General features: G+C 35.7%; 1 pseudogene; it reads left to right on the top strand.

The window, feature by feature from the left end:
* Positions 1-24,267: 24,267 nt before the first annotated feature.
* Positions 24,268-58,158, top strand: LOC140502614 (transcription factor A, mitochondrial pseudogene; annotated as a pseudogene).
* The last annotated feature ends 13,931 nt before the right edge of the window (positions 58,159-72,089 follow it).

Below are 72,089 nucleotides of genomic sequence, written 5' to 3' on the forward strand. Positions count from 1 at the left end.
GGACTGTGTGGTTTTTATGCCATAGTACATGGTCAATTTTTGAATATATGCCATGTACCACTGAGAAAAAAGTATATTCCTTTCTCTCCCCATTCAGTGTTCTCCAGAGATCTATTATATCTAACTTATCCAGAGTTTTATTCACCTTGGTATCTTCTTTATTGTTTATTTTGAGGTTATATTTCTCAAGTTCAGACCCAGGGAGATTGACGTCCCCCACTAGTAGAGTTTTGCTATTTCTTTCTGTAGCTCCCTTAACTTTCGTCTAAGACATTCAATGGTATACTACTTGGAGCATATGTTTAGTAATGATATTGATCCATTGTCTTTGGCGCCTTTAAGCAGAGTATAGTTTCCTTCCTCATCTCTTGATTAGATCAGATTCTGCTTTTGCTTTGTCTGAGATTAGGATTTTACATTAGAGGAATCACAATATATTCTGCTCCAACATTTTTGTTTCCCTTGTGAGTATCCCCATTTCAAATGTGTTTCTTCTAAAGAACATTTTATTAGATTCTGTTTTTTAATTCATTCAGTTATCCATCTCCATTTTATGGGAGAGTTTGTACCATTCACAGTCACAGTTAAGATTACTATCTGTGTCTTTCTTTCCATTTTCTTTTCCCCCCATTTATGATTTTAGTTCTCCCTTCTCCTTCCCCCTCCACAATAGAGCTTTAATTTTTTACCACTGTATCCCTCCCTTCTTTCAGCCCCATCCCTTTTACTCCCCTTTTCCCTTACTGCTTCTCACCCTCCTTTTAACCTCCCCTTCCTTTTCTTTTCCCTTCCCCCTCCTCCTGTCTGTAGAGACACTTAGATTTCTATAATTCACTGAGTTATTTGTTCCCTCTTTGAACAAAATCAGATGAGAGAAATCTCAAACAATATTCATCTCCCTCCCCTCTTTTCCTCTACTGTGATATAATTTTGTTTCTCTTCCTATGATGTAATTTGCCTTTTAATACCTGCTCCTTTTCACATCTCCTGTTACTATCCATTCGCACCCTTAAATGACATTGTTATCATCACATCATTTACTTCATACCTATTCCCTCTATTAATATGTATCCCTTTCAAATGTCATAGTAAATATACAATTCTCAAGACTGACAAATATCATTTTCCCTTTTAGGAATATAAACAGTTTTCCCATATTGAATAACATGTTTTTTTCTCGTTTACCCTTTTATACCACTTTTGAGACTTCTGTCTGAAGATCGAATTTTCTATTGACCTCTGGCCTTTTCATCAGGAAGGTCTGGAAATTCCTTATTACACTGAATGTCCATCTCCTTGCCTGAAGTATTATGCTCAGTTTTGCTGGGTGGTTGATCCTTGTTTATGTCCAAACTCCTTTGCCTTACAGAATGTCATGTTCCAATCCCTCTGATCTTTTAATGTAGAAACTGCAGAATCCGGTGTGATCTTGACTGTAACTCCTCAATATTTAAATGGTTTCTTTCTGATTGCCTGTAGTACTTTCTTCTTAATTTTATAGTTCTTCAATTTGGCAATGATATTCGTTTTGGTTTTTAGTTTGGTTACCCTTTCAGGAGGTGAACAGTGGATTCTCTCGATGAGCATTTTGCCCTCTGGATCTAGTACTTCTGGGAAGTTTTCCTTGATGATTTCTTGGATAATGTTGTCCAGGCTTTTTTTTTTCATCATGACTTTCTGGGAGATCAATAATTCTTATATTTTCTGTCCTGGATCAATTTTCCAGGTCAGTTGTTTTTCCAGTTAAATATTTTGGGTTTTTTTCTACCCTGTCATCCTTTAGATACTGTTTGATTAATTCTTGATGTCTCATTGAGTCATTAGCTTCTACTTTACTGATTCTAATTTTTATCAAATAGTTTTCTTCAGTTAACTTTTTCATCTTCTTTTCCATCTCTCCATTTTTTCCTTTTAAGGAGTTATTTCCTGCAGTTAATTTGTGTGCTTCCTTTTCCATTAGTACAATTTTCCTTTTAAATTCTTCTGTGATGTCTTTTTTTCATATTTTTGAAATCATTGGTCATTTTTTCTTCTACTTCCCTAATTTGGCATTGAAAATCCTACTTGATCTCTTACCAAAATGCTCTTTGGGCTTGGGAACTGTTCATATTCCCTTCTGAAGTTTAAGATATGACTGCATTCTCAATAATACCGACTTTGATATTTGGCTTTTCGTCCTTGATGCCATAGAAAGATTCTATGATCTTTTCTTTCCTGGTCTGCTTCTTGCTCATGATTATTGCCATTTTTCCTGGCTTTTAAAGTGCATCTCTGCTTCTGCTGCACTGAGGGCTCTGTCCCTCTGTTCTCTTGTTTAGAGCCAGAGTCTTTGTGTATTGTGACCTCTGGTTTTTTCAGCTAAAGGCTATGCTGTAACTTACCTGGTGTGGAGTTGGCTGATGTGCCAAAGCAGAGGCAAATGCGGTCTTTCTGAGTTTCCCCAGAGTTACCTTGGAGGTAGCTGTGTTAAGTGTGAGGGAGTGTTGGTCTGGCCATGGGAACTCTCCTTTCCTGAGCACAGGCAGTCTCGGTGCTTGGCGAACTAGTGTTTGGACTAGTGATTTCCCTATTTCCCTGGCTGTACTGAGACAGACCTGGGGTGCTGGTGTTGACACTTGTGGGCTCTACACCCCTTGAGTTCAGGATATCCTCCCAGTTCCCTGAGATGGACTGTCTGGGACAGCTCTGGTCCTACACTAGTCCTCTTCAACCACAGCAAGAGGGACACTCCATTGCAGTTTTCCTGGTCCCACAGGGTAAGAGACTGTTTGCCCCTTTGAATGATCCCACTGATCCCGGATTTTTCCTGGAAATTTCCTGGAGAAATATTTTATATTTTTTTCAAAGTCACCAAGGGGAGGGGTAGAACACTTAACGATCATTCCACCATCTTGCTTCGCGAAAGTTCAAGCAGATGACTTACAGACATTTAATCTGTGGTCCGATAGTGTCAGGAGCAACTGCTGCAGTTTCCCGGGGCTCTGTAGCTCTCTCTCATTCACTTCCAGTGAACTCCCTTCCTGGGCCAAGATTCTGCAGTGTGGTCACAGCTTCAGACTGCATGGGGCTTCCTGCTGGGCCCTGCTGCAGTGGAGACCACATTGGTTCCTCAATTAAGTTTCTAACTCACGGTTTTCTTCAATTACCTTTTGTGCCTCCTTTTCCATTTGTCCAATTTTTTTTCCTACTTAAGGAGTTATTTTCTCCAGTTAGGTTTTGTACCTCCTTATCCATTTGGTCAATTTTGCTTTTTAAGGAGCTGTTCTCTTCAGTGAATTCTTTTTTCTCTATTGTATTTTAAACACCATTAGTGAATTTTTCTTTTACCTCTTTCATTTGGTTTTTAAAATCCTTCTTGAGCTCTTCCAAGAATGCTTTGTGAACTGTAGAACACTTCATATTTCCTTTTGAGGTTTCAGATGTGGGTATTGTGACAATGGTGTCCTCTTCTGAATTAGTATTTTTCATCTTCCTTTTCCCCATAATATGATTTTATGGTCGTTGCTTTTCTTACTTGCTTCTTGCTCGTGGTGATTGCTTTTTTTCTGGTTTTTAAAGTGGATCCTGGGTTCTAGGGCACAGGGGGCTCGGTCCCGTGTTTTTTTTTCGTGGGAGCTAGGAGCCTCATTACTGAATTTATGTGGTGTGGTCTCTAGTTGTTTCATCTAGAAGCTACATAATGATTCAGATTATGTGGTGCTGAGATGGAGGTGTGTGCCAAGACTGAGATCAGGTGAAGTCTGAGTTACCTCAGGATTACATGAAGCTTGGAGCATGAGGTGTGAGGGATAGGTGGTCTTGCATCTGGATCTCTCCTTTCTTTGGGTTATGCTAGAACACAGGCAGGCTTAGCAGCCGGCGGAACCCCATCTGTGCTGTTGTCTGCCCAATCCCCATGGTTCTGTTAGGGCATACTTATTATCCTGCTATTGATGCTTCTTGTCTCCCCCCCCCCCCCCCCCTCTGGAGCTCAAGATCTCTTGTTAGTCCACTGAAGTGAGGTTTTCTGGGATGCCTCTTGTCCTGCACTGATTCTCTTCAACAATAGCAAAGGGATCCTTCCTTTTAATCTCATTAACCTCTGTTCTAAAAGACTGCTGTACATCTACTGACCCCACTATTTTCAGATATTTTCTGGGACAATATTCACCGAGTTTTTCAACGTCAAAGAGGGAGGGTGAGAGCACTTATAGTTTACTTCACCATCTTGGCTCCTGGAAGTTCAAACACGTGACTTTCAAACATTCAGTCTGTGGGCTGATAGATCTAGGAGCATCCTCTGTTACTTCTGCCTCCCCTGTGCTTCCCTCTCACCCAGTTCTGTCAGACTCCTGCACTTTACTGAAAGGTTTGGGAATCACAGCTGGTGATTCAGAGCACCTAGTACTATTCCTGCTTCACTGTGGTCAAGTTTGTGCTGGTGCAGCACTCTGTGCTCCCCTAAACTGGTGTAATCTATCCTTCCTATTCCTGTTCATGGTGTCCTGGGATGCAAATCTGCCATACTCTGTCTCCTAGTTTATTCTGCTTCCCTAAAATTTGCTCAGATTCTCTTTTTAAACGTATCTTAAGGAATTTGTCGAAGATCTCTGGTGAGTGACGACTTTTACTTTGCAATTTTAACTCTGCCCCATCCTAAATATTCTTGACTAAATTACTCAGATCTTCTCCAAATTTATAATTAGTCTTTTTCCTCTGTGTTATCCCTATATTGCACAGAAATCTGAACTTTGAAATCCATTGTGACAATAAAAGTGCAACAATATATTGACTGTAGACCAGGTTAATAGGAAAGTGTAAGGGGAAATCCTTTGAAATATCAGTAGAGTTATCGAATGTCTAGCAAACTGCAATGGTTCCACTCCCTTATGAATATAGTTAATATTTTTATTTGATCAGTGCCACTATCTTCTGTTGGTCTGCCATGAAAACTCACTCTAACTGAACACATGGAAAATTTAAAGTAAGAAAGAATTTAAGGAGGTGTGGGGGATGCATTTTATGTTAGGGGTGCATACAAGTAACTACAGAAACCTTTACTTAAAAGAATTCCAGAATTTTAAACATGAATGAACCCACAGATATACTCCAATTATTTTACCTTATTTTTTTTTTTTATTTTAAAAATGATGAGGAAAATGTGATTGAGAGAGATTAGGTATTCAAATCAAAAGTGTCATAATCAGTGGCAGATCCAGAACTAAAATTTAGATTTCAAATCATGATTCAAGTTTGTTTCTATAAATTCCTCTCAACTGACAATTATTATTTTTATTATTATCATTTTAAAATTTCCTGTGTTGGTAATATGTTGTCCTAATGCGCCTTGTCTATTTTAATATTTGCACTCAATTCCAAGGAATTTTTGTAACATTTCCACCGTATGCTACGAATCCAATCAGGGTAAGAAGGGCTTGATAAGCCTAGAAAGTTTAATAAATAAGGTGTAACTTGAGAGACACAGAGTTGCATGTGTAGTAATTACAGAATATGGTCCCCATAGAATTTGCCATTAGTCACATAGAGTTTCCTTCACTACTGTTATTTATAGCAACATTATTACTATACAAAGAGTAGAGTCATGACTTGAACCTAAGACTTTTAATTGCAAAGAAAATTCTAGGGAACAGTCAGAATCACCACATTCTGGAAATGCATGTGATAAAATTCTTGGCAACTTTATTACTGGTGATGAAGTAAATGTCATTCCATATATTATTTTCCCTAATATATGATTCATGCCATGTGAGTATTTTCCAGAAAGTTTCATATATAGATATATATATATATATGTATATATGTATATATGTATGTATATATATGCATATATATGTATATATGCATATGTATGTATATATATGCATATGTATATATACATATATATTTGTGTTTATATGTGTATGTATACACATACATACACGTACACAAAAAATGATTCACATATATATCATCTCATTTGATATTTGCGATGATTTCACGATATCTGTGTTATCATTCTCATTTTACAGATGTGGAAGTTGAAACCGAGAGAAGTTGAATGACTTCCAGTACATGTATGTCCATGTATATACACACATATATACGTGTGTGTGTATGTGAAAGTAGTTTTATTGCATCTTGGTTATATTGTCATTGAACCTACTTTTAAACATATGCAGTCATCATTCTACTGTTGTTCCCTAAGCTTTCCTTTATTTAAAATATGTAAACCTATTGGAATATAAAGCCAATAGGGGTATTCTGCCACCCTGCAGAGTGCATAATTGTTACCAATAACTTAATTCCAAGTAGAGAGTATTCTTTTAGTTGATATCCACTGAAAATTGCAGCTCATTAATCTCCTTTGATTTATTATTATTTTTTGTTATTCAGAGGAAGTATTGGCTTTTACCAAAAGATATTTATATTGAAATAGTTAAAGGCTTCTATGATCTCATCAATTTGTTCAGTCTCTTCAATCATGCCTTTGGCAAACCCATATGCCTTCCCTGTTCAACTCTTGACTATGCCGTCCTATAATTTCACCAAAATATTTACCCAATGTGCGAAAGACTTTCCTCACTTTCTACTGAGAGCACAAGGGTACCAAAGAAGCACTCTGGCTGTGGAACTCTCTTGATTTCTTTCTAAATGACCATCTCCTATACTTCCCTGTTGACATCCTTTATTCCTGTTCTTTGACATTTCTCACTGATTACTTGAAGCAGTACTTATCATTTATATATGAAATAAAAGTTTAAAAAGTGATTCACATATATCATCTCATTTGATATTTGCAATGATTTCATGATAACTATGTTATCATTCTCATTTTACAGATGTAGAAATTGAACCTGAGAAAAGTTGGATGACTTCCAGTACCTGTAGTCATTGGGTAGGAAATAGAAGTCAGGTCTTTCTGTCTCCAAGGCCTATGCTATATTACCTAGTTGCCACTGTACAAATGAGGAATATTCTAGAAAAAAAAGCATATATATGAACCATACAGTTCTCAAGCACATTCCTTTACCTCAAGAAAAAATGAATGACTTACAGTACATGTATATACATGCATATACATGTACATACATGTACATACATGTACATACATATATATGCACATGTATATGTGTGTAAGTGTATATAAGCATACATATATATGTGTGTGTGTTCCTAGCATGTATTCAAACATTTATTAGATCATCATTTGGGGGTATATTATAGTGGATATTTCCTTAGACTACTACTTTAACTAGGAAGCTTTTGAGGTTGTGCTCAATTCATGAATGATGTCATTCAAAAGAGAAAAAGTCCCAGTATCATGATTCTTTGGTATTTGTCCATAAAAGAAACAGAAAGGCAAAAGATGGAAGCTGGAAACTAGAGCTCTCAGAGACCTCTCAGGCTAACTAGGAAAAAGAGATTCCAGCCAGGCTATACACTATTTTGCTTTAGGCAGTCTTGCTGCATATTCCCAATTGCAGAGAATTCTTTGCAGACCTTCAGATGTCCATAAGTCACAATTATTGGTCACTTCATCCACTGCTATGAACTGAGTCCCCAAAAAGGCCTTTTGAACATTACAGCTCAGCCTCAGGTTAGATTTCCCAAAGTTTCCCCAGAGAGGGATTGGACATGGTCTCTGGAAGTCATATTTGGAGGGTATTATTCTAGGCTGGTTGCTAGGTGAAATGTGACAGCAATAGAAAATAAGGGAAGATTCCTGAGATGGATAGCTAAGTGGGAAGATAACCAAATAAATTCACCAGACTTTCCCTTCTAGACAACATGGAGTCTAGGGGAAATTTATCTTTCAGTTGATCAAGCAACGTATCAAGGGGTAGGTGAAGTTAAGAATTGTTTGGGAGATTGTAGAAAGGTAGTTTCATGAAATCGAGGAGGAAAAGTGAAGAGATATAAAGAATACATATATGAGTAACACTGACGTCAGAAAGGGAGCATCCTGATAGAAGAGAAGCAGTTTGGTAGCATTAAAAGCAGATCTCCTTCTCCTATTACTTCTGTACTTTATTTTCTACTTAGGAGCTTCAAGATCACCTTGGTTCTGATTGTTTCATTTGAACTGTTTGAGGAAAAGCTGAAGAACAATTTTGCACAAGACTAAACAGTTTCAAATGGGCTGCAGTACTGATCCCTGACAGTCAAATAACCATTAAAAGAGAGATGGGTGGTTGTGGAATACAAAACTAATTTGATAAATGTGTACTTTGACATGTTTTACTATAGAAGCAGTCACATAAACTCAAACATTTCCTCCTAGAAATTGAGAAAAGTTATTCTAGCTATAGAAATGAAAGTTATGGAGGGAAACTCATTTATATAGACTTTCAAGCGACTAAGCTAAAAACCAACAATACCAAAATGATACAAGTGGGGGAAATGACATGTACAAGAAACCACTTAACATCTGACCTTTATTTCTCTGATCTTTCTGAGATACAATCAAGCTGACATAAAATCAAGTAAACATGTATACACAGGAGGATTGGAAAGTGTTTAAAAGCTACAGCACATCATAAAACAAGATGATAAAAATAAAGCAAGAATACCTTGTACTTTTATAACACCTCTTCATGTAAAGAGAAAAAAAAAACTCCTCTGTATATATACACAGGTGGAGAGAACCTTGAGGGGTTTGAAAGAGCCCCTTATCAAGAGTTTCCCTCCTCCAACAGAGAGTAGGCTTGAGAAGTTAAATGATACATTGTTCTCAGGTGCACGTCCTTGAATTCAGGTGTTGAAGTTCCAGGAATCAGGGCCCCTGTTATACAGGATAACATTCTGATAAAGAGGCTTTGAGGCCTCCCTTTCTCCTTATCACTATCTGTTCTGTTTCATGCCTCAATTGCTACCCTTATGGTTTCTTACTATTTAAGCACCCCAATCCCCTATTTTATTGACTCAGTATGTCTAAAATAAACTCAGCTTGTTCAGATTGCTGTGCCCCACCTGCCTTTTCATCCTTACTCTGTGAGCCCCGTAACTGTCCTGGACCTGCTGGACTGCACTGGCCGCAGCACACAGGCACACACATATGTACATACATACATACATACATATATATATGTGTGTGTGTATACATATATACATATATACACATATATATGCATATATATACGTATATATACATATATATATGTAAATTCCAACTGTCTATTTAAAGGATCAAAAAATGCTAAATGACCTGAGTTTCTGTTAATCCTGCTTTTGACTGATATATAACCCACATAGTCAAACTTATATCTATTTTCCACAATACAAAATTTTGATTTAATGCTTGCTTTATTTTCACTGCCTAAGGCCCCACAAACAATTCTGTTTTTGTCATTGATAGTGTGAGAATTGTAAAAGATAACTCTACCAGAACAGAGCTAAAGTTTGCTTATTCAGTCTATAAGTTATTACATCAGTACATAGGCATTTGTTGAATAACTACCATCTGCACTCCACTGTACTAACAAAATAAGAGAGAGTCATCTTAGGATAATGAAGATATGACTAGACTCAGAGTCAGAAATAACTCGGTTCAAATGCTGCTTCTACACATAAAAGGCATGTGATCATATGCAAGTAGTTGAATACCATGGTGCCCCCTAGACAGCTTCATAAAACCTGCTAAATTGGTTTCTACATGCATTTGATGGGAGAAGGAGTAGCATGGCATAATGGAGAGATTGCTGATTCTAGACTCAAATGACCAAGGTCTAAATTCCTACTCTGCCACCTATTTTCTGTGTGACCTTGGGCAAATCAATTACTCTCAGTTTCTTTATCTGTACAGTGAGAATTTGGGATAGATGACATTGAATTCCACTTTTAATTCTACATCTGTTTCGCTATCACCTATCTACTTTTAAACTTTATGTCCTCTCTGCGATGAAAAAGTCATAGGTCATGACCAAAAGATACTCTACAAATATCGTCTCATTTTATCCTCAGAACAAATGTATTAGCTATTTATTTGTAATTGACTTTATTTTATAGATGAGTGTAATAGTAATTTAAATGGAAAAATCTTTCTCACCCATTAGTAGGCCCATGTGATTTGCTTAAATCACCTGTAAGCCTAAGTCCCATGTGGTGGGAGGAGCTTGCTGAAGAGGTGGAACAGGAAAGGCAGAGCAGAGCCAGGAGGAAGTGTATGAGCTAGCTGGGGTCAGAGGAGAGAGTATGCAAGGAGACAGACATGGGCAAGGCTCAGGCTTCTGAGACTTTGCTTGTGAGAAGGCCCTGGCTGAGGGGGAGGCTTGGGAATGGCTTTGTTCCCTGAGGGTATCATGTTTATTAACTTCTTGGTCACCATGACATATTTAGCTTTCTGGTTCTAGGATTTCACTTTCTGGTGTCTAAATAACAGTTTTTTTCTTCTGCCTTCTATATCTAGAGTCTTTTATATTTTGTGATTGAGAACAACGTTGGCATATTCATAGTCAACACCAGTGCTATGAATATTGCCTTGGTGATATGGTGAGGAAACTTGGTCAGAGAGAGGTTAAGTGACTTGACCAAAGTTTCAACACTATTAAATAGCTGATGCCAGATTTGATCTCTGATCTCCAACACTCCAGGTCTAGTGTTTCAGTCCCTATGATACTTACTTCCCTAATACAAAAAGAAAAAAAAAAGAATACCACATAATCACTGACCTCAAGGGACTTGTCATTTCATCTTTTGCTGAGCTTATCATTCACAATTCAGGCTATCATTACTCCTTAGAATATAATTACTAGAGTTTGTTTGGAGCCATAAACTCTGACACCTGTAAAAGTTCACTATTCTGAAAAACATCAGATATCATTCTTGTTGCTTTAGGAAATACTCTCCAGTTCCTTCACCTTGAGTCCACAGAAGGAGAAAAAAGATTTATATGTGAAACATGAAGTTCCATTCAAATTAGTTCTACCCATGTACAATTTCAAGAGTGTCATCTTGCCATCAATGCATTCTTACTGTTTGAGGAGCCTGACGTGTTTACTGTAGAGACCATGCAATGTTCTTTTTAAAAAAAAAAAAAAAAAAACTAGGAATGAACCAGCTCATTTCTGATTTCTGGATGTCAATATAATCCATCTGTTGCTTTTACTTCTCAGTAATACACAGCTATTTTAAATTGCTTTAAGTTGTAATTTAGACTGTCCTTGTGGCATATCTTCTGCCCAACTTGCTTGTATTTTATTCACTTTAATTCACTATAAGCTCAGGTGCAGATGGTATGTGAAGGAGAACAATACATATGGGAAAATATAACATCAGGCATGTAGGTTTTTATTGACAGAACTTCAGATTCTATAAGTAAAAAGTAAGTTCAGTAATTGAGGAAAAAGACTTATTGTTCATGAAAATCTCACTACTGAATTAAGATAATGGATTTCTGGATCAAAATTAATTTTTCAATATTTTGTATTGCCTTTAGATGACCATTTGTAAAATGTTACCTAACATATCTTCCTCTTCACCATTACACACATATATCCACACATTTGAGCACACATACATACATACAAACACACAAACACACACATAAACCTCTAAGATAGTACAAGATGTTCAAAATAAAATTTAAAAATATCAACAAAATTCTCCATGCCCTTCTCATATAGGTAAGTTTATCAATTAATCAATACCAATAAACATAAATAATAATAATAAATAATAAAATATTAATTTTTATTAAATTCCAACTATGTTTCAGGTCCTGTGCTATGTGTATATGAAGATTAAAGTTAAAATTAAAGATGACATTCTAAAAAGGAGAGGGAAGAATAAGGATCGAGAATATGAACAGCATCTTTATAAAATTAATAACAATATGTTTTGAAGATACGTATGTTAGCAATTCAGTTGCTCAGGAAGAGCTTTATGAAGAAATTAGGATGACTCTAGAGGGAAATAAAGGATTACAGAAGGCAAAGGTAAGGAAGGAGAACATTTTGGGTCTGAAGTTCATTTAATATAAAGACAGGTGATGGAAGGTGGAGGGTCATGTGTGAGTAACAGTACTCTATATGGCTAGAATTTAGAATGAAATGAGAGTAGTAATAGTTTCCAGATGACTGGTATAGTAAGAAGGGTGCAGATTGGGAAGGTATTGAAGCACCAGTGAGATGATATCATATTTGCTAATATAGCGAGACTATGGATTTTGTTGACTGGGGGATAGGGTTTAGATATTCAGACCTGCACTTCAGGAAAACAGCATTTGATTGTGTGGGCAAAAATAATTTTAGTGATGGAAGATGTGATATAGGAACACAAAATAAGAGGGTATTGCAATAGATAATGAGGCCAGGATGTGATCTGAGCCTGAAATACGGTTATGACTATCTGAGTCAAGAATGGTATATGCAAATGGATTGTGATGGTAGAAACAGTGAGGTTTGATGATGAATTGCATACATAGAAGAAATGAGAGTAAAGTGTTGCTGATGGCACCAAAATTGTGAATTGGGCATACCAGGAGGATGATGGGTGTTGGTGTCTATTTTTGCAAAGTTCAGAAAATCGTAGAAGGAAAAAAGAAGGTGAATTCACTTGAGTGTTTTAAAAGTGCAATGCCTGAAAAAAAATGAGTTTGAAATGTCCATACAGTGGCTACAAAATGTCTACAAAATGGTCCATACATTTTGGGATTTTAGAACAGAAATGTCATGGCAAGCTATATAAATATGGCAGTCATCTTACTGCAGGTGAAAATTGATCTAATGTGAGCTGCTGAGGTTAACAAGCAAAAGACCATGGAGAGCAAAAGAAAAAGAAAAAAAGAGAGAGACTAATAGAAAGTATTGATGAATGACCACTTTTTTTTGAAAATATAAGGATGGTCTAGCAAAGGGGTGTGCCACTGCCTCAAACTGAAAAGGACAAATAAAACAAAATGAAACCCCAAATCACATTCTCAGGAACATCCTTCTCAAGAAGGGCAAGGGAAAGAAATAACTTAACTCACTCCTCTTAGATCTTGGGGTGTGAGCCATTTGTGAACAGGACTTTTACACTCTGGATACAACAACAAAGACAGAGAGACTACACCAGTATGGTAGTTATAGTGATGTAAACTGTTCTAACTATGCATCCAAAAGAAAGAGATTGTTACCCCCTACATGGTAGGAGAAAGCAGAATGTTTTCTTGCAGAATTACATTCCCATAATCTCATACATAGGACCCTCCATTTCAAGTGATACATATTCAATTATCAAAATACTTAAAAACATCTCAAATTAATATGGGACTCTTTGTTTGAAGCTAATCTATACTTTTGTCTGAATATAACAGAAAGTCTGAACCTTTCAGGTTTCTATTAATTGAATTTGAGGTAAAAAAAAATATAGTCTTGCATAAGAGTTGAAGGTAGCACAGTTTAGATTTCAACTTGATCATTAAAGCATCAAAACGGACATGAAAAAATTCCAGAGGACAGAGGAACTACAAGCTTCAGCAGGTAATAAAGTTTAGGAGAAGTAAGATTTAATGAAGGCTAGGTCATGGATGTTGCTTAGATTGAAGAACTTGGAGCTGAAAGGACTTGAGAAAATATCAACAAGCATGTCAAAGGCACACACGATTTTAAAATGTAGAAAAGAGGAGAAGATGCTAACCAGGTGCTGAATTGATTGAGAAATGAAGGAACATAACACAGAGATTTTGTAGATACCAGGCTCTAGCAGATGTTTAGGGTTTAAATTTGAATCAGATGAGCCACTAAAGAATGGAATTTTCCGTGTAATTCGAGGGAGTCAGGAAATTTCAATGTTTTATAATAATTATTTCCTTTCCAGAACCAGTAAGTACTGCAAGCAGAAGAATTTCTAAACCAGTATTACAAAGGATTTCCAGGGCTCTTGTGCCACCTGAAGGGAACAAGCAAGAGTTAAAAGATGGAAGAAGCATGAGACAGAGTTATGTAGATGAAAGTTAATTAATTATGGAGTAAGACTTCCAGAACGCTTGGCAGAAAGGGTCAGCATGTGTTGAATTTGATAGTATGTGGTTAAAAGTAGGCAATGATGAAAAAGCAAACTGCAGGTGTAAGGGGAATAGGTATCAATTAAGGATTCAGTATTCTAGGGGCTGGGTTAATAAAAGAGGATGGGAGTTTGTTAGCCACTGGGAAATGAACCCAGGTGGAGTATTAATGAATAAACAGTGCTCTAATGATGAAGTCAGGCCTCAGTATAGTCTCATGATTCTCTGCTTAGAGCCATGACCTAGTGATTTGTGGGAAACATGGGCTTGTACAGGAGCAATAAAGAACTTCTTTTATGTCATGCAGTGATTCTTTAATTTGAAATGATCTCCTAGCCCATGTTCACTTAGTGGCATATCTTCTATGCAACTAAAGCTATAACATGGCATTCATCACAAGGGAGTCTTCTATCCTGAGTGACTAGAAGGTGGTAGGACAAGTTAGATGAAACTCTTGTTCTCAAAATGAGGAACTGGGGCTTGGAGTTTATCCAATACCCACATTTCTATCTCTAAATCTGATGTACTAAGAGAAAGATATGTCAGCTCAAGTACATTACTCTCAAAGGGTAACAGCATAGTCCATTTCAGCAGTAGGTATCTTTGTGACTTGGAACAACATTAGGGACTGAGGAGACTTGGTGCTACAGAAGAGTACAGTCACCTGAGTTTTCCCTAACTTCTTTTTCAAATAATGTACAGCTAGAAATTTTATGTCATCACAACAAATCCTAATTGATCTCAAGCACCCAAATTGGTTTGACTTCTTAGAATGACCTATAAATTGATTTGAAATAACTAATGAAAATCTCTCCTAGTAATTAATTAAACCTATGAAGGCACTAATGACTTACTCAAGGTAGACTTTGAATTAGTAAGGAAATGATAACGTTTGGGTGTATCTTAAGAGTGAATACTTCCATTCCTTTGAAAAGAGTCAGGATCTGGAATTGGTCTGATTGCACCATTGGATTTACATTTAGGAGATGTTTCTTTATTATGATGTAACATTTTTACCTTAAATTGACATTCATAAAACCATTTACATTAGCATTGGAAAAGAAAAAATATATTCATAGATGTTGTTTCTAGCATCTTCTAGGTGAAAACTTCAAGTCTTTATGAATATTAAGGGTTTGCTCAGTATGCTGACTGACTTATTAGCTTGCCACAACTTTCTTAACTATACTAAAAAGGCATTTAGAATAAATATTAGGAAAATGACAGCTTAAATACTTGATTGCGTTTTGATTGTGGATATTCCTCCGTATCCCATAAGTCAAATGTCTGGTCAAATGTCAGTTGGACTAGAAAATTCCAGAGATCTTTTCCAAGTAATAGATTCCATAAAATTCTTAAATCATTTTACCCTTCTCACTGTTTTGGGATAATCCATTTTATTGGGTTTTATTTTACATTCTATTAGTAAATGCTTTGTTCAGGTTTTCTCTAAATTGAAAGAAAAGAACAACTCTTCTATCTCTCTTTTATTATTTTGCTATTTCTAATTGAAGTAAATAGTAGTTCCCTGTGTTTGAAAGCTATGCACTGTGAACATTTTCATCATAACTTTTGGAAAAATGCAGAAGCTTTTGTGTGTGTCTCCTGTGCTCAAAGATTTAGACTGATAGAAGACTAAACACAGTCTTTCCTCTCACTATCCAAAATATGCATTAAAGAAAATACTGAGTCACACTGATAAATACTTTTACCTAGAACAAAATATAAATTTCTCCTTGCCACAAAGAATCTCTGTGTGCTATAGCATCCTTGCAGGACATTTCCCTTTGAAAACCAGTAAGTTCCCATAAATTCAAGATTTCCATTTCCTCACTTTCAGAGAGACACAGGACTATTGCAAGGCCTGTTCAGGCTAGGGAAGAAAAATAAGAAAGATGGTGTCTACATAAAAAACGCAAACGAAGGCAGTTCTGCAAGGGAAACAATGAGAAAGGAGTATGTACTTACTTATTACTGCATGTACTGCCAAGGCAATATTCACAGCACTGGTGGTGACTATGAATATGCCAGAGTAGTTCTCAATCACAAAATATAAAAGACTCTCCATATAGAAGGTAGAAGAAAAAACATTTATTTAAATACCAGAAAGCCAAATCCCAGACCCAGAAAGCAAAATCCCTCATGGTGACCAAGTAGTTAGTAAACCTGATCACAGCAGAGGGTAAAGCCATTCCCAAACCTCCCCTCCCCAGTCAGAGTCTTCTCAACTATCGACTGTCACAATGTGTCAGTTGGGCCTGTGTCACTTGACCTGTATTCTTTCCCCTCTGACCTGACCCCACTCACTTCCTCCAGCTTCTGCTAAACCCTTCTTCTTCAGCAAGCTCCTCCCACAACATGTGACCCAGGCTTTCAGAAGATCCAAGCAGATCATATGTGCCTATTCATTAATAAAAAAGATCTTTCCATTTTAAATTACTATTACTGTGTACTGTAAAGATGGGATAGGGAAAGAAGAAAAAAGAAAGATCTGAAGAATTCTGATTATATATTTTCAAGCCTCATCAATCAAGAAACCTCACTACATGTCAAGAAAAGTGTTAAATATTTGCAATAAAGAAGTTAAAAACTAAAGGAGCTTACATTGTATCAGAGAGACAACATGCAGGTGCCTAAACACATAGAGAACACATATTTAGAAAATATATAGGTATATAGATGTATATGGGTGTGTGTGTGCGTGTGTATATGTATACATATATACGTTGTATGGGAATGTGAGTGTGTGCACATATATACTAGTTAACTGTAAGGTCAGGAGGAAAAGAGGGCACTGAAAATCAGGCAAAACATTAGGTTGAATTTGGTGCTTGAGCTGTACCTTAAAGAAAGTAAGTTAATCTATGATGTAGAGGTAGGGAGAGAGTACAATTCAAATATAAAAGATGAATCTAGAGATGGTCTGCCATAATTTCCGAATGCACTTCATAAGGGAGGGGGTCCTTTGGTGGAGGGATACATTAAGTAATAGGAGGGCAAGGTGGTGGGTAGAAATAAAGTAGAGGAGACAGGAGGGATGGGAAATAGGAGATACTCTTAAAATAAAGATGAGGAGTAGAATTTATTAGAGAAAAAGCAGAGGCTGTAATCATGATCTCAGGCCAAAGTTAACGCTAAAACAGATTTAATCAAAAGAAAAAAAGGGGAACTACAAAAATGTCAGCCATGTGAATAAATGTTTTCTTAGATTATTTGAAATAACTATACAGTTTAATATTGGAATACTGCTGTGGTATAGGAAATGATGAGTTGGTGTCCTTAGAAAAATATGGAAATACTTGGACCTATGAAGGAAGACATTATCCACTCTCAGAAACAGAGGACAAGCTGGTATAGATGAATATAAATGTGTATGTCTATATATTAGTGTGTTTATAGATATCTAAATATATGTATGTGTATCTAAGTCTAGGTATGTATGTGCATAAATATATATATGTTTGTGTGTATATATGTATATAATGTATGTGCTTATATACACGTGTATACCCACAAATACATATACTCATATACATATATGCAAACATGCACATATATAATATATGTCCCTATCTATCTGTCTATCTATCTATCTATCTATCTATCTATCTATCTATCTATCTATCTATCTCTAAGTTAAATTGCAGCTTTTGGGGGGAAGGGAGGAAGAACTAAAAAAAAAAACCTACAGAGCAGAGAACAAAAGAAAACTTACAAGTAGGCAAAGAAAAGATGGACAGCTCAGAATACATTGTGTCATATTTATTACAGAGGCTTTCCTGAAATGGAAGTTATTTGCTGTGTATTTTTAACCGTCTCTTATGCTTCCTGTGCACATGGCAATGCTTTATTTTTCTTCTTTTGTATTTAAGTTTTAGTATCTTAAGTTTATAATAGGTTTTTTCTTATGGTGTATTTAAGTTTTAGTTAGTATTAAGTTTAAAATAAATGAATTAAAATAAGAGAAGTTGATGCTTTTTGTTTTGTACTCAGTAGGCCTCTAAATATTCTGTCTATTTAAGGAGAAAAGGAGAGAAGAGTAGAGGAGAAGGAAGGGGAGACATTTCAATCATTGATCAATTCCTTTAAAAATACTAATTAAATGAGACACAAAATATATTTCTTTAACTTGGAGGAAATTCTGATTTTCTAACTTAAAACTTCCCAAGGAGAAAGTGTTGGTGTGGGCACACTTATCTAAAACATTTAGATAAGTTTAAAGCTCTTAGATCAATTTGGATAGCAATGTCTTAGGGAAAGGAAGGGACAGGGAGGAAAGGGGAGGGAAGGAAACTTTTGTTAAGTACCTATTAAGTCCCAGGGGAATTGTACTAAATAAGCCTTTAGAAATATTATCTCATCAGATCCTTATTAGAAACTTGAGAGGTATATGCTATCCTCATTTTACAGTTCATGAAACTGAGACAGGCAAAGATTAAGTATTCTGCTCAGGGTCACACATCTGAAAAGTATCTGAATCTGAATGCAGGTCTTCCTGAGTCCCATCTGAGCACTTCATTTTCTGGGCCCCTCTGAGTTCTTTTATGAACAATAGTAGGCAGAAAACTTTGTTAGATTATAGAGAATGTCTATGTGGTTGAATGGTTAGACACAAAGAACCCAGAAAAAATTATCCCATCAGTTCCTCATTCCACTGATTAGATCAAGTGATTGTTCTGGCTCCATTTAATTTCAGTACTGAAACTCTGATGATACAGCTTCCAGGTTTGTAATGGGTTTTGTCATTATTGAGTGTTTCACTATTTCTGAAACCACATAAACACAAGCTATTGCATTTTTTACATATTGGCTTTAGGGATCTATAGTTGCATTTATTTTGGAAGAGAACTAAATGATGAGGTGGATACATGGCCAGGGAAAAGCTCTGTTTCTATATCTAGTGAAAATATAGCCCTTGGGCAAATTCTTGGCTTTGTATTGAACTCATTATCTCTGGCAAGACTGTCTGTTCTTCAGTGTATCTATCTGTAAAATTGGTATAATACTGTTTCTTTTGCCTTATGCTTTAGCAACTGAAAGAATATTAATTGAAGGTTATAGGGTTATGTACATTAGTAGATGAAATGCATATTTCTAAATTTTTCTCTTTATGTAATTATTCTCTCTTTTTGCAGTAGATTTTCTTGTCTCTGGCCTTTTATGAGTCAAATTTCCTTTCACTTACTGTCAGTTATAGCATTTTAAAAACATAATTGCCTCAGGAAAACCCAACTTATTATCAAACTTCGAAGAAGAGGACAAGTCTTTTCAAAAATACGTGCAAAATTCCTCTAACAGGTCTTATTATCTTTAATCAGTAAATGATACAGTGACTTTCTGATATAATTGTGAAAGTAAAGAATTAGTTACAGACATAAAAGCTCATCATCATTTTATGTGATCAAAAAATCTCAGAAAACTGGGAAACTTTCTTTCTTAGTTTAGAAAAAAATGGACTGACATATACATATATATATACACACACATATATACACACACACATGTATGTATATATGTATATTTTGTTGTTGATACATATAGTTAAAAAGGCATATATCGTAATATTTTACCTGGCCCTTCTTTTATATAATTTTTCATTTTCGTGAAAATTAAAGAAAAGTGAGGAAGGTTTGAATGGCAAGTTTCTACCCTACTCATATATTATTGGAAGGGGAAGGAGACTGGGTTTGAGGCAAAAACCTCTTAAAAGTATATGGGTACCAAATCTCATGATTAGAGATGCAATGAGAATTATAGGAAATTTCTAAATCGTAATTCAGATTATGTTGTGAAACCTAAGATATCTGAATCCCTTCCACAGAAAAACAGTTAGAAAGAATAAAATTAATGTTAGCATAGAATAAAATTAATCTAGCTTAGAGTTTATAGACACCAAGTATAAGAAGCAATTTCTAGTCCTGAACCTATAAAGACAAGCTATCTATCGCAGGTTGGAACGTTTTGGTTTTTTTTTTTAATCATTTTATTATTAAATGGGCCAAACAAACTAAACCTAATCATGCTTCTATCTGACAGTTTTGCCTTTTGTCTTATTTTTTTAGCGTTTGGATATTGTTATCATTTCTGACTTCTTAAATATTTCTTCAATTGATTCCTTCAACTGATCATTTTATTGCATAAATCAAAGAACCTTCTACTTTCTGGTTCCTGTCGATTGAATGGTCTGCAAGTTATTTCATTTTTCCCAGCCTATTGATAACTATATCTTATAACAGAGCACCCAGAAGTACATGAAATACTATAGATAGAGGGTAAACAGAACAGAATACAGTAGTGTTATCACTCTCATCAAATCCCCACTGTGTTTATTCTCTCTTAATGTAGCCCAAGTGTTCAGTACGTTTCTGACTAGTCATATTGAAATTGAAATCCACTAAAAACTCTCAGAACATTTTCCCCCGGAAAACTAATGTCTCATCTCACTTCTCTCATTTTGTACTCATAAATTAACCTTTTAAATTTGAAATGTATCTCAAAATATTTAATCTTAGATTTTTATTATATTCTAGCCTGTTTATATGTTCTTCTTTTGTTTAAATTTTGACATTTCTCTCAAACCCTCAACCCCTTTAACTTCAAAATTTCTGGGTAATACTGATCTTTTCATCATGAATTCTTGGACATCATATATCACATTAAAGGTCCACTTTTTTTCTACTGAAAGAATTTATTAAATTTTACTGAATAATTCTTCTTTATAAACCAGTATCTTTTGCCTGGTATAGTATTATAGTCCGTTTTATGTTTTTTTAAGCTGGTAGTGGCTATGTCTGTGTAATCAAATCTTGTATGATCAAATGCCGATTTGAATTAAAAAAAATAATTCTGAACTTAAGCTACCACTTTGTGCTGTTGTGGTGCTTGTTATATAAGGCGTGTCCTTCACGTGGAAAAACATATTTGATTTTGTTCCTCTTTGTAGCATACATTGGAATTTATATAAAATTTATGTTTTTATTAGTTTTTGTTTTAGTAGATAATTTTAGTAAAAGACTAACATTCAAGAACATTTTGAGATTGGTTTGCAGATAACGTTTATATCATTCTGTATTCCTTGATAAGTACACATTTATGTGTCTTATTAACTCATTTGTTTTTCAAGTGATAATACAGCCAAAGCAATGTGATCAATAATGCCATGGACCAATTAGCCTAGTCAGCTATATTGCCAGATATTTTGCCTTTAACCAACTGTCTCAAAAATTTGGAATGCTGGTATAAAAGAGAGAGAGTGAGTGAGAGAGAGAGAGAGAGCAAAAGTCACATGAGTCCTTCAGTATTACTAAAAATAAACAACTCCAAGTTCACGTCCTACTACTTGTAGGTCAATAGCTTCATCTTTTCATCTTTTCAATCCATTGAACATCTGTGAAACATAGTTGGTCTATTATTTATTCTCCTTAAGTAAGGTGAAAGAATGCACTCTCCAGAAGTATAAATTAGAAAAGTCTCAAAGGGACTCAGTTCATGTACAGGCTTTAAGCCTCACTTAGGTAAAATTGGATTATCTGCCAGCTGATGACCTGTGTATCTACAGGAAAATTCAATTTTCTTAATATCTTTCAGAGTCACTCAGGAAACTGATGCATTACACACAGAGGAGACCCTGCTGCATGACTTGGAGCACACAGGGTCACTTAGTGACATGGAAAGTTCTACTCTTCAGACCACATGATCAAGCATCTTATATAGAAAAAAGAAATGGCATTCATGGACACTTCTGCTACAAAATGTTAATGACTATGGTGGCCCACACATTAAAAATTTTTCTGAATAGATCTACACTTATCTAATTTTGAACTCAAGTACAAAAGCTCACTTTCAGACTATGAAAATGGAGCACTAAACTACTTTAAGCTTTTCTTTTCACTGGGTAGCAATCACTATTAGCACATAAGCCTGAGCCAAAAATAAATAAAGAAATCATTGAGTCTTAAGATTTTTTGTTCCTGATTTCCATCTTCTACCTTCATTGTCCTCTAAATGTTGAGTGACATTTATTTCTTTTGGCAATTTAGAGAATTAGATTTTGCATTCATTTTTCTAATCTTTTATGGCAATCTTTCTAATAGTTGTAGACTTCATGCAGTATACCTCCAAAAGACTTGGAGATCATTGAACTAGAATGTCCTTACCAAAGTTTAAGCAGCAGCACTCTACCCTTATTTGAGTAAACTACCCAGAAAAATCCAAACAATTAGAACCCAATTAAAGTCCATTGTTCTATCAGAGTGTTTATTTCTTTTCTATTCCAATGAATTTCTGAAATAGAAAATCCAAAATATTTTCCTTAATCCTGAAACAGAAGCATGTTAAATTTAAACTTGCTATATAAAATGCACTTTTTAATCAGATCTCCTTGTCCCTTTGATGGAAATTTATTTCAGGAAATTGCATCATTATTTTAATGTGTTAACACTCGCTATGACTTCTTCATGACTTTCACTTAGCAGCACTAGCAGCAGCCTGTGGGGACTCATTCACTTATATCTGTAACAGATGCTTCTCTACTGTTCCAGGAGTTAACGTCCCCTGCATACTCTTGAACCAGTTGAATTTAAAAAGCAAAGACTTAAAATAAAACATAGACATTTGACTTTATATTTGCTCCTTCTGGCTTAGACTAAGAAAAAAAGACCACAAAGGACAACTGACCAATCACTAGTTTTGGTGGGAATCCAGAGGTACCACTAACCTAAGCTCAAAAGTTACAAGCAGAGAAAACTTTAAAATGTAGCTTAGTGAAGAACAGCATGTTTAATTCACATTTACCTTCAGCCACATTTACTCATTATAATGACAGATTGTCAATATTTTAAAGAGAAATTTATTTCCATTAGTCTAACACATCTTTTCACAGGCTTTATGAATTTCACAATTTGATAAGTTATTCCTGTGCTGTATTTCTGTTTCTTCACTAGGCTTCCACTTTCCTTCTTTTTATTTTATTTTTCCTTACAGACTTCACTTACCTATTTTCCTTTGGTTTTAAAGTAGGGGTAAGGCTAGTAGAGTTAAAATAGTCTACACCTACACACATGTTCTTCTACTTTTAGAAGCCAAAATAGGACTTTCTGCTAAGTTCGTATGCTACAGTAGAAGGGACACTAAGGTTAGTGTCAAGAGGACTGAATTCTAGTCACGGTTACTAGCTACATGGCTTTGGACAAATCAGTTAAAATCTCTGAGTAAGTAAAATTAGGGTTATAAAAATACTTGATTCAGATAATTAGTCAGGAACTGTACTAAGCACTGAGACAAAAGACAAAAAGGCAAAATCTTCTGTCCCTCAAAGGACTCAAAATTTAATGAAGGAAACAAGCAAACAAATACATATAAATAAGCTATATATAAGAAAAATAGGAAACAATTCAATAAAGCAATGTACTAATATTAAAATTGATTGGGGAAGGGTTTCCATAGAAGGTGGATGTTATATTTTGAATTTAAGAAATTTCAGAAAGCCTGAAATGATAAGTGAGAAGATTCCAGACATAATGGATAGCCAGAGAAAGTACCTGGAGCTAAGAAAAGGAGTATATAGTTCATGGAAAAGGAAAGAGATTAGTGTCACTGGAATAAATATGACATGAGAGGGAGTAATATGCTAGAGGATTAGAATGGGAGGAAGCTAGTTTATGAAGGATTTCAAAGGTCAATTAGAGAATTTTATACTTTATTCTGGAGGTGATGGAGAGCCATTGAAACTTATTGAAGAAAAAGCTGATGTGGTCTAAGCAGGGATGACAGAAGAAATCTGTTGGAAGAGACAGGATGGAAGGAGATCATTTATGCATAAAAAAGAGTTATTCTTGGATATGAGTAAATTATCTTTTCATGTGAGACAGGGATAAAGGAGAGAATAGTGGCACAGGATATTTCAGAGAAGTGAAGTAAAGAAGAAAGGAGAAGGGGAAGATCTCGTTGAATTGTCTCAATTCTTTTTCTATAATATATGAGTCAAAACCGGGAGTAAAGATTATGAAGTAAGGAGGAAATCATCTTACCTCTCCCATACTCATCTCCAAACAATTATAAAATAGCACCCTAAAACAAATCCTGAAATAGTAGAACCAGCAAAAAGATGGGTTGAAATAATCTTCTAACCTAAGAAAATTGGTAGGTTGTAAGAAAAGTTTGTCTCATTCAAGTAACAGTCCCGGAGAGGAAGCATCCAGACAAGGCAGTAGGCAAGCCCTGCCTCAGCTGACCAGCTAGGGGTGAGGAGGGTTCCTGGGTCCCAGTATGGCTGAACAGGCAAACATCAAAACTGGGACCCCCACATGTATCACTACAGCCAGGTGAAAGGGGAGGCAACAGTGCTTGGACCTACCAGGTGGCTCAGGGAAGCCCCAGCGAAGAGGAAAACATCAACACTGAGACTTTCCACATGCCTTGGCTTAGCCGCAGGTAAGCTTCCAGACCCCAGTGGATTTCAGACCTGTCAGTCATCAGGAGCACCAGACCTGAGGATCCCCTGCAGGCCTTAGGGCAAAACCAGTGCAGCACCAGGAAAACAGCCATGGCCTGTAGCACCTGCCTCAAGAAGCTTGGAAAAGTGTCACTTCTACTCTGGGAGCAGAGCTCAAATTTAAAAGTGAGGAAGAACACTGGAAAAGATGAGCAGAAAAGAACAACAACAAACGAAAAGAATCTGACTACCGACAGTTATTATGGTAACAGAGAAAATCAAGACAAACTCAGAAGAAGACAACAATGTCAAAACACTTTTGGGCAAAGACCATTTCCCCCACCAAAGGAAGGGGAATTTGTCTCAAACTGTGGAATAATTCATGGAAGAAGAGTCCAAAAAGGAGTTTAAAATTTAAATGATGGAGAAAGAAGAAACATTGAGAAAAAAATGAGAGTGATGCAAGAGAATCATTTTTAAAAAAAGAGTAAATAGCTTAGAAAATGAAAACTCCTTAAAAGTATTATTTCCTAAGTGGAAAAGGAGGTACAAAACATAATTGAAGAAAATGATTCCATAACAAATTAGTATTGGGTTATCAACAGTCAATCAAACAAAATCAAAAGAATGAAAAAATAGGAAAAATGTATAATAGTTCATTGGAGAAACAGCTGACCTGGAAAAATAGATTCAGGACTTTAATAATTTAATAATCATTGAACTAACTGAAGGCCACCATGAAAAGGAGTATCTGGATACCTCTTCTGAAAAACGGCCCTGATATCCTAGAACCAGAGCTGAAAATGGATATTGAAAGAGATCTCAAAATGAAAATTCCAAGGAGCAATCTTTACAGCCAATGTCTTTGATAAAGGTCTCGTTTCACAGATATATGGAGACTTATTCAAACTTTGAAGAATGCAAGCCATTTCTGAATTGATAAGTGGTCAAAAGATATAAATAGGTAGTTTTCAGATTAAGAAATCAAAGCTATCTACACTTATACCAAAAGGTTCTCTAAATCATTGTTGATTAGAGAAATATCATTAAAACACCTTTAAGGTACCATCTCACACCTAGAAGACTGACTAATATGACAGACAAGGAAAAGGCTAAATGTTGGGGAAAATGTGGGAAAGCATTAAAGCATTGGTAGTGGAGTTGTGAATTGATGCAACAGCTCTGGAGATAAATTTGGAACTATGCCCAAAGGGCTATAAATTTGTACATATCCTGTGATGCAGCAATACTACTACAAGGTCTAAATTCCACAGAGATCATAAAACAATGGACAAGGATCTATTTATACAAAAATATTTGTAACAGATCTTTTTGTGGAATTAAAAAATGGAAGTTGGGGAGATGCCCATCATTTCGATAATGGCTGAACAAATGGTGATATATGAATTTAGACTAATAATATTATAGAATAAAAATGATGACTAGATGGATTTCAGAAAAACCTGGAAAGAATTATATGAGCTGATACAAAGAGAAATGAGCAGAACCAGAATACTTTGAGCACAGTAACAGTAACATTTTTGGGTGATGATAAGCTATGACTGTCCTAGCTCTTCTCAGCAATACAAAGATCCAAAATTTACAAAATCCTCATGACAGAAAATGCTATACACATGCAGAGAAAGAATTTCTGAATTCTGAATTCAAATTGAAATATGCCATTTTCACTTTACTTTTTTCATATTTTCCCTTTGGCCTGTTTCTTCTTTTACAATTGTGACTAATATGGAAATATGCTTTAGATAATTGTATGTATGTTACCTACATCAAATTGTTTACCATTTTGGGAAGGAGAAACAATCAGAACTCAAAATTTTACAAAAAGAATCTTAAAACTTGTCTTTATGTATAATTGGAAAACGTAACTTACTATTCAAAATATGAGTCAAGGTCCTCAGCTCAGAAGGTGGGAGGAATGGGAGCCTTAGGAGGTTTGGAGAGATATAAAAAGGTTTGGCATAGTATCTCTGGATAGTAGGAAATAGAGGCTCTAGTAGAAAGATGTTGTGCAAAAGTAGCATTTTTAACCTTTTTTTTTTTCCTCCAGCAGCTCATATACAGGAGCATAGTGTCAGATCATGAGAGAAATCAAATTGAAGACTTGGAAGCGAGCAATTAATAATATAATAAGGAATCCAGGGACTCAAGAGAAGAGGAGAGTATGTAGCTAAGCTGATTCAGCAACGGGACAATATGTAGAAAAGAGGAGAGTTTCTAGTGATGGTATGATGGCCAGGAGAAAACTGAGGTGTCAAGGGATTAAGTGCCACAGTATGGGTGATGATAACTCTTTGGTAAGCGAAGACGAAGGAAGAAGTGGAAAGTCGATAAAATATGTTAAGATAACGGGAATTTTTAAATTTTGAACATAGAAGTAGTGAATTTGTGGGTCACATCAAGATCAAAGATATGAACATCTATGTATGAGGGGATAATATGGAGAAGTAAATCATGGAAAGTCAATTAAGGAGCTGAGTGTTAATTGAGTTTGAGAAATAGTCAACATGTAAGTTGAAGTCCCCAAATATTACTTCGAGAGTTGGGGAGAAGAGAAAAATATTGATTTTGATATTGAACTCAGTGAAGAAAGACAAAAAGTTACATAGAGGTCTGTAGACAAGAGTTACCAGGATTTTGATTGGGTTGTAGATAAGAATTGTATGTATCTCAAAGGAGGAGAGATACTGTATGATTGAGGAAGGAGAGAATCCGGAAATAGAAATGGGGAGCAAGGATTATTCCAACTCCCTTGCCTCAACCAGTGGGTTGAAGGAGATGAATGAAGGCACAGCCAATATGAAAAAGGGTAGCCAGGAAGACTATGTCAAATAGGGAAACCCAGGTTTCATTAATAGCTAGTAAAGAAGGAAAGAAAGGAGAAGAGTTGAATGAAGAGAAGTTTGTTGCCTATGGAACAGGTATTTCAGAGGGGATAGTGCAATGAATGTCTACCATTACCTTTGATTTTTAGGATGGTAATGTTTACAGCACTCATTACAAGGAATAGGATGGTTTTGGATGACTAATGGGATTTGTATGAAGAGATATAGGGACTCAGTATCACTGAAACCTGAAGGATTGAACCAGGTGTAAGCATACTACTTGAGCTAAAGGCACTACTGCTCTTTTCAGAGGAGGCCAGAAATCTTGCTGGTGATAAGATGGTCACATGACCTGTCCTGTTTCACTATTCCTTTCCTCTCTCAACAATGGAGATTAGGCAGAAACAGGTGCAGTAGGATATGGAGTTAGATCCTATACAGAAAGAGACAGAAGTCCCATTGTTCGTGGATTTTTCTCTTCATCTTCCCTAAAGTGACAGATACTTTAGAAGACGGAAGACCTAAGATCAAAAGGAATTTTATTCTTCTTTCCACTGGATGTCTTCGACCTGGTTAGAAGATCAGGCTTTCAGCAAGAGATGCCAATTGCCTGGAACTGGCACCGATGGATGTCACTTGATTGGCATCTAGCATCCTATCCTCAGGGACACCTAAAAAAGTAGATGGAAGCCTTTTCAAAGAAAGGACGACTGAATGTCAGCAGAAATATCTTCTCACATAAGAAAAGAGGACAGGCAGGCATAGGGGGAACTGAAAGCTCCTGGAAGAGTGAGAAGTCATTCTGTTGCTGATAGAAGTGATCCAACCAGACTTTTTTTCCCTCTCTTTTTATTCCTGAAGCTTGTATACGAAACAAAAAAAAAATATATACATAAAAAGGAAACCTATTGCAATTGAATAATGAAACTTAGATACAAAATAAGAAAAGAAAAAAAAGTCTGTCATGTGCACAGAAGCACGTAAGAGAGGATTCGAAATTTACAACAATAAATTTCTATTTCAAGAGAGCCTACATAATAAATACTACCCATGGTTTGCTCTCTTGTTAGTTTCCTTTTGTTTTCTGCTATACACTTTTTACTTTGTCTATTTTTCCCCTTTCTACTTCCCTCAAGGCTGCAACTAAACGTGGATATATCCATGTAAAATATAGATATATAGATTCACATATGCATATATACACACATATACAACATACATACATATATAGACATATACTTTCCCTGACAAATTTTACTTCTAATATTCGTTTTTATCGTTGTGCATATCTCTCATTTACTATCCTTCTTGGTGCCTCCATTGTAATTCCACCCGCTACCATGCCCTCCTGTTAATCTACCTCCTCTTCAAAGATCCTTCCCTTAGCCTCTTCTACACTCCCCCTTCAACCTATTCCTTCAGCCCCTTATCTAGAGACCTCTTCTTTATCTTCTCTCCACTCCATCCCCTTAGTGTTTTATTCTTTACTGAATTTAGGAGACTTTTATACTCTTCTAAACACACACACACACATATATGTATGTATGTATGTATGTATGTATGTATGTATGTATGCATGATTTCCTCTTTTTTAGACCTTAAAGATACTTTATTATTTTTCTTCCTTCATTTTTACATTTATTTATAATTTTCAACATTTATTTCCACAAGATTTTGAGTTCCAAATTTTCTCCCTATCTCTCCCCTTTGCCCACAACAAGACAATATGCATTCTCATTTCCCCTTCTTCCATTCTGTCACCCTTCTAACACACCCTCCCGTCAGTTATCCTCATCTCCTCAATTTTCGTGTAGGGCAAGATTTATTTCTCTATCCCATTACCAGTATTTCTTGTCTCTCATTTGCATGCAAAACCAATTTTTTAAACTTGTTTATTTTAAGTTTTCAACATTCATTTCCACAAAATTTTGAGTTTCAAATCTTCTTCCCATCTCTCCTTTCCCCCCAACTCAAAGTGCCGAGCATTCTAATTAACCCTACCACCAATCTGCCCTCCCTTCTAACATCCCTCTCTTCCCTTATCCACATCTTCTCTTTTGTCTTACATTTCTCTACACCATTAACGGTATTTCTTGTATCCCAGTTGTATGCAAGAACAATACTCAACAGCTGTTCCTAAAACTTTGAGTTCCAACTTCTCCTCCTTCCTCCCTCCCCACCCATCCCTATTGGGAAGGCAAGCAATTTTATATAGGTTGTATATGTGTAGTTTTGCAAATGGCTTCCATAATAGTCATGTTGTGTAAGACTAACTATATTTCCCTCCATCCTATCCTGTCCCCCATTTCTTCTATTCTCTCTTTTGACCTTGTTCCTGACCAAGAGTGTTGACTTCTAATTGCTCCCTCCTCCCGTTTCCTTCCCTTCCATCATCATGACCCACCCTGCTTATCCTCTTCTCCCCTACTTTCCTGTGTTGTAAGATAGATTTTTGTAAATAAATGAGTGTGCATTTTATTCCTTCCTTGAATCAAATGTGGTTAGAGTAAGTTTCATGTTTTCCCTCTCACCTCCCCCCTTTTCTCTCCATTGAAGAGTTTTTTGTTGACTCTTTTATGAGAGAAAATTTGTCCCATTATATTGCTCCCTTTCTCTTCTCTATATATTCCTCTCTCGCCTCTTAATTTCATTTTTTAGATATGATCCCTTCTTATCCAACTTACCCTGTGCTCTCTGTATCTCTCTCTCTCTCCATGTATGCGTGTGTGTGTATATAATCTCACCAACTACCCAGATACTGAAAAAAGTTTCAAGAGTTACTAATATTGTCTTTCCATGTAGGAATGTAAGCAGTTCAGATTTAGTAAGTCCCTTATGATTTCTCTTTCCTGTTTAGATTTTCATGTATCTCTTGATTCTTCTGTTTGAAATTCAGATTTTCTATTTAATTGTGGTCTTTTCGTCAAGAATGGTTGAAAGTCTTCTATTTCATTGAATGATCATTTTTTTCCCTGGAAGTACACACAACTTTGCTGGGTAGGTGGTTCTTGGTTTTAATCCTAGTTCCTTTAGCTTCTGCAATAGCATATTCCAAACTCTTCTATCCCTTAATGTAGAAGTTTCTAGATCTTGTGTTTTCCCAATTGTATTTCCATAATACTCGAATTGTTTCTTTCTACCTGCTTATGATACTTTCTCCTTGACCTGGAAACTCTGAAATTCAGCCCCAATGTTCCTAGGAGCTTTTCATTCTGGATCTCTTGTAGGAGGTGATCTGTAGATTCTTTCAATATTTATTTTGCCCTCTGGTTCCAGAATATCAGGGCAATTTCCCTTCTTAATTTCATTAAAGTTGATGTCTAGGCTCTTTTTTGGTCATGGATTTCAGGTAGTACTTTAATTTTTAAATTGTCTTTCCTGGATCTCTTTTCCAGGTCAGTTCTTTTTCCCCTGAGATATTTCACATTATTGTCTATTTTTTTTTATTCTTTTGGTTTTTCTTTGTATTTTCTTTGTTTCTCATAAAGTCATTAGCTTCCATCTGTTCCATTGTAATTTTTAAAGAACTAATTTCTTCAGTGAGCTTTTGAGCCTCCTTTTTAATTTGGATAGCTCTGCATTTTAAACCATTCTTCTCCTCATTGACTTTTTGGACCTCTTTTGCCAGTTGAGTTCACCTGTTTTTAAAGGTGTTATTTTCTTCAGCATTTTTTTGGGTCTCCAGCAAGCCATTGAGGTGCTTTTCATGATTTTCTTCCATCGCTCTCATTTTTCTTTCCAAATTTTTCTCCATCTCTCTTACTTGATTTTCAAAATCCTTTTTGAGCTCTTCCATGGTCTGAGACCATTGTATATTTATTTTGGAGGTTTGGGATGCAGAAGCCTTGACTTAAAAGCCTTGACTTAGTCTGGTGGTATCAGGATCATGGAGCTGCGAGGTGGTGCTTTGGATACAGCATCAGTGCAGGAGCCAGGTGGACTTAAGTTCAAATGTCACCTCAGACACTTGACACTCACTAGCTGTGTGAGCTTGGGCAAGTCATTTAACCCCAATTGCCTCATCCTGGGTCGTCTCCACTCATCCTGATGAACATCTGGTCACTGGATTCAGATGGTTCTGGAGGAGAAGTGAGGCTGGTGACCCGCACAGGCTTCCCTCACTCAAATCAAAGTCAAGTGCAAGTCATGTCATCATTTCTCTGATGGCATAGTCTTATTCTGCAATGAAGGATGAACACATTTCAGGATCCAAGAACACAACTCTCTTTTTATTCCTATCTCTTTACTATTAGGATAAACTCTGTGCTGCCAAACTAAGGCCGGCAAGTAAGTTGTGCCCTGACCTTGGCATAACAACAATCGTTTGCTTTTGCACTCTGCTTGAACATTACTGCAAGTATATCAGAGAACTGATGATACCTGAACTCAAAAATCACCAATAGATCCACACATAAAGCCCTTCTATGAATGAACTTTTGGGTCACTAGACAACCTTGCCTCACTGTTGTGGTTATGCATCACTACAGTTACTACACTATGCTGCTCAATTTATTTTTTAGCCACCAATAGATAATTCAACGTTTAACCCCACTGCCTTTGATGTCCGAACTATGTGTCCAGTTTCTCTCTTCAAATCGTATGTTGAAATGAAGAAAATCTTTTTTTAAATTATTTATTTATGTTTAATTTTCAACATTCATTTCTACAAGATTTTGAGTTCCAAATTTTCTCCGGATCTCCCTCTCCACCCATCTCAAAGTAGTGTGTATTCTGATTATCCCTTCCCCCAATCTGCATTCCCTTGTATCACACCCCTAATTTCTCTTATCCCCATTCCCTCTGTTTCCTTGTAGGGCAAGATAGATTTCTGTATTTGTCGACTGTATGTATTATTGATCAGTTGCATGTAAAAACATCTTTTAACAAGCATATTTAAAACATTGAGTTCCAACTTCTCTCCCTCCCCACCCATCCCCACTGAAAAGGCGTGCAGTTTGATATGGGTTATACATGTGTAGTCATACAAAAGACTTCCATAAAAGTCATGTCGTGAAAGAGTTTATTTCCTTCCATCCTATTCTGTCCCCCTCTATTCTATTCTCTCTTTTGACCTTGTCCTTCCTCCAAAATGTTTGCTTCTAATTACCCACTCCTCCCTTTTGTCCTTCCTTTTATCATCACCCCCCACTTTTCCTGTTCCCTCCTATTCTCCTGGAATTTGTAATAGATTTTCATACTAAATTTTGTATGCATATTATTCCTTCCTAAGCCAAATATGTTGAGAGGAAGGTTCACTCTTTCTCTCACCTTCCCCCCCTTTCCTTTGCATTGAAAAAGGTTTTTCTTTTCTCTTTTATGTGAGAGATAATTTACCCCATTTTATTTCTCCTTTTCTCCTCCCAGTATATTCCTCTATCACCCCTTAACTTTACTGTTTTAGATATCACCCTTTCATATTCTACTCACCCTCTTCCCTCTGTCTACATGTATATAGTCCCTTCAACTACTCTAATATTTAGAAAAGTCTCAGGAACTACAAATATTATCTTTCCATGTAGGAATGCAAACAATTCTACCTTAGGAGGTCCCTTATCATTTCTATTTCCTGGTTACCTTTTCAGGATTCTCTTGATTCTTGTGTTTGAAAGTCAGATTCTCTATTCAGCTCTGTTTTTTTCATCAAGAATGTTTGAAAGTTCCCTATTTCATTGAATGACTATAATTTCCCCCGCTGAAATATTGTATTCAGTTTTGCTGGGGAGGTGATCCTTGGATTAAGTACTAGCTCCTCTGATCACTAGAATATCATATTCAAATCCTCCAATATCTTAATCTAGAAGCTGCAATATCTTGTGTTATTCTGATTGTGTTTCAACAATACTTGAATTGCTTCTTTCAGGCTGCTTGCAATGTATTCTCCTTGACCTAGGAGCTTTGGAATTTGCCCATAATATTCCTAGGAGTTTTCCTTTTGGGATTACTTTAAGGAGGCTACTGGTGGATTGTTTCAATATCTATTTTACCCCTGGTTCCCCAATACTAGGACAGTTTTCCTTGATAATTTCTTGAAAGGTAGTATCTAGTCTCTTTATTAAGTCATGGCTTTCTGGTAAGATCCATTTTCCAGGTCAGTTTTTTTTCTCAGTAAGATATTTCATATTATCTGCTACTTTTTTCATTCCTTTGTGTTTTTTTTTTTAATTTCTTGATCTTTCTTAAAGTCATTAGCTTTGATCTGCTCAATTCTACCTTTTAAGGAAGTATTTTCTTCAGTGAGTTTCCACCTCCTTTTCCTTCTAATGCTGGTTTATAAGGTATTCTTCTTCTCATTGAATTCTTGAATCTCTTTTGCCCTTTGGGTTATTCTGTTTTTCAAGGTGTCACTTTCTTTGACATTTTTGTGTCCCCTTTAGCAAGCAGTTGAATCTCCTTTCATGATTTCCTCCCTCACTTTAATTTCTCTTATCATGTTTTCCTCTACTTCTTTTACCTGATTTTCAAAATTCTTTTAGAACTCCTCCATGGCCTGAGACCAATTCATACTTTTTTGGCTGTAGGAACACTGAATTTGTTGTCTTCTGTTTCCATATTTTCATCTTCCTTGTTTCCAAAGTAAGATTCTATGGTCTCATTCATTTTTCCAGTTTTTGCTCATTTTTTGAGCTTTTTGTTAAGGTAGTTCTCTGCTTCTAGTGAAGGTAGGGAGTGTGCTGTTTGCTGCTTGACACCTCCCCACAATCTGCTGACCTAGACCTCCAGAAACAGCTACTGCTGCTGCGCCTGCTACTGCTGTGACTGCTGCAGGCTCCTCTTCCAACTCTGCTACCCTGGAGCTGTGGCCAGACCATTCTACTGTCTCACAGAGGACAGACAAGATTTTCCACTAACCTTCCAATTTTTCCTTGGCATTTTGGAGTTGTGATATCTGGAAACCACTACAGGTGCCAGAGCCTGGAAGCCTGTTCAGGTCCCATCTGCGCTAGCATGCCCCACCCTGCAAGGTGTGATAGATGCTTCCTGTCAATCTTTCAGTTGGCCTTGGTCTGGAGATTTGCTTAACTCCATCATTCTGTGGGTCCCACAGCTCCAGAATTTCTTGAGAGTAATATTTTCCAGGTATTTCACTGAGCTTGGGGGCAGAACTCTAGAAAATCCCCATTTTTACTCCACCATCTTGCTGAAGAAAGCCTTTCTTGCTTTTGATCTGAGTGATCTTTTTGATATTTTGGGAGTTAATAGTGATTGCAAAACCTCCATGACTCTTTAATAATTTGTGACAGTTTACAGTTATGAGTACCATAAATATTGGCACACAGTTAGTATGTTATAAGGGTTTGGTTAGGTGACTTGAATTAAATTATGTTGCATCTCTTTGGTTAAAATACTGTCAAGAGGCTGTTTTTTGATGATTTGCTTCAATATGATGATGTGCCTTCTCTTTATCTCATCGTTTTTTTTTTTTTTTGCTAGTGTGAGGCCAGTGAGTCTTAGATTGTCTAGTTGAATTTTTTAAAGATAATATGTTATTGTTGAAGAAATTGTTCAGCAAAACAGGAAGATGATAAAAGTAGGAGGAGATGTGGGAGAGTTGCAACACTAGTTCATTGTTGGTGGAGCTGTAAGGTGATATAACTACTCTGGAGAGCAATTTGGAACTATGCCTAAAGGACTATAAAAATGTGCATAACCTTTGTGCCATCAATATCGCTTCCAGGGCTGTATCCCAAAGAGATCAAAAAAATGGGAAAAGGTCGCATATGTACAAAAAATATATATAGTTACTCTTTTTGTGGTGGCCAAGAACTGGAAATCAAGGGAATGCCTATCGATTGAGGAGTGATCAAGTTGCAGTATATGAATACAATGGAATACTATTTTGCTATAAGAAATTATGAAGAGATGGACTTCAGAAAATCCTGCAAAGACTCATATGAACAATAATGAGTGAAATGAACAGAACCAAGAGAGTATTATAAACAGTAACAGCCACAGGGTGCAAGGACTGTTTCTGATAAACTTAGTCCTTTGAAGCAATGCAAGGACCTAAAACATTCCCAAAGAACTCTCGAGGCAAAATGCTATCCTCATCTAGAAAAAGAACTATGGAACTGGAATGCAGAATGAAGAAACCTACTTACTCTTGTGTTATGTTTTGTTTTGTTTTTTCTCATGGTTTCTCTCTCTTTTTTTTTAATACTTCTATGAACATGACTAATATGAAAATGTGTTTAACGTGAATGTATGTGTAGAATCCACATAAGTTTGCATGCTGTCCTAGGGGAGGGAGAGGGGAAAAAGAGGGATAAAATTGAAAACATATGGACGTGATTACTGAAAACTGAAACAAAGAAATTAATTAAAAATAAATTGTTCATGCTTTTCCAGTTTTGTTATTGTATCACAGATCTTGAAGTAGGCAAGAACTCAGAATTCTGGTAAAAACCTCTCATTCGGGAAATGAGGAAAGAGGTTCATTGAAGTGACGTGGTTTGCTTAAGGGTTCCTTGTTAGGAAGTATAAGAGACAGGATTTGAACCCAGCGTCTCTACCATCTTTTGATTTACTCTAATATTTCTGGTTTTGACACTAAAATTTCTTTTAATTGTTGTTTTTCTCTTTCCTTTATACTTTGTCTTAGGAGATACAATGCTTTGTTAAGGTTGTACATCTTCTTTTCTAAACTATTCACTCTTTTTATTATTATAAAGAATTGACATTTTTCAACCTTTTAGTATTTTTACTGTCTCTCTAATTAGGACTTATAACTTTTCTGACCATTCTTGTGTCTATTCTACTTAGTTTTTTTTTCTTCAGTTCTCACAATTTTTTTAAATTTGCCTTATAAATTTATTTATTTTCAGTTTTCAACATTCACTTGCACAAAATTTTGAATTTCAAATTCTCTCCCCATCTGCCCTCTACACCCACTCCAGGAGAGATTGTATTCTGATTACTCTTTTCTCCAATCTGTCTTCCCTTCTATCACCGCCCCCCCCCCCCCCCCACTTTCTCTTCTATTTTCCTGTAGGGTGAGATAAATTTCTATATCACATTGTTTATATATCTTATCGCCTAATTGCATGTAAAAACAAGCTCTAACATTCATTTTTAAAACTTTGAATTTCACATTCTCTCCCTTCATCACTTCCCACCCATCCTCATTAAGAAGCCAGGCAGTTCAAAAGGTTATAGATGTGTGAACATGCAAAACACCTGCATAACAGTAATGTTGTGAAAGACCAACTAAATTTTCCTCCATCTTATCCTGCCCTCAATTTATTCAATTATTATCTTTGACCTGTCCTTGTACCAAAGTATTTGCTTCCTATTACCCTTTCCCTCAATATACTGTCCCTTCTATTGTCCTCCTTCTCTTATCCCCTTCCCCACTGCTTTCCTGTAGGGTAAGATAAAATTCCATACGTAGTTGAATGCATATTTCATTCCCTCCTGAAACCAAATCTGATGAAAGGAAGGCTCTTCTTTTCATTCTCACATTCCCCTTCTTCCACTCCATTGTAAAAGTTTTTTCTTACCTTTTTGATGTAAGATGATTTGCTACATCATACCTCTCCCTTTCTTTTTTTCCTAGTACATTCCTCTCAATCCTTAACTTTTGTTGTATAGCATCCCTTCATATTCAGCTCACCCTGTGCCCTCTCCCTCTTTCTCTGCCTCTGCCTCTGTTTTTGTTTCTCTCTCTCTCTCTCTCTCTCTCTCTCTCTCTCTCTCTCTCTATATATATATATATATATATATATATATATATATATATATATATGTATATCTACACATACATAAATATGTATTTAAACAAATGTAAACACACATATATATACACATCTACATACATATTCATCCACATAAATGCACACATATAGTATATATATGCATATTTGTACGCATACATGTATATATACATACACATCCATACACATATACATATATGTAGGTATGTGTGTTATATATTCCCTCCAACTATCGTAATACTGAAAAAGGTCTCATGAGTTACAACTGGAATATTTCCACGTAGGAATATAGACAGTTTAACTTTAACAAATCTCTTATTTTTCTGTTTCCTGTTTACCTTTTCATGCTTCTCTTGATTCTTGTATTTGAAAGTTAATTTTTGCCCCTGTAGTATTATACTCAGTTTTGATAAGTAGGTGATTCTTGTTTTTAATTCAATTTCCTTTGACCTCTACAGTGTTACAGTCCAAGACCTCTGATCCGTTAGTGTAGAAACTGCTAAGTCCTGTGTTATCCTGATTGTGTTTCCACAGTACTTGAATTGTTTCTTTCTGACTGCTTGGGTTATTTTCTCCTTGACCTGGAATTCTGGAATTTGGCTAGAATATTCCTAGGTGTTTTTCTTTGGGGATGTCTTTCAAAAGGTGATCATTGGATTCTTTCCATTTATATTTTACCCCGTTGTTCTAGATTATCAGGGCAGTTTACCTTGATAACTTCTTGAAAGATGTCTAAGTTCCTTTCTGATCATGGCTTTCAGGTCATCCAATCATTTTTAAATTATGTCTCCTGTATTCATTTTCCATGTCAGTTGTTTTCCCAAGGAGACACTACACATTGTCTCCTGTTTTATTTCATTCTTTTGTGTTTTAATTATAATTTATTGATTTCTCATGAAGTCATTAACGTTGATTTACTCCATTCTAATTTTTAAAACATTATTTTCTTCAGTGAACTTTTGGACCTCTTTTTCTATTTGGCTCATTTTGTTTTTTAAGGCATTCTTCTCCCCATTCATTTTTTTGGATCTCTTGCCATTTTGAGTTAGTCTAATTATAAAAGTGTTTTTTCTTCAGCATTTTTTAGGGTTTCGATTAGCCAACTGTTGTCCCATTGTTCATGATTTTCTTCCAAACATTCATTTATTTTCCCAATATTTCTTCTACTTTTTGACTCAAATTTCAAAATTGTTTTTGAACTCATCCATGTCCTGAGGCCAATTCATATTTTTCCTAGAGGCTTTGTATGCAGGAACTTTGGATTTATTGTCTTCTTCTGATTATATGTTTTGATCTTCCTTGTCACCAACAATGTAAGAAAATACTTCTTCACTGAGAAAGTAAGAATGAAAAGTCTGTTTTTTTCCTCATGTTTGTTCATTTTGCCAGTCAATTACTTGAATTTTGAGTGATCTTAAGCAGAGGTCTCTACAATCAGCCTCTGCTTCTTGGGGGGAGAGCTCTCATAGGTCTATTTCTACTCCACCATCTTGACTCTGCCCTCCAGTTTTCACAGTTCTCACAAAATCCTTATCTTCTTTTGGAGTTTTGCATTAGCATTCATGCATGACATATTTTTCATTGCTTTGACTTTCCTTTTTACATGACTTCCTCAATATTTCTTCCACTTTTATTTCTCTGAAGGGATTTATTTCCCTACCCATATTTTAATCTTTAGCATTTACAGTTGCACTTTTTGTTTCTATGGTGTGTTTCTATCGTGGTGAGATTAGTTGTTAAGCTTGTACACAACCTCACATGTAGCCATTTTGCCCTATGTCCCTTTTTAGCCAATCACTTTCTTTTATTTTATAGCTGCCACAGTATTTATTATGTCTGTTTACAGATACTAGGTGCTCATATTTGCTGACTGCTTGTTCATTAACTACCACCTCTGAGTATGTTGTTAGGACTTGTGACTCTTAATAATATCTTATAATACTATTGCACACATTTCAGATAATTCCTGGGAGTTTGGTTTGTTATGAGTTGACTCAGAATTCCTGGAAGTTTGTTTTCTCCATTACAGACACCAAAAAGTCAATCCACTGATGTTCCTTTTCTCAGCTGTTATCTATAAGACAAAACAGATATGGGTCAGCTGAGGCAATACAAGGTAACACTGAGGTTGTGGTACAAATACAAGTTAATGGTGATTGGTTATAATGAGCACTATCTTGATAGAGCTTACTTTCTGGGTTTCAAATGACTTGGTGGCACTCATTAGCTTCTGGGAAGCTCTTGAAAGAAGTCTTAGTGTCACTACATAGTATTTGCCTGCCTGATTAAAGGTAGACACTACTCTGAAATGGAAAACTGGGCTGAATTGAATTAGTCTTTTTCAGAACTCCTTGATATAACATTAGAAAGCAATATAATGATTAAAAAGTGCATTCATTTCTTCATGTCAAGGGAAAGGATGAGCATATTTTGCCATATTCAACGTAGAAAAGATAACCTGAAAGATCAAAAATAATTACTTCTAAATACAACAACTATTAACCATGACATGACCTCTGGGAACATAATGTTTGAGACTAATTTTAAACCTGCTAGCATTTATATGCCAGTATCCTTCTTTAAAATTTCAAATATGGGGAGCGGAGCCAAGATGGTGGAGTAGAAAGATGCACATACACATAGTTCCGAACCCACAACCTATAGAACGGCTACAGGGAAGAAACTCACGGAGAATTCTGGACCCAGAGGCCACGGAACATTGGAGCGAGGGAGATTTCTGTTCCGGAGAGACCTGCAAACCTCTCGTGGGGGGTCCTTAGCGCTGCGGACTGGGCGCCAGGACTGGGAGCTGAGTGCAGCCCTGCCACAGCCGTGGCACCGAGAGGAAAAGATCCGAGCAGGCTTCAGGGACGGGATTTCCAGCGGCCACACAAGTCCCTCCACCCACAGGTGATGGGGGTGGGTGAGAGAGTCTCTTTGGCGGGTAGAGAGGGCAGTGGGGTGCCCCCATAACTCAGGCCCCCCGGGAGGTAGAAGCTGAGAGGCAGCTGCAGACAGGGGCTCCCCAAGGGGGCAGGAGCCTGGATCCATTGTGGAAATTCTGTGCATAAACCCCCTGAGGGAACTGAGCCTGAGAGGCGGCCCTGCCCCAACATGACCACCTGAACTTAATCTCACACTGAATAGCAGCCCTGCCCCCGCCAAAAGCCCTAAGGCTGGAAGCAGCATTTGAATCTCAGACCCCAAACGCTGGCTGGGAGGATCAGGAGGCAAGGTGGGTGTGAGGAGAATATTCAGAGGTCAAGTCACTGGCTGGGAAAATGCCCAGAAAAGGGAAAAGAAATAAGACTATAGAAGGTTACTTTCTTGGTGAACAGGCATTTCCTCCCTTCCTTTCTGATGAGGAAAAACAATGCTTACCCTCAGGCAAAGACACAGAAATCAAGGCTTCTGTGTCCCAGCCCACCCAATGGGCTCAGGCCATGGAAGAGCTCAAAAAGAATTTTGAAAATCAAGTAAGAGAGGTAGAGGAAAAGCTGGGAAGAGAAATGAGAGACATTAAGTCAAAGCATGAACAGCAGATCAGCTCCCTGCTAAAGGAGACCCAAAAAAATGTTGAAGAAAATAACACCTTGAAAACTAGCCTAACTCAATTGGTGAAAGAGGTTCAAAAAGCCATTGAGGAGAAGAATGCTTTCAAAAGCAGAATTAGCCAAATGGAAAAGGAGATTCAAAAGCTCACTGAAGAAAACAGTTCTTTCAAAACTAGAATGGCACAGATGGAGGCTAAGGACTTTTTGAGAAAGCATGATATCACAATACAAAACCAAAAGAATGGAAAAATGGAAGATAATGTGAAATATCTCATTGGAAAAACAATTGACCTGGAAAATAGATTCAGGAGAGACAGTTTAAAAATTCTGGGACTACCTGAAAGCCATGATCAAAAGAACAGCCTAGACATCATCTTTCATGAAATTATCAATGAAAACTGCCCTGAGATTCTGGAACCAGAGGGCAAAATAAATATTCAAGGAATCCACAGAACACCGCCTGAAAGAGATCCAAAAAGAGAAACTCCTAGGAACTTTGTGGCCAAATTCCAGAGTTCCCAGGTCAAGGAGAAAATATTGCAAGCAGCTAGAAAGAAACAATTCAAGTATTGTGGAAATACAATCAGGATAACACAAGATCTAGCAGCCTCTACATTAAGGGATCAAAGGGCATGGAATAAGATATTCCAGAAGTCAAAGGAACTAGGACTAAAACCAAGAATCACCTATCCAGCAAAACTGAGTATAATACTTCAGGGGAAAAAATGGTCTTTCAATGAAGTAGAGGATTTTCAAGCATTCTTGATGAAAAGACCAGAGCTGAAAAGAAAATTTGACTTTCAAACACAAGAATGAAGAGAACCATGAAAAGGTGAACAGAAAAGAGAAGTCATAAGGGACTTAGTAAAGTTGAACTGTTTACATTCCTACATGGAAAGACAATATTTGTAACTCTTGAAACATTTCAGTATCTGGGTACTGGGTGGGAGTACACACACACACATGCACACACGCACACATACATAGAGACAGAGCGCACAGAGTGAATTGAAGAGGATGGGATCATACCTTAAAAAAAATGAAATCAAGTAGTGAGAGAGAAATATATTGGGAGGAGAAAGGGAGAAATTGAATGGGGCAAATTATCTCTCATAAAAGAGGCAAGCAAAAGACTCATTAGTGGAGGGAAAAAGAGGGGAGGTGAGAGAAAAACATGAAGTCTACTCTCATCACATTCCACTTCAGGAAAGAATAAAATGCACACTCATTTTGGTAGGAAAACCTATCTCACAATATAGGAAAGTGGGGGATAAGGGGACAAGCAGGGTGGGGGGGATGATAGAAGGGAGGGCATGGGGAGGAGAGTGCAATTCGAGGTCGACACTCATGGGGAGTGATAGGATCAAAAGAGAATAGAAGTAATGGGGGACAGGATAGGATGAAGGGAAATATAGTTAGTCCTATACAACACAACTGTTATGGAAGTCATTTGCAAAACTACACAGATTTGGCCTATATTGAATTGCTTGCCTTCCAAAGGGAAGGGTTGGACAGGGAGGGATGTAAAGAAGTTGGAACTCAAAGTGTTAGGATCAACTGTCGAGTAATGTTCTTGCCACTAGGAAATAAGAAATACAGGTAAAGGGGTATAGAAAGCTATCTGGCCCTACAGGACAAAAGAGAAGACGGAGACAAAGGCAGAGAGGGATGATAGAAGAGAGAGCAGATTGGTCATAGGGGCAATTAGAATGCTTGGTGTTTGGGGGGGAGGGGATAAAAAGGGAGAAAATTTGTAACACAAAATTTTGTGAAAATGAATGTTAAAAGTTAAATAAATAAATTTAATTAAAACAATAAAATAAAATCCCAAATAAAAATCCTCCACAAAATGTTAACTATCTAACAGACTGACATAGCTAATTGCTAAATACTCGGAACTAATTTTACTTTCTAGAAAGCAACAAACAGTAAAACCTACAGGTAAATCAAGAGTATTATGATGTTAGCTGTCATTGTTTTTCATTAAGCTAATAATGTGTGGCATCGTAAAGTCTACTACTACCAGTGTTACTTATCTGAGTCTCCAAGTTGACTTGGTCACCAAGACCTATTTGAGAAATTATAAAATAATATATTGTTTACATGATCTTCTTTATTATTCACCCCTGAACAATGTTGCATGTTCATTAAATTTTTTTCTCCCATACCTTTTTTGTTTATTGGTATACTCAACTCCCTATTGTACACACCCTCTCCACCAATATATAACCGTAGCTTCCCCATATCTTAGAGTCTTAGACAGTTTCCATAATTCATTTAGGAATTAAGTGACATGCCCATGACCATAATGTCGGTGTGTGCCAAAGGAAGTATATGAACCCAGTTCTTTCTGACCACAAGCATTAAAATATTGTGTCTGCTATGTCTTCTATATCTAGATGCAGAAAATTTTTGCTGATAGCTGTAGAAAATAAAATCTAGCTGAAACTTGGTGAAAAACATTATCAGTCTTTATATTCACAGTACATATATCAATGATTTTAGTCCTAAATTAATTGAACATGAATCTCTTCACTTTCTTCTGTATTCTGCTTTCTATATTTCATTTTCTCTCCCTAAATCCTGTGAGGATTAAAATCCTCCAACCTACAATAAAAGAGACTGAAGCAAAATGTTGAGCCAATGGTACTTTATTAGAGGGTCTATGTTCCTCTTTAATGAAGATGACCTCAGAACTTCCTTATGATCTGAGATACCCTCATTTTCTAGGACCTTATATTTACAGAGTTTGATATGCAAATATGTAAAAGAAAAATATAAAATACAGAATCTCATTGATTGTTAAACCTTGCTCTTGAGGGCCAAAATAACATATTAACAGGGGAGTTACAGATTGGGTGAAGCTTGGGGCACGTCCCCTAAGTGCTCGTAAAATGCTCATAAGATGGTCTCCAGCTCATATTGGACAAAAGAGAATGGTCCAGATGTACAAAAATAAATTGGAGGACTTGCCATGTAATTAAATTACGTCTGCCACACTAGTCTTGGTCTCCATGAGAATGAAAAACAAGAAAATCTGAGTTTATGCCATTGCTAAAATATAATGTTACCAAAGGGAAAAACTCTATTAATATGTATGCTCAGTTCTCAACTCTGGGAACGAATGTACAAAACTTATAATCACTACCGCTATAGAATCATATCAAATTAATTTATACTCATTGGAATAGGAATGATAGCTATCATAAGCTATCATTTTGAAATTATCTTTATATTTATTTTCTGCTTTTTCTTTTACGTTAAGATATGTCTTAATAAAATGTCTTAATTTTGGTTAATAATTTAAGATATTAGAAAGAATAGCTGAGATATCAAGTGACACAAGAAACCCTGTGTCCTTCATCCTTCATTTTTCCACATACACGCCAACAAAGTCAATAATCAGAGAATATCCTTATTTGTCTATCTTAAACATACCCTTATTATAGATTTATGGTGATAAACATGCTATAGCTGTTGAATCATTTGTCATATATTACCAGGGATGTTCTAATAAGTTTTCATTAACTGATTTTTCACAAGAGGAAATGTATTTAGGACACATTGAGGTTTTCTCTGCATCACTAACATTTTCTCCATTACTATCTTAAGTATAGACAATCAGGAAAGCAATACATCAAGCCCTGATGTGCCAACTTTAATGATTTCTGAAGTATAAATACTCACACTGAAAACTGAACAATTAAGAATTAATAAAAGCTACATCCAGCATTCACCTGCGCTACTTATGTAAACATAAGTCAGCCAATGCTCAAGAGAACTTGGTTTGCTCGTCTGTTAGGTGACAAGAAGAGGATGAAAGACCTATAGATAACCTTCTCACTCTAAAATGGAAACTTTATAACCTTAATTATAGTTACAAAACTTCTTAGTTTCTATCTTCATCTTTAAAAATATTTTTTGATGTAATTTATTCTCATTGAGCTTAAATATTGATAAGGTTTTTCACTTTGTTAACTTTGCTTTTTTGCAATGCATGAGCTCAAATTTTCTAGTATTTTTGCTCTCCATACGTTTCAAGGTTGGATTATACATTTTTAAAATTTGTAAATAGTCATGTCAATCAGTATATATGGTTTTGATGTCTAAGATTTTTTCATTTACATGTTTAAAAAAATCTAAGTACTATTAAGTATGTTATTCCACAAGGAAAAAAAAGAAGTAAATAAATGTACTTCATCTCTCAGGGCTCAGTTTCTTTGACTATAAAAAAAGGAAAATTGAATGAGGTGACCTCTAAAGTCCATTCCAATTCTGCAATATTTAACTTATAAATGTTGTCTGCCAAATAATTCTCAAAATAAAAAGAATAACCATATGAAAAAAGATTCAAAATAATTAATAAAAGAAATACCCATCAAAGTAATTCTGAGGTTCAAACTTACATACTACAAATTGAAAAAAATGGCACAAGATGGGAACAGGCAATATTGAAGGTGAATGGAAAGGAATACAGAGAATCATGGACTTACACAAACATGCAAAGAGAAACAAATAGATACAAAAATATAGCACTATAAATGGAAAGAGTTATAACCATGAAAATTGAAACTGAATGTTGCAAAATTATTAAGAAGAGATATGAGAAGATAACATTTTATCTTTGAAGAAGTAGCAGGTTTACAGTTTGGGAAATTACTTATAATGTCTGATTTTTTTTTTTTATATATTGACTGATTTTGCTGAATATTCCCTTTCTTCCTATTCTTTGCAATCTTATTTTTAAGACATTTTTCTCGTACAGAATGTTTCTCTGGGACAGGGAGAGGAGGGATATGAAGTGAAGCTTAGATAATACCAACCAAAATTTATCAATAAAATCTTTTGAAAACAATTTTAAGTAATTATCTAGTGATCCATCTACTTTGTATTTTTTTGAAAATTTGGAACTATATCTTCAACTTCATTATTAACTTCGAGAAGTGTCAAAAAGAATGAATCATAATTCTAGAAAAGGTAACCTCAGAGGTTATCTGCTCCAGCTTTTTCATTTTACAGGTGAGCAAATTTCATCACAGACAAGTTAAATTACTTCCCCAAGGTCATACTCTCTTTCTAGAGTATGGATGCTTTTCTCTGTACCATATCAATCTCAAGTAAATATAACCAATAAAGATCAGTAGTGTACAATATGTTAAGATAATTAGTGGTCTCTGGTATAAATCATTTTTTAGATCAGTGACCATTTTCTTAAAAAAAAAAAGAAACTTTTCAGGGTAAAACATACTGTTTAAAATGCATCATCAGGCAAACCGAACTCTATTATGAATTCAGCGTAGAATCACTTATCAAGTACCTAGGTAGCTAGGAGCACAACTGATTGGCTCCTGGATTTGGAGTTAGGAAAATCTAACTATAAATGCTGCTATTAGACACTTACTAGCTGAGTTTCTCCGGGAAATAACTTAATTTCTCTTGGCTTCAGTTTTCTCATTTATAGAATGAAGATATTAATACGGCCTAACTTACAGGGTTATTATGAGAATCAAAGGAGATTAAATATGTAACGTGTAACACATTACATATTTGTAACCATTAAGTACTATATAATTTCTTCTAGTATAGTACCAACACTTTGGGGATATCACAACAAAAATATTTCCTGTCCTTCTGAAGTTCATAATCCTTGGGCAGACAACATTTATAAATCAAGCATTTTATAACTGTAATGGACTTAGACATCACCTCACTCAACTTTCTCAATTTATAGTCAAAGAAATTGAGCCCTGAAAGATGAAGGCATGACATAGTTAACAGAACTAGCTAATGATAGAGAAATTTCTAAAAGCTAAGTTTCTTGACTCTTAAAAGAACTATAATTTCTCTAGTATCAATTACAGTTCAAAATTCTGTTTTATGATCTTTTAACACTGAAATAACTGTATAAATATATGTTATATAAATATATATAAAATAACTATATATAACTAAATATATATGTATAAATAGCTATATATATGTATACATATATACGTACATATATATGTATATATAAAACTATAACTAACTACTAAATAATAAGGCATTCTTTGAGGACCTGTAATGGTAATATAAATGGGAAAATCCCATTCATTAATAGGCCCATGTGACCTGCTTAGATCACATGGAAGTTTAAGTCATATGGGGTGGGAGGAGCTTGCTGAACAGGTGGAACAGGAAGGATGGAACAGAGCTGAGAGGAAGTTGTTTAATCTAGTCAGAGCTGGGAAGGACACAGGCAGGCAGGTACAGTTTAGGATTGTGCTTGTTTATTTGTGGGAAGGTCCCAGCAGGGGTTTGTAGGCTTGGGAATGGTTTTGCATCCTGCAGTGATAATCTGTATTGACTTCTTGGTTGCTTTGATAGATTCTGCTTTGCGGGCTTGGGATTTGGCTTTTTGGTGTCTAAATACATATTTTTCTTCCGGCTTCTATATAGAGAGTCTGTTGTACTTTGTGATTGAGAGCTATGCAGGCATATTCACCAGTGCTGTGAATATTGCCTTGGCTATATGGGGTTCAAGTAGTATATACCATAAAATATTGCATAAGGCAGAAATCAGTGCAGAAATGAGTAGGTGGATATTTCAAAAAAGTGGTGGTATTCACGCTGGAATCCAGAAATCTGTAGGATTTAAGGCCATGCAAAATAAATGCATTGTTGAAGGTAGGGAGTTGGGAGGGAAGCGTGCAAGGACTGGTAAACAGAATGAGCAAAGATTTAGAACAATGTGACCGGGTAAAAAAGAGAAAAGGAGTGGGGAGGTGGATAGGGGTTATTTCCCATAATAGTGAGAAAGGTGGTTGAGTAGGTAGAATATTTGGGATTAGACCATAGGTAATCTTGGATTTAAGTCTCCAGGTCTTTGGAAGTCATAGAAAATTCCTGAGTGAAAGATGGTGATTTCAAATCATTGTTTTGGAGAGATTTATTTCATGATATCAGACACAATGGATTTGGGGTTGGGAGAGTAGTTAAAAGTATATGTCTTAACTGCCATTAAGAACCTGGTATATTTTGCAAAAAAAAAAAAATGCAGCTTGTTTCTGTTTTGAAATTTCTAATCAGGTTTTAATATGCTAAGGTAAAGCCCATGCTTTGCCATTTAATGTTTTTATCATTGTCTTTTTGGCTCCCAATTATTTGTCTCCCAAAAAAGACCTCATAACTATTGTATTGGCAGTTTTCTCTACCGAAATGTTTATAGTCTGGTCCCTAGGAGATGTGATAGCAATAAGTGCATTGATGAGTATCTAAAGTCATAAGCAATTGACTGCTGCAAATTATATTCTGCACAAATGGAACTGAATTGCATTTCATTAGGTGGTGAGGAAAGTGGTCCTTTATTATGAATGTTACCACAGGATATGTGATTGATTGATCAAAATATTAAGTTAGAGAAATTTCAATTTCTCTCAAAGATATTCATTCAGTGAACTGGGGAAATTTTCAGAACATTAACAAAAATTGTGTACTTTATTACACATAGGCATTTTCTAAAATATTTCTCATTTTATCTGTGAATTAAATCACATTCCTTCTTATTTCTGTTCACATCGTAGAAAAACGTTCAATAACTACTTTTTGGATCAGGGTTTGGATAATTCCTTTGACACTGAATAACATGCTAGCATATAAATATATATGTGCGTGTATATATATATATATATATATATATATATATATATATATATATATATATATATATATATATATAAAATGGGCTCATAGATGGGTGATAGTCCCCCAAAATGAATACTTACTACGTTTTAAAATTAATCAATGACTAGAATATTTGACTGTTTCTTCCCTTCCTGGTTTTAAGAAACGAATGTGAAAACACATTATAAGATAATAAGAATTGTATATGTTTTATTTTTCCTTCCAAAATATTTTGGAAAATATGTTTTAAAAAACTTCGTATTTAAGATTTAAGTTATTTCTCATATAATTGTTTTAATAAAAGTTACTAAATATTGGGAACACAAACAGAAAAGTAAGCTATTACCTCTTCCAAAGCAGTAAATATTTTAATTGGAGATGAATAGGCGTTGCATTGCAAGTCAAATGGAAAGACCTATTATACTCCTCCTATTAGCAAAGCAGGGATAATGAATCTTCTTTAATGTAATTTCCATTGATAAAACTACATCTGTTTCCATTGATAAAACTATATCTATTTCTGATGTGCCAAGCACATGGTGCCAAGCAGTAAGAACTACTTTCAATGAGTTCACATGTTAATTGGGGACACAACAGGTATAGAGGTTTGTAGCTGTAAGTCATATGGTATAGAGCAGTGACATCTATGGAGCAGCAGCAAAAACAGATGGCAATTTAAATCTACATAGGAGGGTCACATGTTCTGGACTCTCTTTCCATATCAGTCTCTCACAAACAGCCCCAATACCCAGAAGCCAAAAACTACTTTACCATTCATCACACAAGGGGTAACTCTATGAGAATGGGATACAGATCTTTATTAGTAAAACTTGCAAATCTCCACTGATGCAAATCTTCCATTTCTCTTTATCTACTAATCTCAATTAATGAGGAAAATTAGATTAGCTATTAGAGTTATTTACTAAAGAGACAAAACAGAAACTGTAGGTAAGAAATAATCTACTTCTCCCCAAGGTTTTTGACACAGTACCCATCATTGCATATAGAGTTCATGGGAAAATGGATTCAAACTGAAGTGACAAAGGAATGAACTTATGCTTCTTTATTTTTGGAAACACTTTTCTCATTTCCTTAATTATCTTAATATGGCCCTTGGGAATGATATAGCTTTCTGCTGGAATACTTATAGGAATCTGAACACTGACTTTCCTTATCATTTATCAGATGCCTTTGGCTCATAGAATAGCTGTTAATTGTTCCGAGAGAAAGAGACTTCCAGAAGGCAAGGTGGTGGAATAAGCAGCAAATTGCATCTCTCTTCCATATTTACCTAAAAAAACAACATAAAAAAATAGTACCCCTAGAACAAATCCTGTAATAGCAGAACCATCAGAGGAATCTTTTAGCCCAGGAAACTGGGAGTGTCTACACATACATACATACAGACACACATACATACATACATACATATTTATATATATGTATATTTATGTATATGTGTGTATGTATATTTATGTATATGTGTGTATGTATATATATATGTATATATGTGTGTGTATATATATGTATGTATGTATGTATGTATGTATGTATCCATCTCCCTCAGGTAAAAGGTAAGTGCATTCCAGGAGAGGAAGTGTCCTAGTAAACCAACAGCAAGCCCCACCTCAGTAAATCAGTAGGAGATCCTGAGCCCTGGTGTGGTGGAGTAGACAAATGCTAATACCAGGACACCCTATCTTACTTAGCCTAGAAAGGAGAACCAGCAAACTTCATCTCAGAGAACCACCAAGTGCATAAATGCAGCCCTGATTAGGCAGAAATGCTCCAACAGTTGGACCTTCTCATGCATCAGAGCAGCCCCAAGCAGGCAGCCATCCTCCAGTGGCCAGAGTTCCACATGCTTTGGTACAACTGTGGGCAGGCAGGTGTTCTCCAGTGATAAGATCTCCATGACCTTCACTGTAGTCCCAGGAAAATGCAAAATATTCCATCTGACCTCAGCACATGCCATGCAACACCTCTAGGACCCAGCTCAGCACCAAAGAAGCTGCTGTAGCAAACAACCCCAGCTGGAAGCACCTGAAAACCCAGTTTGTGACCAGGATCACGGCCTCTAACACAAGAGGTTTGGGACAGTGTTCCCTGTTCTCCAGTAGGAGAACTCAACCTTAAAAGCCAGTAAATAGGCAAACAAGTTGAGAAAAAAGCATGAATGAACATCTACAATAGAAAATGACTGTAGTGATAGGGAAGTTCAAAACATAAATTCAGAAGAAAACAACATTGTGAATATGCCTTTGTATGAAAGTACAAAGGGTAATATGAAATGTTCTCAGTGTCAAAAACAATAGTGGAAGAGATTAAAAAGAATTTCAAAACTCAAACAAGACCAAAGAATAATGGGGAGGAGTGGGGAAGAGGTATGCAAGAAGGAGTCAAAAGCTTAGAAAAGGAAGGATAAACATTGACTGAACAAATGACTCCTTAAAAAATGAAACTGGTTAAATGTGGAAAAGATACTTTGAAGAAAATAACTCCTTAAAACATAGAATTGTCCAAATGGAAAAGGTGTACAAAAATTCACTGAAAACAGGAATTCCTTAAAATATAGAATGGGCCAATTAGAAAATAAGGTACAAAAGCTCACTGAAAAAAAATAATTTCTTAAAAATCAGAATTGCACAAGTGGAAGTTAATGAATATATGAGACAATAAGAATCAATCAAACAGAATCAAAAGAATGAGAAAGGAGAATAAAACATAACATATGCCATTGTAAAAAAAACAATGATCTGCAAAATCGATCCAGTAGAGATGATTTAAGCATTATTGGGTTCCCTGAAAATCATGATTAAGAAAAGAGTATGAACACCATCTTTAAAGAAGTTATTAAGGAAAACTGTCCTGAGATCCCAGAACCAGAGTGTAAAATAGTCATTGAAACAATCCACCTCTTACCTCCTGAAGGAGATAACAAAATTGTTAGAACAAGGAGAAAATACTGCAAGCAGCAAGAAGAAAATCATTTAAATATCATGGAATGACAGTCCGGATGAAGTAGGACTTCTCACTTTACCTGGATTATGAAATTCTGGAAGCAAAGGAGCTTGGATTACAACCAAGAATCAAATACCCAGCAAAATTGTGCATAGTCTTTCAGTGCAAATGATGGACATCAAATGAAATAGAGGAATTTCAACCACTATGACTAAAAAATTACAGCTGAACATAAAATTTTATCTTCAAATACTATACACAAGAGAAGCATACAAATATAAACCGGGGAAGAAAAAATATGTTATTCAGTAAGGTTATACCACTTACATCCCTACACAGGAAAATGATGCTTCTAACTAAAAAGAACTGAATAGCTATTAGGGTAGTTAGAAGGTGGATACATCAACACAAGGAGTGGGTGAAACTACACTTTGATGTAATAATAAAATACTAATTAATTAAAGGGTAAAAAAATGAACTATAAGAAGAGGAGAGGAGGAGGCAGAGAAGGGTAAATCATATCACATGAAGACGTGCAAAGACCTATTACACTAGAGGAAAATAAGGGAGGGAGCTGATGATGGTTTGAACCTTTGTCTCATCAAATTTGGCTCCAAGAGGGAATAACACCCATATTCAGCTGGTTATAGAAATGTTTCTTATGCTCAATGGAAGTAGAAAGAAAAAGGGAAAAAAAATGGAGTGGAGACAGAAAGAAGAGAAGGAAGGGAAAAGCAATAGGGCGAAGGGGAAACAAAAGGTAAAGGAGCTAACAAAAGGGAGGGCAGATTGAGGGAGGTGATTGTCAGTAGTAATACATTGGTGAGAAAGCATAAAAAGAGAGAGAAAAGTATGAAGAGAGGGGCAGATGAGATGGAGAGAAAGATACAGTACTTATAACTGAATATAAATGGGATGAACTGTCCCATGAAATGGAAGTAGATAGCAGAGTGATTAAAAATGAATATCCTTCAACATGTTGTTTAAAAGAAAGATATTCAAAGAAGAGAGATAAACACAGAGTAATGGAAAAGGCTGAATCAGAATACATTATCCTTCAACTGAAGTAAATAAAACAAATAAGGTTAGCAATCTTGATCTCAGACAAAGCAAAAGCAAAAATAGGTGTAATTAAAAAGAGATAAGGAAAGGTTATCCCGAGGGAGGGAGCAAAGATAGCAGAAGAGGAAGATGAGCACATACTAGCTTCTATTCAGCAGCCCATAAAATACCTGTAAAGAAGAACTCTCAACAAATTCTAGAGCACCAGAAGCTATGAAACAATAGAGTGGAGATTTCTATCCCAGAGAGACCTGAAAGACCAATGGGAAAGGTCTGTCAAGCACCGGACACAGAGCAGAGCCCAGCCTTGCCTTGAGCATGCAGCACTGAAAGGAGCAGATCCAAGCAGGGTTTAGGGACAGAATCTCCAGTAGCAGCACAGATCCCTCAACCCACAGGCCCCAAAGGTCAGAGAGATGGTCTTTTCAACTGGCTGAGAAGGGAGAACGGTGTTCCCATAACTCAGACCTCCTGAGACCTTCTCAGGAGGCAGCAATAGAGGCAGCAGCAGACAGGGCTCCCAAAGCATGCAGTAGCCTGCATCCACTGTTGAAGGTTTCACTGTACACCCCCTGAGGGAACAGAACCCTGTGTGGTGGCCCTGCCCAGATCTGAGCAGCCGATCTTAATCTCACACTGAATAGCAGCCTTGCCCTTACCTAAAACCCCTGAGTCTTTGGAGCAGCTCATCTGAATCTCAGCATCCAGTGCTGAGTTGGTGGAACTGGAGGCTAGGTGGTTGTGGAGAGGGAACTCAGAAGTCAAGTTACTGCCTGGGAAAATACCCAAAAAAGGGGGAAAAAATACGACCATAGAAGGTTACTTTCTTGGGGAACAGGTGTCTCCCCCCATCCTTTCAGATGAGGAAGAACAAGGTATACTGTCAGAGGAAGTCAAGGCCTCTGACTCCAAGGCCTCAAAAGGGAACTTAAACTGTGCTCTGGCAATAGAAGACCTTAAAAAACTAGTTAGCAGCTTATTAAAACAGAACCAAAAAAATGCTGAGGAAAATAACTGCTTTAAAAAGAGGCTAACTCAATTGGAAAAAGAGTTCCAAAAAGACAATGAGGAAAAAGGGGGTTTTAAAAAGCAGAATTTGCCAAATAGAGGAGAAGATTCAAAATCTCATTGAACAAAATAATTCATTGAAAGAAAGAATTGAGTTCAGGAAAATGAATGACTATGAGTTAAACCAAGCAGTTAGTAAATAAAACCAAAAATTTGAAAAAAAAAATAGAAGACAATGTGAAATATCTCATTGGAAAAACAACTGACCTGGAAAATAGATCCAGGAGAAACAATTTAAAAATTATGGGAATACCTGAAAGCCATAATCAAAAAAAAAAAAAGAGCCTAGGCATTATCTTCCATGAAATTATCAAGGAAAACTGCCCTGATGTTCTAGAATCAGAGGGCAAAATAAATATTGAAAGAATTCACTGGTCACCTCCTGAAAGATACCCAAACAGAGAAACTTAGGAATATTGTGGCCAAAATTCAGAGTTTCCAGATCAAGGAGAAAATACTGCAGTCAGCTAGAAAGAAACAATTTGAGTACTGTGGAAATACAATCATGATAACACAGGATCTGGCAGCTTCAACAGTAAGGGATCGAAGGGCTTGGAATGGGACACTTCTGAGGTCAAAGGAACTGGGATTGAAACCAAGAATCACCTACCCAGCACATCTGAGTATAATACTTCAAGGGAAAAGATGGTCATTCTATAATATAGACGACTTTCAATCATTCATATTTAGGAAAAGACCAGATGTGTATAGAAAATTTTACCTTCCCAAGACAATAATCAAGAGAAGCATGAAAAGATAAACGGGAAAGAAAAATCATAAAAGACTGTCTAAAGCTGAACTGCTTACATTACTACATAGAAAGAAGATTTTTTAACTCTTTAATCTTTTTCTCAGTATTTGGATAGATGGAGAGATTGTACATATGCACACACACATATAAATAGAGAGTACAGGATGTGTTATATCAGAAGAGACGATAGGCACACACACAAAAAAAATAAAATAAAATAAATTAAGGGGTGAAGTAGGAAAATACCAGGAATAGAAAGGAAGAAATGGAATAGGGCAAGCTATAATTCATAAAAGACATAAGAAAAATTTTATTCAGTGGAGTAAAAAAGGGAGAAGGGCAGAGGAGAAATGAAGCTACTCTCTCCACATGTGGCTTAAGGAGGGAATAAAATGCTCACTAAATTTAATATGAAAATTTATATCACACCACAGGAAACTAGGAGAGGAGGCTACAAGTGGGTTGAGGGGAATGTTAGAAGGGAGGGCTGAAATGGACGGACCGAGAAAAAGCACAGGCAAGAGTCAACTGGGAATTTTGAGACCGTCTTTATTAGCCGGGCTGGCGGCTCTCTCATGGAAAAACACAGAGGAGGCAGCCCCGAACTAAGGTGTGTGTGTGCCTTTTAAGCATTTCGGCACTTCCGGGTACAGCCTTGCGGTTTTAACAGCAAACATATCTCACAGAACAGTTTTGACAGGGGCCCAAGGGGCTGCTAAGCCAGGGGGCACAACAGAGAGCGGCTGCTAGGCAAGGGGGCCCAACCCTGCCTGGAAACACAACAGACATTTCTCAAGCCAGGGGATCGAGGGGTGGGGGTGGGAGGGGCGGGATAACGTCCACTTCAGGGCAAATCCGAGAAGGGAGTCATTAGAAATAAACACTTTCGAAAAGGGACAGGGTCAATTGTGGGAGGAAAAAATGAAGGGGGATAGAGTAGGACAGAGGGCAATGTATTTAGTATTACACAACATGATTATCGTGGAAGTCTTCTGCAAAAGAACATATATTTAGTCGGCATTGCATTGCTTCCCCTCTCAGTGGTGATGGGGAGGGAGGGGGGAGGAAGAGAAGTTAGAATTCAAAGTATTAGCAACAAATGTTGAGATTTTTTTATTGCATCTAATCGGGAAATAAGAACTACATGGAATGGGGTACAGAAATGTATCTTGCCCTACAAGAAAAGAGAGAAGATGGGGATAAGGGAAGGGTGGGGTGTGATAGAAGGAAGGGTACATTGAGGAAAGGAGTAATCAGAATGCAAGGTATTAAGAAGCAGGGGGAGGGGAGTGATGGGAAGAAAAATTGGACATGTTGCAAAGTGAGGTTAAAGCAACTAGTACTAAAACAATTGCCTGAATTAAATACTGAGAATAAGTCAATGACATCTTTAGTTTGGGGAAAAGAATTTCAGTCTAAATTTCCTAGGGTTAATAGAAAAGTTAAGGTTTTAATGGTAAATTTGATTTTATGATTGCCATTCAATCAGGAACTAGAACATGTACCAAAAGACATGTAAGCCACTGAAGACTTGCCTCCAAAGATGTTCCATAGCCAAAGTGAAACTATAATCATATTTGAAACCTGGTTATTGGAACTTGTCATTTTTAGATGCTATGGAAGTGTTAAGTGATTGTTCTTCTGAGTCTAACTGCAGGTATAGGAAATGAGAAAGGCTATCTGAGCCTCCAATCCATGATGCCAGTAAACTGGTGAGATGCTGGTATGAACTGCAAAAGGTGATCTCATGGGAAGGGTGGGAGAGTGGCTGTTCAGCCTGGGCTGAGGTAGGATTCTCCTGACTTAATTTCCCCACTGACACCCGGCGGTCTTTAAGCCTGACTGAATGCAGGTGGACAATCTAATCCTGCCTGGAACTGACATGAATTTGGGGAGATATTGTATCCCTGCAACGTCCCTACTCTTGATGGCAATTTCCTGTAGTCAAAAGGTTTGGAAGCTTAACACCAGATCTGTTAAATTATAGATTATTGGTAGGGGAACATCAGGGGTTAAGTCTAAAATTAAGCTATTAGGCATAAGAGTTTAGACCAACACCAATAATGAGGATCCTTTAGGGTCCTTTAATTCTTAGTAATACTGTGGAGACAATTAGGTCAAGAGCTTGTGAAGTTAGCAACATAAGTATTATTTGTGTCTCAGTTGGTTAATGTTTAAAAAAAAAATATTTTGTGGCCCATATTTTAAATGCTTTAAAAAGAAGTGTCTCGTGACCAAACATTTGAATTATTTTATCTGTTATAAACTGTGTTAAAAATGAAAATAATATTTTTAAAAAAAGAGATAAGGAAAGAAACTATATCTTGCTAAAAGGAACCATATACAATGAATTAATGTAAATACTAACCATACATGCAACAAGTAGTATAACACTCAAATTCTTAGAGGAAATGTTCAGTGAGTTACAGGAAGAAATAGTTACCAAGAGTATACTAGACCTCAAGGTCCCTCTCTCAGGACTCAATCAATCTAACACAATATATAAAAAAAGAAAGAATTTGACCTGAATAGAATTTTTAAACAGATATGGTAGACATCTAGAGAAAATTGAATGGGATAGAACTGAACATACCTTTTACAACAACTTATCACAAGAATAATACACTACGACTAGGACATATTTATACCAGGAGTGCAGGGCTGTTTTAATATTAAGAAAACTATCAGCATAATTGACCATATCAATAAATAAATTAACAGAAAATATATGGTTATTTTAAAAGGTGTAGAAAAATTTTTGACAAAATACAGCAACAATTCCTATTAAAAACATTACAGAACATAGGAATACATGAATTTTTCCTTAAAATGATAAACAGCACCCATCTAAGACCATTAGCGATCATTATATGTAGTGGGGATATGCTAGAAACATTTCCAATAACATCAGGGATGAAACAAGAATGTCCATTATCACCACTTTGATTCAATATTATACTAGAAATTTTAGCTTTAGCAATAAGGGAAGAAAAACTAATTAAAGGAATTAGAATAGGCAATAAAGAAACAAGGCTATCATTTTTTTGCAGATGAAATGATGGTGTAGTGAATCCTAGAAAATAAACTAAAAAATTACTTACAGTAATTAGCACCTTTAGCAAATTTGCAGGATTTAAATGAACCCATATAAGTCATAGGCATTTCCAAATAATACTATCAAAATCCAGCAGCAAGAGACAGAAAGAAAAATTCCATTTAAAATAACTTTAGAGAATGCAACCTATTTGGGGATCGGTCTGCCTGCAAAGACAAACCCAGGAACTACAGGAACACAATTATAAAACATTATTCACACAAATAAAGTCTGGAATGCGCTGCGTGGGAAGGACACCCCAGGCTCAACACACACGGACCCAAACACACTCGGGACGCGCCGCCTCCAAGGGCTGGAGGAGTACAGAAGTGGACCCAGGGGAGCTGAGGGCCCTGGGCTGGCCCGCTGCTGCTTGAGCACTGCTGGAGCTGCCCCCGCTGGATAGTTCTCTCTGTGAATTCAAGCGGTTTATGAAAGACTTTACTTCATCTAATGCTCCAAAGAAGCCTTGGTCTTCATACATTCAATGTACAATGGAATGCAGACCCATACTCACACGACAGAATCCAAATCTGAAAAGCACAGAGATAATTAAGCTTGCTGAAGCTTGGAAGGAGCTTCCAGAATTACAGAAGAAAGTACATGAAGATGCTACCAAGGCAGCTTCACAACTATACAACGAAGATACCACTAAATATATAGCAGAGCTCAGTCCTAATCAGAAAAAAAAAAAATTGAAACAAGGGAAGCATGGAGAAAAGATTTAAAAGGAAGTAATAAAGAACAAAAGAAAGTTAACCTTCTTTGGAAAGCCCAAAACACCTCGCTCAGATTATAACATTTGTATCTGTGAACACTTTAAGGAAGCAAAAGGGATTTCATCAAAGAAAATGATGAAGTTTTTAAACGAAGTGTGGAAAAGTCTGTCATTATCTCAGAAGCAGGTATATATACAACTCGACCAACATGATAAAATTTGTTATGTAAATGACATGAAATCATGGGAAGAAAAAATGTTTGAAATTGGATGGGAAGATCTTTTGCATTTTAGGAAGCTTAAAATCAAAATTAGAAAACACCTTGAAGATATCTATTGATGTTTGCTTCTTCATAGTGAATATGATAAATACTCAAGAACCATTCAGGTGTCTCACTACACAGAACTGTGGCAAAATTTCTAAGAATGGTGTTGACGAACATTTTATATTAATCCCTTTTTGTTAATACATGGACTTCAGCCAGTATGCTGACATATTTTGTATTAGCACCTAGCTATGGATACTCTGCAGGTGTAAATTACTCAGTGTAAACTTATACATATTTGCTTTTGGAACTACTGAATACCAAAAATTCATCTAGGTGTAGGAGGGATTAATTTTACCCTTAGATAAAGGTAAACCATATTGTGAAATATTTTGGATACTGGATAATGACCAGAAGGTATTCTTGTTTCCTAATAAGAAAAGTGTTCAGAAATAAAACTATTATAATCTGAGAGAGGTTTTTTGGGCTTTCAAAAGAAGGTTAACTCTCTTTCTTTCTTCATTACTTTCCTTATAATCTTTTCTCCATGTTTCCCTTCTGTCAATTTTGCTTTTCTCAAATTGTTTTAAATTATTAAAGCCACAGTGGTCTAAGCTATCACTGCTGTGTATCATTACAGAATGAGGAACTGACTTAGGTAAATTTCAGTACCTAGGCAAGTGCAAATTCCAAGATAACACTAGCTCATGTAGTATTCAGAGATGACAAGTGGACACAATTTCTGATTTCATTTATGACTAAAAAACAAAACAAAACTACTGAAGGATTTGTAAATGTTTCTGTCCATCCTTTTTTTTTTTTTTTTTTGGTAAAGTAAAAAGATTTTGTCAGCTGTGTGCACATTGGTGTTTATATCACAGAGAATAAAGTATTCTAATGCATTATACCTAAATTACATACTTAAACATTTTCTAAAAAAAAACAAATAAAAACTGATCTAAATAATTGGAAAAAATATCAATTTCTCATGAATAGGCTGTTCTAATATAAGAAAATTACAATTCTCCTTAAATTAATTTACTTATTCAGTTCCATACCAGCAAACTATACAAAAAATATTTTATATAGCTAAAAAAATTAATAAAATTCTCCTGGAAGAGCAAAATATCCAGAATATATTATTTATATTTTAATTAATGAAACCAAATGAAAGTGAAAGTGACCTACTCATACTAGATCTAAAGCTGTATTATAAAGCATTAATTATCAAAAGTACTTGGCACTGGATAGGAAACAGTCTTGTAGATCAGTGGAATTGTTTATATACAGAAGACACAGTAGACAATGACTACAATAATCTACTGTTTGATAAAACCAAGACAAAAACTACTGAGAATCCTGGAAAATAATGTGGCAGAAAGTAGGCATAGACCAATATTTTACACCATATACTATAATAAGGCAATTTGGGTATATGATTTAGACGTAAGGTGTGAGACTATAAGAAAAGTAAGAGAGCAACGAATAGTTTACTGGTCAGATCTACAGAGAATGTAATAATTTGTGACCAAACAAGAGATAAAGAACATAACGAAATGCAAAATAAATATCCTTAAATTAAATTTTAAAAAATGCACAAAACCAATGCAACCAAGATTAGATGGAAAGCAGGAAGTTAAGAAACAATTTTTACAGCTAGTGTCTGTGATAAAGACCTCATATCTGAAGTACATAGTACAGTGTCAAATTTATTAGAATATAAGTCATTCCCCAGTTAGTCAGTGGTCTGAAGAAATGAACAAGCATGTTTCAGATGAAGAAATTAAACCTATTGGAAGTTAGAAGATAAAATTTTCTAAAGCATTATTGATTAGAGAAATAGAAATAAAAACAACTCTGAAGTACCACTAAGTCATATCAGATTGGTTAATATGACGTAAAATAAAGGAAAATCATGAAGGTTGGAGACGATTTCAGGAAAAAATTAGAACATTAATGTATTGTTGGTGGAGATGTGAACTGATCCAACCACTCTAGAGAACAATTTGCCCAAAATGCTATAAAACCATGTGTAGCCTTTGATCCAGAAATATCACTAGTAGGCCTGTATCCCAAAGAGATCATCAAAAAGGGGGAAAAGTGCCCATATGCACAACAATATTTATAGCAGCTCTTTATGTTGCACCAAAGAAGGAGAAATTGAGGGGATGCCCATCAATTGGACAATGATTGAACAAGCTGTGATATACGAATGTAGTGGAATATTTTTGTTCCTTAAGAAATGCTGAGCAGACAGATTTCAGAAAAATCTAGAAATTCTTACAGGGGTTGTTGCTGACTAAAGTAAGCAGAACCAAGAGAATATTGTACCCACTAACAGCAACATTGTATTAAGATCGGTTTTGATATACTTAACTCTTCTCAGAAATGCAAGGATCTAAGATAATTCCAAAAGACTGATGATGAAAATGCTATCTAAATTCAGAAAAAGAATTGCAGAGTCTGCATGAGAATTAAGGTATTATATTTTCTCTTTTTTTGTAAGTTTCTTCTTTCTCCTGGCATTTCCCTTTGCTTCTGATTCTTCTTCAATGACAAGAATAATGTGAAAATATTTTTAACACGCTCTTAGGAAGTCTAAGTTTTCGAGAACTCATGAATATTTTTTAAATTTGTTTCACAGTTCTACAATCAATTCCATATAACGTCAGCTTTTCCCCCCTTTTTTTCCTCTTCCTACTTTTTTCCCTTCCCTCCCTTAGATAGTGTACAATTTTATATAGGTTCTATACCTGCATTCCTATTAAATACATTTGCACCTTGGTCAGGTTGCAGAAGAAGAATTAAAACGACTGGGAGAAATCATAAAACAAACCAAAATGTAATACAAAAGAAATTTATCTGCTACATTCTGTGATTGAATTTCATAGTTATTTCTCTGCATGTGGAAGGCCTTTTGTCTTAAGACACGACTGTGATTTTTTTAAGTCTTTACATTGCAATGAAGTTCTAAGTTTATCAGAAAAATTCCTCACACACTGTGGTTGTTGCTGTGTACAAAGTTCTCCTGGTTCTTCTCCTTTCACGCAGCATCAGTTCATATAAGTAATTCCAGGCCTGCCTGAAGTCTTCCTCTTCATCACTTTTTAAAGTACAATAGTATTCCATTATATGCATATACTACAATTTTTTCAAACATTCCCCAAGTGATGGGCAACCCCTTGATTTCCAGATTTTGGCCACCACAAAGAGTGCCGCTGTAAACATTTTTGTACATATGGGATCCTTTCCCATTTTTATGGTCTCTTGGGGATACACTCTTAGAAGCAGTATTGCTGGGTTACAGGGTATGCACACTTTTGTAGCCATTTTGGCACAGTTCCAAATTACTCCCCAGAATGGTTGGATGAGCTCACAGCTCCATCAACAATGATTTAGTGTTCCAACTCTCCCATATCCTCTCCAACATTTAGCATCATCTTGTTTTGTCATGTTAGCCAATCTAATAGGTGTGATGTGGTACCTCAGAGTTGTTTTCATTTGCATCTCTCTAATCAATAGTGATTTAGAGCATTTTTTCATATAACTACAGATAGCTTTAATTTCTTCCTCTATAAACTGCCTATTCATATCCGTTGACCATTTATCAATTTGGGGATGGTTTGTATTCTTGTACATTTGACAGAGTTCTCTGTATATTTTATAAATGAGTCCTTTATCATAGACACTAATTACAAAAATTCTTTCCTACTTTTCTGCTTCCTTGCTAATATTCATTGCATGAGGTTTGTTTTTGCAAAACCTTTTCAGTTTAATATAATCAAAAAATAATGTTTTCTCTCTCTAGTTTTGACAAAAATTCTTCCCTTCCCCATAAATCTGATAAATACAATATTTCTTGCTCCACTATATTGTTTACAGTATAAATGTTTATACCTAGATAATGTAGGCAGTTGAAATATATTCTTGGGTACAGTGTCAGGCATTGGTCTATGTCCAGTTTCTGCCACACAGTTATTCAGTTTTCTCAACAATTTTTGTGGAACAGTGAGTTCTTATCCCAGAAGCTGAGGTACTTAGGTTTATCAAAGATCAGATTGCCATATTCACTGACTACTGTTTCTTGAGAACCTAGTATATTCCACTTGTCTACCCTTCTTTTTCTTAGCAAATAACAAGTGGTTTTACTAATTGCTGCTTTGTAATACAATTTGAGACCTGGTAGAGCTAGGCCACCTTACCTAATATTTCCTTTCATTAGTTCCCTTGATATTCTGGACCTTTTGTTCTTCCAAGTGAATTTCGATACAAGCTTTTCTTACTCTACAAAATAATTATCTGACAATTTGACTGGTGTGGCACTGAATAAGTAAATTAATTTAGGTAGAACTGTCATTTTCCCACCCACAAAGAACTAAAGTTCATCCACTTACTTAGATCTAACTTTAATTATGTGAAAAAAATTAATTACAAAACACAGTTTTGTAACTGTGTTCATATAGTCTCTTGGTTTGTTTTGGCAGGTAGGCTCCCAAATATTTTGTAGTGTCTACCATAGCTTTAAATGGGATTTCACTTTCTATTTCTTGCTGTTTGGATTTCTTAGTAACATATAAAAATGCAGAAGATTTGTGTGGGTTTATTTTTTAACCTGCAACTTTGCCAAAGTTGTTTATTTTATCAAATAGTTTTTTTACTCCTTGGGAGGGGAGAGTAACTACAAGTAAACACTTTAGGGGAGGGAAAAGTTCAAAAGACAGAAAATAATACACGGCAAACAGGATAGGATGGAGGGAAATATAGTTATTCTCTTACAACATGACTGCTACAGAAGTCTTTTGCAAAACTCCACATATGTAACCTACATTGAATTTCTTGCCTTCTTAGTGTGGATGGGTGGGGAGGGAGGAAGGAAGAGATATTGGAACTCAAAGTTTTAGAAACAAACCTTGAGAATTGTTTTTGAATGCCATTGGGAAATAAGAAATACAGGTAATGGGGTACAGAAATCTATCTTGCCCTATAAGAAAAGAGATAAGATGGGGATAAGGGAAGGAAGGTGTATGATAGAAGGGAGGGCAGATTGGTGGAAGGGGTAATCAGAATGCATGGTGTTTTGGGATAGGGAAGGGGAGAGATGGGGAGAAAATTTGGAACTCAAAATCTTGAGGGAATGAATGTTGAAAACTAAAAATAAGTAAATAAATTGAAAAAAAAAAGATGAAAGTGTTCAAAATCTTCCTGATGCACAAACGTCCTTGAATCATTCAATTCTGCAGCTCAATTAATTTTGAAGTTAAACTTTATATTACAGTGGCCTATTATGAGATGGTAAATTAGCTAAAATGTATCATCTCATCAAAAATAACCTGTGTATCACTCCAGGCTTGACCTAAAAGTGAAAAGAAGTGGAATCAGGGGATGTATCATATGTGAGAAGAAGCAAGTTACCAACGTAGTTGGATTGTAGAATGTATAAAGAAGAATGACGTGGAAGGAAACTGAAAATATGGGAAGAGCTCAGGTTATAAAATATTTAAATACTAACCAGAAAAGTTTATATATTTCATCTTGGAGGTAATTAGGGAATCACCAAACATTGAGAAGCAATCTGCCTTTTGCCAGACCATCACTTTAGGAATATCACTTTGATGACTGGGGAGAGAAAAATTTAGACCAATGAGGAACTAGAAATGGGAAGAGTAACCAGAATATTCCTTCAATGGTCTAAGTAAAAGGTCCACTACAAAATTCACAGGCAAAATGTTTCATACAGGAAAAATAAAATGTTTAGGCATGTTTTCGGAACCTATATAAGATTTTGTAACATCACTATGGATGATTTCACTCTCTCCATTATTTCATCTTCTTTTCTTATTCCTGAATCACAGGGTTACAGTCTTCATTCTCATAGGAAAGGACCTTCTCACTTTCTCATGTAGTCCTTTCCATGGTCTGTGAATTGGGTCCTTGGGCAATGTGCTTCTTCACTGAACTATTCCTCATCCTTTACACTTATAACTATATCCTGGCACTTGGAAATATGCCATAACCTGGAGAAACCCTGAAAAAATTTTTATACTGATTATTTCTTTTCACATAACTCTGATGGCATCACTTGAGAAACTCAGCCCTGGGAAATATTTAAAAGTAGCAGATAATTTGGAGTATTTTGTCTTCCTTGCAGATTATGGCAAAAAACGGTAAAGGATGAGGGGGCCATCAGTTTAGATAAGGCTGAACAAATGTGACATTTGAATATGATTACATACTATTGGGCCATAATAAACAGTGAAACAAATGGTTTTAGAAAAGAAAACATCAGTATGAACTAATACAACATAAAATGAGTGAAATAAAAGGAATATTTTTTCCTATAACATCATTATAAAATGAATGACTTTTAAATATTAAAAATTCTGATCAATACGATGATCAATCATGGTTTTAGGGGAACAATGATGTAGAATGCTACCTTCTCCTCCTGTTGTTCTACTTTAACTAATTCAAACAAGGATTAATAACCCATTAATATTATTACCTCCCCATTCTTTAATATTAATAGTAAAGTGTAGAGCTAATACTGTGTTCTTTCCTTAGAAGATCTTTCAGTAAGGATAGACTTACCAAATTCAAACCCCTCACATTTCTGCAGTGATGATGATTGATTGATTCTGAAGAGGTGGGAGTAGACCATCCAATTTGAAAGGTTTCATAGCTGCTAACAGAGACATTTTTATTACCTCCTGCTCAAAACTACAAAGGGGCAATTAGGACATTCTTCTGATGCTGGTAATTGAATCAAGGCTTTAGTAGTTAAGCAGATATGGAGACTAGGATTAAAAAATGAATGTGAGAACATGAATGAGAAAGAATGCTTAGTGAAACTTATGCTGCTGTGTAAGTTGAGTGAGAGTCCGAATTTGGAGGGTTTGTTCTAGTCTGGTATTCTAGGTGACTTTAGTAGTGTTTTACTATTTCAAGTGGGCACAGATTCTCCTTTAATGTGAACCTAAATTTTGGGAGTATGAGAAGAACTACAATTAACATGACGTGTCAGGTGTACTCAGATTATGTATCTACCTAACAAGTTGAATGTACTCTGGTTCTTTGTACAAATCTTCATAGAGCATTTCCAGTTCTAGATGGCACTCAATGATGAATGCCAAATCATGATAAGTGAGTTATCTTAATTTCATGATTCTAGGACCCTACGGGGCCCTAAAATGGAAAGAAGAGTGACTTATGGAATGTAAGTGGGCCCAGCCCTAAATTTATCCAAAGTTGACAGAGCAATCCTATAATGCTGACTTGTAGAAAACTGTTGTATCACTGATGGAAGTTGCCTTATGTTCTTATATTCTTCTGAACTGAAAGCATGTATGGTGAGGACTTTTGAAAAATAGAGTTTTGTTGACTGCTTGCAATACACATTGAGGAGTTTGATGAGATTTTAGTTTATTCTGTTTAATATTAATATTTTAAGAATACAACTTGGATTTGGCACACCAAGGCAGATATGACAAACTCTTTGCTACTATATAGGACCTGTAGTATAAACTCCATATATGAGATGAAATATGTCATATATTTAGGCCTTTACATTGAGACTATAGAAATCTAGATTCTTTAGGGACAATTACATATTTATATATGAGTATATCAATGTATATACATTACATATATGTGTATATATGTGTATATATATCTATATATATGTCATCTCAATTAAATTACATTTCTTTTTTACTGATTAAAAAAGTTAACAAGATACATTTGGATGAATATAAAATCAAGAATATCAAAAGAAGTAATTAAAAATATAAAGGTAGGAAGTTTACCAGTACCACACCTTAAACTATATTTTATGACAGTAATTTTTAGGACCATCTGTTCCTGGATAAGAAATAGAAAGGTAGGTCAATGGAACAGAGTAGACATACACTTTACAGCAATGATGTATTAGTTGGTTTAAAAAATGGTGGAAAAAACTACAAAGCAGTATGGTAGAAATTTCACATAGACCAATATTTTACACCATTTACCAAGATAAGGTCAAAATGGATACATGAACTAGATATAGAGTATTAGAAGAAAATTTGAAGAACATGGAACATATTACTTATCAGATTGATAGATAGGCAAACAATTTATGAATAAAGAAGAAATAGGGAGCAGATTGCAATATAAAATGCAAAACTTGATTACACTAAATTAAAAAGGGTTTGTATAAATAAATGTAGCCAAGATCAGTAGAAAAGGAGAAAACTGGGGCAGATATAGAAAATTTCTCAGATGAAGGCATAATTTAAAAAATATAAAGAATTTTCTAAAATCTATAAGAATATGAGTCATTTCTCCATTTATAAATTGATAAAATCCCTAATTGATAAAATGATATGAACAGGCAGTTTTTAGATAAAGAAGTCAAAACTATTTTTAGTGCTATAAAATGCTATAAAGGACTATTCATTAAAGAAATACAAATTAAAACAACCTTTAGATTTCATTTTATGCATAAATATTTAAAGTGGCTAAAATGCCTGAAGGGAAAACTGACAAATGTTCGAGGGGATGTGGGGAAAAAAATGGGAGACTAATTCACTGTTGATAGAATTGTGAACTGATCCAGCATTTTCGCAAGCAATTTGGAATCATGCTCAAAGAGTTATTAAAGTACTTATACCTTCTGACCCAGCAATACCAATGCTAGGTCTGTTTCCAGAGATGATTCGGGAAAAAGGAAAAGACCCTATATTTTCTAAAATATTTATAGCAGCTCTCTTGGTGGTGGCAAAGAACTGGAAATTACAAGGATTGCTCATCCATTGGGGAATGGCTGAACAAGTTATGGTATATGATTTTGATTGAATGCTATAGTTGTATAAGAAATGATGAACTTGATAATCTTAGAAAACATGGATGAAATAATGAAGAATGAAATAAGCAGAACAAAGGGAGCAGTGTATACAATAACAGCAATATTGTTTCAAGAAAAACTTTGAGCAAAGAAGTACTTAACTATTATAAATAAGGGCATTTGAAGAAAGATATCATCTCCATCCAGAGAATGAGATGATTGGTAGAACTACATATAGAATGATTGCACACACACACACACACAGACACATACACACATACACAAACACGCATACCCTAAATACACACATATGTATTTGTGTCTAATGGCAGTCATCTCTAGAATGGGAATTGGGGGAAGGAAGAAAAAAATTTACCTAAATTTTTGTACACTTAAAAAGAACAGCAAGTTGTACATAATAGACTTGTGGTTTCATGTACAATCATCTTTTTATTATACTGTTATGAAAACGATTGTTTTATTCAAAAAATTAAAAATAAAATAAGTTATATGTTTGCATGTGACATTAAATCTACTCTGAAGTGTAAATGAAAAATCTCTCCTCTATTTACAGAATTATTTCAACCTATGATCCCATGAATTTTATCCTAATGAATCAAGGAATAGTTAATAATAGTTAATAGTTAATAATTAATCAAGATCTATTCTGGAATGAATGCAGGTCCACACAAAACATTATTTCTTTAGGGAATACTTGTGAAGAAAACATGGTATAGTGGATTTAAGTCACAAAAAACTTAGTGCAATTCCTACCTCTTACACATACTAATCATATGACATTGCATCTTGTCTTGCACATTGGACTGTGTACTCTTTGATCGTAAGAAGTATTTTTTTAGCTTTCTTCGTATTTCCAGGGTTTAGCACAGTACTCATCACACAGACATGCAATAAATGCTTATTGATTTGACTTGATTCTACTAGTCCTGATTATTGACTCCATGTTGGCAAAATATCATATCCTATAAACCTCCACTACATATATTTCCCCTATTGTTTGGGTTATCTGTTTATTTAATTCTTCTGAGACTGTTGCATTTTGAGATCAACAGTGAACCTATGTGTCAGTGATGAACTTGTAAGGATTAAAAGTGCTTTGCATTTAAAAAAATAAGATCAGAGAAGATTCTGGGAAGATGGTGGAGCAGGTCAGAAAATTCTAAGCTTTCCAGATTTCTCCCACAAATGAGATAAAATAGTATCTCAGGGCTAACATGGAGTGATTACAAATATGTAAGATTAGGGGCAGAATAGTGGTCCTCCTGGGACAATCAGAGAAGAAAAATTCTGGGAAAAGATTTGGCTACTGTGAAGAATAAGCACCTGCACATTAGTTCTGCTTAAAAAGTAAGGGGTAATCCCTGGAATTATCTAGGCTAGGAGGCAACCTCAGGCTGAGTCAGGGGAACATTTATCCCTGCCTGAGTCAGTGAAAGGTGATTTTTTCTAATCTAGGGAAGATTGGGGGAACCTCTGCTCACAAGGAATGCCAGATACACCTGTCCTATGGAAATATGACCCTGTGTGAGAAAAAGCTAGCATATGCTAGTCAACAAATTAGAAAAGGAGATCCAGAATCTTAAGGAACAAAATAACTCCTTAAAAATCAGAATTGGGCCAGGGGAAGCCAGTGAAATCATAAGAAACTAAGAAACAATAAAATATAAAGAATGAAAAACTGGCAGAGAATATGAAACATCTCATAAGGAAAAAAAAACTTATCTAGAGAAAAGAATAATAAGATAAAACATAAGAATTATCAGACTACCTAAAAGCCATAAGAAAAGTAGAATCCTGATAGCATAATACAAAATATTGAAGAAAATTGCCTCCAAAAAATTAGAAAAAGAGGGGAATTTAGAAATAGAAACATCCACTTATCACCACCTGAAAGATATCCTATGAGGAAAACCCACAGGAATATAATAGTCAAATCCTGAAAACACCAGATCAAGTAGAAAATGTTACTAGCAACAAGTAATAAAAACACTTTAAGTATAGTAATGTCATAATTAGAATCTCTCGACACAGTGGCGTGTCTTGCAACACGATATATGCGTATAAATACACACACAAATATGTGTGTATATCTGTAGTGTCATATCTAATAAAGCTAATCATAATTCTGAAGGAAAAAGAGTACTCAATATATTGTCTGACTATCAGGAATTTGTTAAAAAAATTACCTGAATTAATAGAAAATTTAGGGTATAAGAGACAAGGGAAATATAAAGTGCATACAAAAGACTACTTACAAGATACTCAATATAGACAGATTGTTTCTCTTTTTATGAGGAAATGTAAAATACATGTCTAAGATTTTCATTACTAATTGTGTAATTCGAAGAAAAGATTGGGGTAGACCTGGGCACGATATGATTACAAAAAGCAAGATCATTTAGGAATAGCTAAAATGAATATTTTATACAAATGAGATGTGAAAGGAAGAACTGACACAGAGGAATTAGATGTAGGTGAAGGACTGGTGGTTTTACACACCTACTTTCATCAGCAATGGGTTCTAAGAGGGAGCAATACGTACATACACATATATGAGTATGTAAAGTATTCCAAATTTAAAGAAAGGAAAAACTGTTTAGGGGATAGTGGGGAGAGGATAAGGGAGGAATATTTAGAGGGGAGACTGAGAAAAGAGGTTAAAGAGGGATATAGAGAGGTGCTTCAATTAATAAGAATAGGGAAGAATGGAGGGATCCAGGAGGGCGATGTGGATTAAATAATAGGAGAATAAGATAGTGGCAGAAGTAAAGGAGAGAAGTTATGAGGCAAAAAAGAGATGTGCACAAACAGAAATAAAGATCACGAATAAAGTTTATGAGGGGAAAAGGATAAGGAGTAGTAATCACGATGTCAGGCAAAGTAAAGGCTAAAATAAACGTAATCAAAAGAGTAAAATAGGGAAACTACACATATTATTCATCAACATTGTTTTGGACAATTTAAAAATACTAGACAGAGTGGCAGCGTCAAGATAGAGGAGTAACATCACGGACTTTACAGAGCTCTCCAAAAGTCCAGTTCAATACCTGTGAAAAATGGCTGTAAACAAATTCTGAAGCTGAAGAACCCACAACATGACAGAGTGAAGGAAATCTCCATTCCAAGACAGCCTGGACTGTCGCTGAAAAGTATCTATTGTATCACACTGGGAGCAAAGCACAGTACAGCTTGGACCGTGCAGGAACATGAGACCTGAATAGACTTGAGGGGACGGAATCTTGGGGGTTTCCAGACTTGTTGACTCCAAAAAGCCAACCATATATTGAAAGGTCAGTGGAAAAACCTTGTGGAACTTGTGTGATAGAATAGACTGGTCGGGTCCCAGGTCCAGGGTAATAGAGGGGATGTTGGAGCACAATGAAGAGGAGCCTGAAGCAGCAGCAGAGGCAGGGGCAGGTGCAGCAGCAGCAAAGACTGTTTCTGTGGCACTCAGTCCACAAATTGTAGTGGTATTGAGAAACGGACAGTAGATCCCCTACCATCACAGGAAGCAGAGAACTACCTTGACAAAGAGCTTCAAAGTCAAGTAAATAAGTGGGAAAATGAGCAAAAACTGGAAAACGGATGAGATTATTGAATTGTACTTTGGTGACAAGAAAGAGCAAATATGCAAAAAGAAGAAAACAAAGTCAAAGTTTCTGTATCAAAAGCCTCCAAGAAAACAGAAATTGGTCTCAGGCAACAGAAGAGCTCAAAAATGATTTTGAAAATCAAGTAAGAGAAGTAGAGAAAAAATTGGGAAGAGAAATGAGAGTGATGCAAGAAAATCATGAAAAACGAGTCAACTGCTTGTTAAAGGAGATTACAAAAAATTTCTTTAAAAAATAGCACTTTAAAAATGGATTAACTCAAATGGGAAAAGAGATACAAAAATCCAATGAGGAGAAGAATGCCCTAAAATGAAGAACTGGTCAGATGAAAATAGAGGTCCAAAAGGTCTCTGTAGAAAAAAATCACTTAAAGATTAGCATGGAGGAAATGGAAGCTAGTGAATTTATGAAAAATCAAGAAATTATAAAACAAAACTAAAGGAATGAAAAAATAGCTGACAGCGTGTAATATCTCATCGGGGAAACAACTGACCAGGAAAATAGGTCTAGGAGAGACAACTTAAAAATTTGGGGACTACCTGAAACCCATGATGAAAAAATAACCTAGACATCATCTTTTAAGAAATTATTGATTAAAATTGCCCTGATATTCTAGAATCAGAGAGTGAAGTAGATATTGAAAGAATCCACCAATCACCTCCTAAAAGTGATCCCCAAAGGAAAACTCCTACAAATATTGTAGCCAAACTCCAGAGCTGCCACGTCAAGGAGAAAATATAGCAAGCAGCCAGAAAGAAACAATTTGAGAATTGTGGAAATACAATCAGTAAAATACAAGATTTAGCACTTTCTACATTAATGGATTGCAGGGCCTGGAATATGATATTCCAGAGGCCAAAGGAACTAGAATTAAAATCAAGATTCACCTACCCAGCAAAACTGAGTATAATACTTCAGGGGAAAAATGATCATTCAATGGAATAGAGAACTTTCAAGCATTCTTATTGAAATGACCAGAGCTGAATAGAAAATTTGATTTTCAAACACAAGAATCAAGAAAACCACGTAAAGGTAAATAGGAAAGAGAAAATTACTAAAGTTGAACTGTTTATATTTCTCCATGGAAAGATCACATTTGTAACTATTGAGACATTTCTCAGTATTAGGATTGTTGAAGGCATTATATAACTATAGACAGAGGACACAGGGTGAGTTGAGTCCGTAGGAATTATACCTAAAACAATAGAATTAAAGGGTGAGAGAGGAATATATTGGAAGCAGAACAGGAGAAATAGAATAAAGCAAATTATGTCACATAAAAGAGATAAGAAAAAGCTTTTTCAATGGAGGGGAAAAGGGGAGAGGTGAGAGGGAAAGACGGAAACTTACTCCCATTGCATTTGGCTTAAGGAAAGAGTAACAAGCACACTCAATTTGGTATGAATGTGTATCTTACACTACAGGAATGCAGAGGGGAAGGGGATAAGGAGGTGGTCGGGGAAATGACAGAAGGAGGTCAAATGGGAGTGGGGATTAATTCTAAGTAAACACTTTTGAGAATGGATAGGGTCAAAAGATAGAATAAATTAAA

The sequence above is a fragment of the Notamacropus eugenii genome, chromosome 4, assembly GCF_028372415.1.
Source record: "Notamacropus eugenii isolate mMacEug1 chromosome 4, mMacEug1.pri_v2, whole genome shotgun sequence".
NCBI classification, from domain to species: Eukaryota; Metazoa; Chordata; class Mammalia; order Diprotodontia; family Macropodidae; genus Notamacropus; species Notamacropus eugenii.